Here is a 72089-nt window from a genome sequence, read left to right as displayed (position 1 = left end):
ATCCATGCACTCATGTAAGTGCTTATTGAGTGCATTTGTGTAGGATTCAGCAGTCATAACTGTATTGTCCACCTGCATGGGTGTCATGACGTTCACCACTTCTGTCTTAAGAAGCATGAAGTTGGCTTTGGAGAAATTTTTTTCCATGGTTTCCTTAATGGGGGTGGGGGCAGGATGTGGATATCAAGGGTGATTAGCTTATGGTCGGATCGGACCAACGAGGAGTTGACTTCAAGTGTGGGACATCGGTCACTCACACTGGTAATGACTAGGTCTAGGATATTGTTGCCCCTGATGGGGGTGTGGATAATTTGATCCAGGGCATTGGAGTTTATGAATTCCAGAAAACATTGGGTGAAGGAGTTGGTACACGAGTAGTTTTCCCAGTTAGTGATAGGGTCATTGAAATTGCCCATTATTAGGGTGTTTGGTTGAACCCTAATATTTTCCAGTACATCAAGAAAGAGGAGTGGGGAAACCTGGGACAGGGTGGGGGATGTGTAGCAACCTACAATTTGGATTGCAGTTTTGCCCAGAGTTAGTTGCACTTGGATACATTATGCTGAGCAACTAGCCTGGAGGTGTGATTATCCTTAATGAATATGGGCACACCTGTGTGACTTTTCTGAACCTTGTATAAACTTGATTTTACACCTTACTATATTTTTAATGTAAACTTTCATTGAAATCGTTGTAGTACTGTAACTTGCAATACCTATGTATAAATATCGTAAACGTATTATTTTTTGGGAGCTTTTCTCCCCGTGTCTCCACTGAAAACTGGCTTTTGTGTTAGCCCAGTCAGACATTACCCAGTTACCAAATGTAAATAAATAAATAAATGTATTATAAGTGGCAAGGTGTGGTATCTATCAGCTGTTAAAACTGTTTCACTTTCTGACTGTGATCTTTGCTAGCAGGCGTTGCCTGTTGTTAGTCCATAGGGTGAAACCTGATCCTAAGACTGCTTAGGGGTGTTTAGCAAAAGCTTATTAAGCAACTATGTCACCTTCTTAAGAATCATGCCTTTTCCTATTTTTTGGTGTGTAACTGCAGTGAATCACACAGTGTTGCATACTGCTGAACACACTGTCTCTTAGAAGTACTTTTTATTAATGTATTTCCTTAATTGCATTGTTACTCTGCACATAACATGTCAATCCATGACAACATGGTATCGTTTATAAGGAATTATGATGGACTATTCCTTTATTGCTTATTTCTTTTTCTTTATTTAAAACCCTTCTCATCCTCCCACTGACTGTCAAAAAGAAACTTAGATAGTATAAGTACAAATGAGAAATATAGCTTCAGTCAGAGATCGCCATAGCCAATTATTCTTTTTGGCTGCTAATACTTAATTTTATGGGTGCCACTCCTTTATTGGGTTCGTGTAATGTTCAGCCTCATCCAGCAAATAAATCTAATTATGTCTTGAATTCCATAGTAGGAAAAATATTAAATATACTTCCTGATTGTGTGCCACGACAAAGTAGTAATTTTAGCAGTAGCACAGCATTGTCATAATAGGTATGAGATCGCTAACATATAGGATGGCATACAAGAAACACTGCCATTCACTAAAGTTATATGATGAAAAGAAAATGGACGCTCTTATTCTTCCTTTTCATACTTCTGCCTCAAATACACCGATTAGGCTTCAAGCCAATTGATGCCATGAGTTCTTCACTAAGATCTTTACATTTGAACATCTAAAATGTGAAATAATCTGACTCAGGAGTCTACTTATAACGGCAAAGAGGCATTTTCTTAATTTCTGTCTGACCTTGAATATTATAAGCTTGTTGCCTGTGCATTTTAGTCAGATGATGATCTACTGATTTGAAAGTAACTAATGCAGCGTGTCGGTTTGCTTGACTTTTAGCAGTGCCTTTGTTATACCTCATAGTTATTAGCTTCTGTCTTTTACTCTTTCTTCTGTGTATTTTCATAATATGCCATAGATTAAACTTACATTAACTAAATTAATAAAGTACTTTTCACATGTTGTCCTATGTATTGCTGTTTGACAATTTTTGCCTCAGTGTATCAGCCATTTATGCTTTCAACTTCTTTTGACATTTTACATTGTGCTCACTTAATGAGCTATATTGGAAATGTTTAGCTCTGCAAGAAACATGCTTGTGTTCCTTTCTTAACTTCTCTTCAGTTACTTTCAGTCAATACATGCTTATTTCTTATGCCATTATGCATGCACTAAGTAAACATAATATAAGTTGATGGAGTCAAGGCAAATCAGTCAAACTCTGCCAAGGTACTGTTTAATAACCATAATTATTAAAATGCAACTAACACAGCCCTGTTTTTTGACAGGAATACTCAGGAGAAATTATATGATAGCTTAACTGCCAATCTCATAAGTGTGTTATTCTTTGTGTGTTATAACCTCTGGTGTCTCTAAATCCCAATCAAGTTTTCCTGTCAAAGCTATTGGCTACTATCCAGCTGGGCAGATAAAAGAAAGCTTTCATATTTCCATAGGGAAGTACAATCAAGTTTCCATTCATTGTTCAGTCAAATGTAATTAAGGTAATTGAAGTTAACTTGCCAAGGGGCTCATTTGACTTGTCCACCAGAAGCATTTTCTCTCCATGTTATAACAAGGACAAGGTTATAACAAATATGTACTGTTTCCTGTTCAAAAATCAATTTCATTATCATCAGATACCTTTGGGGCAACATTAAAATTCAGTCAGGATTCTTTTCTTATCTAATGTTTTTGCTGTATTCATCTTTCTTTCTTTCATTCCTGATTACTATTAAAGACATTCTAGAAATTAGATGACTTTTTTCCTGACCCAGCAATCTTATTTTTATATATTAGAGAACATATTATTAAACTTGTACTTCAAAAACAAAAACACTTTTAGAAAGCTAAAGTATGTGCCAGTAATATACATTCTTGTCCAGATAAGGTGAGTAAAACTGAAGAAACTAAATATTCTGCATGTGCATAATTACTTTAAACATTTGCAGTAAAACGCTCCTTATGAACTTTGCACCACTCGCTTCATATTTACATATCCTGCTTGCCATCTTCTTCACCAGTAATGGCAACTAAATTGTATTCTTAATCGTAAGATCAGCATTTCCACTGTTCAGACCATAAGGTCATCAAAGAACTTGACTCCCTGATACTACACCAATATTTCCTTTCACCTAGGTATTTATCAAGTGAATATTTACACTCTATGATGTTCTCAACCTTCATAATAATTCAGTAGTATATATTCCATAATTTGAACGTAGACTAAACTCAGAATGTGTCACATTAACATGTATAGTTGAATGATAATCTCAGTTTAGCAGAACAATTTCTTAATTGACTTGTATACTCAATAACATTCAAGCCCAGCATAGTTTCTATAATTTTGGATTTTGAACCCCAAGGGCCAAACTACTATATCGTGCAATAATCTGTAAACACATGAATAAAGACTCAGTTCTTTCAAACTTAACTTTGTAAATACTTTTGTGCATATTCCAGTGACTTAGACTGCATTTCTTTGAATTGGTGCAAAGCTGATAAATGTCCTGGCTGTGAGCAGATTTGGACTCTATTCCAAACTGATAAGTACACTTTTTGCAACTTAATTTGCACTGTGCTATATTTATACATTTGCTTATTATTTATACGGTTGCTGTATTGTTTCTCTCCTTTGTTTTCTCCACTGTGTTTTGTTCTCAGGGTAGCTCAGAAGCTAGTTTCAGGTAGCGGGTTGTTGTGCCAGCCCACATCCTAGCTGTTAGTCATTGCCTGAGATGTATTTTCTCTGATGTAATTCCAGTACAGACTGCATTTCTGTGAATTGGCACAAAGCTGATAGATCACCTGGCTGTGAGTAGAGTTGGAATCTATTCCAAACTGATAAGTACACTTTTTGCAACTTAATTTGCTCTGTGCAGTATTTATACATTTGCTTATTATTTATATTGGTGCTGCATTCCCACCCACCCTATTAGTATCTTGTTCTTATTCTTGGTGGCTTTGCAGTTGCCTGCCATTACTGTAAATTTCGTCTGGAACACTCCTCCCAGTCTAATGTCATTAGCTCATTTTACCTATTTCAGAGAGAACATTTGAGAAGGCCAACCCACTTAGTTTGTGAAGCTTGAATTATCTTCTGTTCCTCTTTTCTCCCTTTCCACTTTACTAAAAAAAAAAAAACTTTGCTAGAATCTCCCTGTGTTCTGAGTGTGCTTCTCAGCCGATAAGTATATTTTTGGCACTTTTTACTGTTCAGAGTTGAATAAAACAATGATTGAATTCAGTTCAGAATACATTTTGAATAAATTGAATTTATTTAAACTATATTTGCGTTAATACTGCTACACACTGAAGTGTGCTAGATTACACTGCACTTAATTGTTTTTAGTGCTGTTTTAGCTGCTTTTCTGTGAAAAAAAAAAAGAAAAACGTTAAGCCTGTTTCCCATCTTTCCTGTAACTAGTCTAGTCCAGATACAGGATTGCTGTATCCACGACTGTTTGTAAGCTCCTGAGCCCCCCAAGCCTTTCTGTGTTGGAGGGAAGCTTTCTAGCTTATCAGTGGGAGTGGTAAGCACTAGGTAACCTATATACAACATAAGGAGTGGTTTCTGGCCCAGAAATTGTAGTTATTGGCCGTTTGGGCAATTGTTCCATCTCTCTCAAGTTTCTGATTTAAAAGCCCGCATTTGCACTTGTTTCTTTCCTGTAACTGCTCTAGTCCAGATACAGATTTGTGGTTTTAACACTTGATTTTGCTTATTGGTGCTCAGCACTTGTTCAGAACTTGTTGTAAGCACTAAATAAGCTACAAATTACTACAGCACTCAACCTTCCTCATTACCTAGAGGAAAACAGTTTTTGTACTTACTTTCCTCACTTGCTTAGAGAAAAACAGCTCTTGTACTCACGTTCCTCACTTATCTAGAGGAAAACAGTGTTTTATTCAGCTCCCAGTGTTTTCTTCTGTATATTTGATAAATCTGGGCATCTTGAGGGAATGCAGCAATTGCCGCATGTACACAGACAACCCTCTCTTCCTACCACCCAACACTACAACCTGTGAGAGATGTACTTATCTAGCCAAACTGGAGGTAAAGCTCTCTCCAACCAAGACTGAACTTGACAGTCAATTGGAGAAGGTAAACACTTGCACCACACCTAACTCATCAAATAGTCTCACTAAATCTACACCAACAAATTTCACACATAGAAACACAAACACATTCACAGAGGCTTTCAATAATAATCTGCTCAAGCAACAGAGACCTCCAAAGCAGAAACACAAGCAACCTCCACCCTCCAACACAACCCAAATGACACATAGCCCACAGAATCAGTGTACCACTCAACCACAGACCATAAGGCAAAACAACTTACCCAACACACTAGTCACAGGTGACTCTATAGTCAGGCATACTGATGTCCCACTCACCAGGCTAAAGAAGGAGAAAGTTACTGTCAGCTGCCTGTTGGGTGCTAGGATCCTATACATAACCCACGCATTCAGGTCACTCCACAACAAGTACAGATATGACTCTGTCATTCTCCATGTTGGTGTGAATGACCTGAGATGTACTTCCCTAGACTACATGAAAAGAGACATGGAAGATCTCTCTGATCTTGTAGCCCAGGCAGGTATGACCCTAGCCCTGAGTAGCATTCTGCCATCACCCAGAATTATACTGCAGTACAAGGAAAAAATGATTGTCTTCAACAATTGGCTAAGCTTCTGGTGTCATTCTAAGGGGATCCAGTATCTGTCTACCTGGGTCCACATGGTCGACAGACCATGATGCTTTGCCAGAGATGGCCTGCACCTGTTGCCCCTGAGATTCTGGATAATGACTAAGGCTCTTGCCGCCCCTATTGTGCTTTTTTTAGGTAAGGTTCAAATGACAAATTCACCACCGTAACTGGAACAGGCAAGCAAAAACTGAGGGTACTGCTACTCAATGCTAGAAGTCTAAATCTCAAAATGCACTCACTCGAGGCACCCCTTAAAATAGAGAACATCGATATCTGTGCAGTGACTGAGACCTGGTTCAAGGCTCCAGAGAGCACCCCTGTACTACCAGGCTATAACTCATACCAAACTTTTCCGCCATGTAACCTGGACCAGAAAACCAAAGATGGAGGTGTGTCCATATTCATTAAGGATATCCACACCTCCAGGCTAGTTGCTCAGCATAATGCATCCAAGGTTATCCAAGTGCAGCTAACTCTGGGCAAAACTGCAATCCAAATTGTAAATTGCTACACATCCCCCACCATGCCCCAGGATTCCCACTCCTCTTTTCTTGCTATACTGGAACATATTAGGGTTCAACCAAACCCCCTAATAATGGGCAATTTCAACTACCCCCACCATTAAATGGGAAAACTACTCATGTACCAACTCCTTCGCTCAATGCTTTCTGGAATTCATAAATTCCAATGCCTTGGATTAACTTATCCACACCCCCACCAGGGGCAACAATATCCTAGACTTAGTCATTACCAACATGAGTGACTGGTGTTCCATACATGAAGTCAACTCCCCGGTGGTCTGATCCAACCATAAGCTAATCACTCTAGATATCCACATCCTGCCCGCACCCCCCATTAAGGAAACCACAGTAAAGAATTTCTCCAAAGCCAACTTCATGCTTCTTAAGACAGAAGTGGTGAATGTCATAACACCCATGCAGATGGACAATACAGTTATGACTGCTGAATCCTACAAAAATGCACTCTATAAGCACTTACATGAGTGCATGGATGGCGCTATCCCAAACAGAATCAAGATGCTATTCTCCAAAAAAAGGAAGCCAAGCTGGTGGTCCCCTGCCTTAACAAACTGTACAACAGAAAAAAGAAACTGTTGAAAAAGAGAGTAAAATCCCATGAGTGCAGGAGCTCCCTGGTCAGCCTCAGTAAGAAGCTGAGATCCCTTATAAGATCTTTAAAGCTAGCTACGAAAAAAAAATGCCACTGATTCTAAGGACAACCACAAAGCATTTTATAGCTATGTCAAGAATCTCAATGGCAGCACCCAGATCTGCTTTGAGTTACAGCACAATGACATGAAAATTACAGAACCAACTGACATTGCCAACATCCCGGCAGATAGGTACAGTGCTACCCCCCCCCCACTCCCTAAAGGGCTCATATCTATACAGGAAGAATGCAAAGCCCTTGTAATCACAACTATGCAGGTAAAAGCTGCACTCTCTAAAGCCAAAAACACAGCATCCATGGGTCCGGACAATATCCCAGACTCCGTTTTACACAAACCTCAGAACGAACTGGCTCCTCACCTAAGCATCATGTTCAGTCATAGCCCCACATCAGGCTTTGTTCCCACTGAATGGAAGACAGCAACAGTTATCCCACTCCACAAAGGGGGAGCCACCATTGATCCCGGGAACTATCTCCCTATTAGCCTGATGAGTTTGGTCTGCAAGGCCATGGAACATATCGTCATAGAGCTCATAAACAAAGACATTGGTAACCTCCAAACTCTGGACCCTACCCAGTTCGGGTTTGTGAAAGGCAGATCATGCCTCCTGAACCTTATAGAGTTCTTTGAAGCAGTCACTAAAGCCGTAGATGAGGGTAAGGTAGTTCACACAGCCTATCTTAAACTTGGCATGGCTTTCGACACCTTCCATTCTGGAATTATAGCTAAACTCACTAAATTAGGTATAAACCCCTATGTCACAAGATGGGTTGCCAACTGGCTCACTGACGGAACCCACACTGTAACAGTTGCAGACTCCAAATCTGACTTCAAACCAGTGACAAGTGGAGTACCACAGGGTTCAGTCCTGGGACCTCTCCTTTTTGGTATCTACTTCTCTAAAGTACAGGCTAACACAGAAGGCCTCTGGCTAATGAAGTTCACAGATGACTGCAAACTGGGTGTCATAGTCAAGTCCCCAAATGATGTGACATCCTACAGAAGGGCCTTACTGAGACAGATGCCTGGTGGCAGAGCCATGGCCTCAAGCTCAATGCCAAAAAGTGCATTGTCATCCCCTTTGGTAAAAACACTGCACCCATGAACTACCACATAGGCAGCAGTCTACTTAACACTGAATGTGTGATAAGAGACATTGGGACCCAAATGGACAGTAGTCTCTCCTTTGATAATCACATCGCCGCAATAGTCAGGAAGTCTGTCTACATGGCACACCTCATCACAAAAGGGTTCCCATCCAGGAAAAAAAGAGGTCATTGTTCCCCTCTACTCGACACTTATCAGACCCATTATAAAGTACAAAGCCCCTTTTGGAATGTACCTCACATAGCCGGCCTTAGACATAGGCCAACTAGGTGGCTGCCTAGGGCACTGCTCTAGCAGGGGCGCTTTTCCAGTATTTATTTGGTGTAGGTAGACCAGGATGGGGGCACTGGGTGGTGTGGGGGGGCACCGTAGAGGCCTTTTGCCTAGGGCACCAGTTGACCTATGGCCACTCCTGGCACCTCACAAGACATCTGCAGCAGTTGGAAAGGCCACAGAAGTACCTCACAACGAGTATTACTGGCCTCAAACAGATGCCCTACACTGATCGTCTCAAAAAACTCCAGCTTTACTCTGTAGCATATCGCCTACTCTGAGGTGATCTCTGCCTAACATATAAAACTATGTCAAACCCAGAGCTGTTGGACATGCTAAACCTAAAGAAATCCCAATCCCTCCAAGCTACATGCTCTAGGGACCTAAACCTTGTCACCACAATAAACAGGACATGCTGGAGGGATAGATTCCTGTCCCAGAGACTTCCCATACTCTGGAACAAGCTACTCATCTAGGTGAAGCAAAGTTCCTCATTAGCACTCTTCAAGAAAAATCTTAATGACTAGATGGGAAATAAGAAATACACCCTGGGGATAACATTTGTGGCTCTGCTCGGCAGTGGCACAGGAAAATAAATTTCTTGGGTGGCGTAAGCCAGGGAACCTTGTTGGCTAGTCTTACTTAGGCCCTTTGGCCGATAGCCTAGTACCTACCTATGAACCTATTAAAATGAGCTTTGTGATCCCATCCCCAAATAATGAATCATTGTGTCTTTCAGGTAAACTGAAAATGTAGCCAATCATTGACTATTCATGGATCAGTAGATTTATAACCGTAACAAAAAAGATACAAAGGTGTTTTTGCATTTCTGTCCGCTAATCTGGATTTTACCTCAAAACAAAACAAGAAGAAGTAGAAGAGCAAAAAAAAAAAAACCAAAGCTGGAATATAGCACATTGAAATCTTAACAGGCAATCAAAATTATCTGTAACATGATACCAGACAGCACAGATCTGAAGAGCTTTGTAACAGAAATAAACTGAACAGAAAACTATTTGTATGTGAAAATAAGAATGCAACGCTCTATGTATAACTTTTGTGCTAATAATATCTGCTGCATTCATACCTGTTTACTTAATCTTTATGATCCACAGATAGATGTCTGGAAATTGTTCCTGCAAAATAACAATAACAAGGTTAGAAACTGCATTCTGAACAGACCTGTGATCAGTCTCTGATCATAGTTGACTTATTATGTGTTTCAAACATGGATGACAAGAAATTCAACTCAAGAATGAAGCTCACTAGATGAATTTTGGCATCCATGTCAAGTACACATAATAAGGACAATAATCATGAGACACGATTGTCATTTTTTGCAATGCTTTGTGTACTATAAGTTGCAGGAAAAAGTCTTGGAGCAAGAAGTGTTTTACCAGCTTTCAAAGCCTTTGAAAGCCCATGAAACACTTCCCTGAGGATTGAATAAACTCCGTTTTAGCTTATTGCAAAGCCTACATGGCACTTACATGTTTGCCTAATGAGTATCAGTGCTAATTGCATACTCATGCCGTCTATTCTGCTAACACAAATACAAGCATGGCTTCATAGCTAGCTATAGTGTTGTCAGCCAGAAAACTGTGTTCAGCAACACAGATACCTACAGATATGCAGACATGTTTACCTATAAGTAAACTTCTTCTGCATGATTGTGAGGACAGCCACAATGATTACCAGGGCTTAATATAAGGCAACTAATAAAGTTATAACATATTGTAATAATGTTTACTCAGTGCGTAGTACTGTGCAAACATGTTTTAGGCATACAGAATAAATGTTTTCATGGCGGTCAGCTAGGGTACATAGACTGAATTATATATAATTCTTCTGGGGCAGTGTGTGCATTGAAAGGGTCACATAGATAAATTGTAAGAATGAACACAGGGGAAGAGAATGGGAGAAACACAGTAATGAACAGCAGATGAGGGCATGTCAATGTACTTATAAGACAGTTGTAGCATGAGCAGTAATCACATATGTACATAAAACAGTATGTACTGCTGTGTATACTTCCTTTGTTGGCATAGTCATATCATCACACAGTTATTGTATATTATGTGATTGTCACACAAGATGGCATATTAATGGAGAGAATTCTTTGTGATATCAGCATCTTGACATGAACAATGGACAGGACATATATGGACTCCATATACAATAAGGGGTAAGTGCATATTGTGAAGCTGTGCAGAATTAGTTGCCTGAATATGAATTTTATGTCAGCATAGGTCTCAACCAAGTGCGACACACAGCATCAGGCTCATGGACATCAGTATACGGAAGCATGCATAATCATGGAATATCAGCATAATGCCACCATTAATTCCATGTTTTTGACATAACATATGTGATTGTGAGTAGTTATAGATGGTTCTGCAAGAACTCACTTGTACAACTGACATGATTTGTAAGCAATCTAAGAGGTGACTCTTGCACACATTTCTCAAAATTTAACATCTGCCGGAGGTGTTAGGAGGGACACTGTTACATCTGTATTTGAACTAGCTAACCTGGCTAGTTTACAGGTGTGTACAGCATATATATGGCACAATCCACACTGTCATGAATGTAACCCATGCCATGAATGTTGTCAATTAACTATGTATTTATTGTGTGCATCACATGAACATCTATCACACATGTATCTTGTATACCACCTTGATGGGGGTTCTGCACCATCAACTACTAATGGTTACGCATCAAAAGGAATACTTAGGTATGGCCGATAAGATGTGTGGGATCTCACAGTTGCAAATATGGTACACTTGAGCAACTCATTCCTGGAAGATATGTTGGGAGGTACACGAAAAAATGTGCACTGTGCTCAGTTACTAGTGTGATGAGGCTGAGAACTATGAAACTATAATGCCCTTTGATGTGTATGCCCTGCACATTCTCAGAAGTTGTGTTACATACAAGTCACCACTGTGGGCACATGCTGATGGTGATACCATCTACCTGAGGACACAGGTCTACCACTTGGGCAGTTCATAGGGTTGTGTTGTGTATATTATCATTAGCTTGTGTATTTGCTTTTAAAAATTAACTAATATCTCCATTTTTTTTGCTCATGTTATGTGTGTTGATACTGTCTGCATTATATCAATACCACACTTGGATTCAGTGATGTACATAATCTGCAGTCCTGCACAAAGCTAGTTGGACAAGGGATGTCATCTTGTCATCTGAAACTTAAATAATGAACAGGATAGGGCCTAGCACAGAGCCCTGAGGTATGGACTTGATCACTGGATTCTAGCTATAGGTCAGTCCACACACCTCAAAATATTTATCTGTCACGTGTGATATACAGTGGTCTACCCGCTTGGTGATGTAGGTGTTTATGGCCACTTGTGACAGTTTCTCAGTAATAACTCAATGTGGATTTGTGTCAGATGCCTTAACCAGGCCAAGTTACACAGGATGATGGTATTGTCAACATGCATGCCCTTGTTGACCTTCTTGAGGACATCAATCTGATGTAACAGACATGATGTAGTCTGAACAAATTACACACATGCTTGGTACACAGTTGGGATATTACCTGTGTCCTTTTAGAAAACATCCATGATGACCTGCTGGTCTACTTCACAGATGAGAAGAGTCAGGATAGGTCTATACATGCATGGATCTGGTGATGCCCCCCTTCCCCGTCAGAATGGTGCATGTTGATGTACATCCTTCTACAGGAACAAAGACTGTCTGGAGGCTATGTTGAAGTATGGATCCAGCTGTGTCCGGTAGGTCCATGTTTTGACTCACTCTACAGACATTCTGTGATGTTGTCAGGGCCCACTGATTCTATGTTAATAACTGTAGAGCATGCACAGATGAGCTGCCCTCATTAGAATAAAAACTGAGTAATGTTTTCATGTATACTTTGGCTGATGGCCAGTGGTGACCATGAGGTGATGTGGGAGACAAATTGTCAGCTATCATACTGATCTGTGCTTAGCTGTGTATTCCCCTTAACATTTCACATTTATTGGAATAAATTATTTGAAAAAAGACATCCAATTACAACCTTGGTCATTCATTACATTCCACACACCTGTACTATGCACACATTTGTACAACTGTATCAATGTTGTGTATTTTCATCAATTGCTCAACATATTTCATATGTTGAAACATATGTGTTTCATGGGCAAGCTGTGTCTGGGCAGCTTGATTCCATATCAGGACACATTACAGATCAGTTGTTTATGACTCATGCAGAACATTTCCTGACACAAATGGTAATAGTCTCACAATGGTGCTGCTAACCACCTCAGCAATCCTTAGGTATAGCAACACAACTGCACATACAATGAATTCCACAAGGTTGCAAATGAATCAAAACACATGATACATTAGTTGTGTGTATTACAGCATAATGTGTATGAAACAAGACTTATGTGACCATGTAATCAATATGACTTTATATTGATGTCTGTCACAGAACATTTAATGATGGTATATAGACACATATACACCAATGCCATATTGCAAGTTTCTCTGCGATGGCAGAATGTGAACTATGTAGAAGGTTGATCTGCTCCACTACAACAACACATGTCCGAATATGCTGACAATATACATAAAAGTGTATCTTACAATGTCAACAGTTCTCAGAAGGCATATCACTATAGCTGTTATAGAACGGGCATGTAATGTAAGAGCAGCAATGGCCATCAATACATTAGCTCACATCACAGATTGTAATACCCTCTTGTAGGCATGCTGTACAGCCACACCTTAATATAGCACATGTCAATGACAGCAACATTGACTGGTTAACTGTTTATAAGGTTATAGGACATTATTAGGCTAATGGCCAAAATCACATGAAATCCTAGCCATTATTATACCATGCAAAAATAAATATCTGTATCTATATTATGTAAGATAGTAAGACAATTGTGGATATGTGTATATTTGTTGGATTGCATTACAGCCTGCCACTATCCATATGGGACATGCACCACACCATGACAGAATTAGCAATCACATATGGAGTGGTCTGGAGATGGCTTGCAGAAGCTCATGGATGGACTCTGCTTCATGATGTATGTATATATGTTTGATATGAGGATTTCCTCCATCCCGCTGCAGGAAGGATGTCATGTGGCCAGTGGAAAAAGGAGGATGGTGGATGCATGGGGTCATGTGAAAGGTTCCCCAAGTGATAGAAAAATGAAGAGAGCTTCCAACGATCATACAATGACCATAATGTACCACCAACTACACCTACACACACACACACACACACACACACACACACACACACACACACACACACACACACACACACACACACAGCAGTAGAGTTGGCCTGATTTGAACATTACACCTGGCACCTGTGTAGGTATAGAATATGAATGCCATGCAATGTCACAGTAGCAACATCACATATGTTTGACTATAACACTCACACTGAATTTTATGAAGTAAAATAACATCATTGTATGCTGAGGAGAACATGTTGTGAGGTGTGTAGGATATGGATGTGGAGTCACATCCCTGTGTAAAATTGTATCATAAGTGATAGTTGTTATGTATAGATATGAAAGTTGCTTGCTGTCAAATTAGAACAGCTATATATGTAGGTAAAGTAGCTTGCAAACACAGTGATTAAGGTTACTGCCACAGCAGAGTTTGTCTTGAATACTATCAGAGAGCATGTTACAGAGGATAACATAATCATTGTATGCTACAACAAGATGTTCAGAGGAGGGTGTGGCATAGCTGTGGACTCACATATTGTTCTAAAAATGTCACCATAGTGATTGCTGAATGCACACACAGTTGACTGCAGTGAGAATAGAGCCCCTACATAAATAATTACAAAGCACAGTATTAATGTAAGTGCCAAAGCACAAGTCTGCCTTTTATACTCTTGGACAGCACATTATAATTGATGACACCAGCAGTGTCTGGTGAGAACAGGATAGTAATAACCGTGTCCGACATGCTGGTATAGAATGGTCCCTTGAATGTTAGCCAAGTGAATAAACACACACACTCCAACTGACCACAGTGGTAACAGAAGCCCTACCTAGCTATTTAGACAGCGCATTACTTAGTGCAAGTACCACAGCACAAATCTGGCTTTTAGTGAGAATAGGATACTTACCTAACTAAGTACACCAACTAGAGAACTCAGTATTTAGTACAAGTGCCATGACACAAGTCTGACTTTTAAAATGCTGCAGGAAAATTTATATTGTATGGCATCAGCACTGGATGCTTGAGAGATGTTGGGAGGCCTGACTAAAATGGATGTGTAGTCATGTACAACTGTCAAGATATTTGTACTCTATGGGACTGTATTGATGACTGTAGGATACACAGTTATGATCTTCTGACTAGACACACTCACACACACACACACACACACACACACACACACACACACACACACACACACACACACACACACACACACACACACACACACACATGCACACCAGTTGACCACAGTGAGATTAGAATCCCTACCTAAGGAAGTATAACAACACATGACTACAGTGTAAAAATGTGTTTAGTCATTAAAAAGTGCCTTCCCTTTGGTTGGGTTTTTACATGGACTTTAATGGAATGAAGACTAACTATGCAGTAAACATAAGTAATACATGCTAATAAGCACTTTCCATAGCACACCACTGAGCAGCTGGTTTGAGTGATTGATGGCAAAGTGAGCATGCAAGATACACATTTAATGACTCCTACTTGAACTTTAGAAGTAGTTATTCATACTTGCTATGATAGACACATGTAACAGCTACTATGGCATTCATAAATAGTTCATATCAGAAATATTGTGTCATAAATGGTCTAAGGTTAAAAAAGCATTTATACTGCTTTCCCCTGTTTGCCTGTAGTTAAGTGTCGAGCAACCACAGGCCTCTGTTTCATTAATAAACTTATGAGAGTTCTATTGATTTGCTTACCTCTGCACAAACATGTTAAGCAAAAAGGCATGGCAGTCAGCACTTTGGATAGTACTGAGTGTAAGAAACACACCTGCAGCTTAGCTGACTCTGTGGCAGCAGGTGTAAGTACATTGAGATATTTATTTTGAGCCCAGATGATACAGGGATTGAATCCAGCTGTATTTAATAATTTTAAATATGTATTCATAATGTAATTCAATAATCCTTTGTCTTTCCTTAGTGCAGTGGGTTTAAGCAGCATTGCACAGAGGAAACCACACCATGCTGTAGAATGTGAAGAGCCATTCACAGTTGCTTTGCACTGTTGCACTATGTGAAACTTTTTGTAAACACAGAGGACAAAAAGTGAAGGGCTTCACTGGGGATTTTTTACTTATGTGTGTGGTATAGGGTTCTATTTTTGACCATATTAAAGGTATTAATATGGGTAAGATAGGAAAGTGGTGAAATGGGTGATATACTTTTCTGAGATGCAGGCCAAAATCAATAGGTTATGGCTGACCAAGTTTGCAGATGATTACAGGCTGGGAGCTGTCATTAATTCCTCTAGTGATGTGGACAACCTCCAAGAGGGTTTCACCCAAACAAATGACTGGTGCCATAAAAATGACCTCAAGCTGAATACCAAAAAAGTGCATCATTGCCGCCTTTGGGGAGAGTGACATTGCCACAAATTATCACATTAATAACAATATCCTAAGCACGCAATGAGTCATGAGGGATTTGGGCATCCAGGTTGACAGCAACCTGACTTTTGACCACCATGTTGCATCTGTTGTACGGAAAAGCTTTCTACATGGCCCACCTTATAAGTAAAACTATCTCATCCAGGGACAAGGAGGTCATAATATCCATGTATTCTTCCCTTATAAGGCCCATTATTGAGTATAATGCCCCTTTCAGCATGTACCTCACAAAGCACATGTAGCAGCTGGACAGACCACAGATATTCCACTCCAGGATAATCCAGGGCCTCAAATGTCTATCCTACACTGACAGGCTAAAAGCCCTGTCCCTCTACTCAGTTTCATTCAGACTCCTCAGAAGTGACCTCTGTCTGGCATACAAAGCAATCTTAGACCCCGCCTTGATGGGACTGCTGGATATTCTCAAGTCAAGCTCCACTTGAGTAACCCGCATGCATGACCTCAACCTGGTCTGTGACATCAGTAGGACTTGTTGGAGGGACAGATTTTTGTCCCAGAGAGTTCCCCCATCTGTGGAATAGACTGCCTCTAAATGTCAAGCAAAGTACCTCATTATCCCTTTTTAAGCGCTACCTGGTTAATTGGATGGGAAACAGTAAATATACCCCTGGGATTCCATCTGTGTCCCTGCTGGACTGGGGCATTGGGTGCTGATTAGGCTAAACATGGGCCAAACTCTTGGCTAAGCTTATAAGGCCTTCAGGACCAATAGCCTAGTAATTTCCTATGATACCTATGATCCTCTGGGGGACAAGTAGGTGAAAGAACAAAGGGAAAGCAATATAGGAATATGCAGGAGTGAGGCAGGAAAGAACTACAGTTATCCACTTCTTTAACAGTGTAAAATGAAAATATGTATAGAATATTGGCTGAATTTGGACTTTCACCTCGACAAAGATGGGTGCCAACAACACAGTCATGTTGTATAGCCAGTTATACTGAGTCAAAAAGACACATGTGCGAAGTGGAGAGCTATATATGGGGCAATTTTTTTTTGTGGGGAGAGGTGCCCATTTATGATTTTTTTTATTTCAGTAAGAGGGGAATGCTTGGTAAGGAACATAGTTATTTCAGGGTCAGGTAAGTAGGGTAGGTGAGGAAGCAGGTGCAGACAAACAAGGCAAACAAGACATGACATAGGGATTATGGGGGACACAACAGGTTGGGGGACACCATGATTGGGGATAAGAAGGAGGAGACATTAGATGCCCATGCCCATCAAACATGGGGACAGTGAGAATCCAGTCCTCACCCACAGAACTGACATTACTGTCCCATTACTCTGCTGGTTGTTGGAGTTCTTGACATCTTTGTTTATGTATTATAATAGAGAACATCCTCTCCATCTGTCAGAGGTGTGCCCCAATGGTGCTCTCCATTACCTTAAGCACCAAACCTGCTATCTCCTGGCAGGTGACAAAATCCCCACCACTGTCAATACATCCATTGGGTACCACTTCACCAGCTGCCAGGGCAATGCTACCTGGTGTGGAGGTCCGAGATAATGCAGAGGCAGCAGAAGTAGTAGTGCTAGGTTGGGTTCTAGATGTGCTGGGCATCGGTGCAGGAGTTGGTGTAGTGAAGGCAGGCTGAGCCACAGTGGCTGGCCTACCTCCCTGTGCTGCAAAGCATTTTGTGAGTTGTCAGAAACTGATGACAACAAAATGTTGTGATCATACATATATAAATAAAAAAGAGAGATGAGGGTCAGGGTAAGAGAAAAAAAAATTAGTGCCATCATATGTGACATACAATAAATTAGTACAATAGAAAAATGTATTTCTACTTTTAAATATAAGTATACTTTTTTCAACAACTACAAACTATAACTAATGATTGCACCAAGTAATCCTTACAATATGCATATATTGCACATATGCTTGATTAAATAATACAGATTAAGTTAAGAGCATGGCTTGTATGCCACTTCTGCTGAAATTATATTGCAATATTTTTAAATGATTTTACTACATATTTGTTATTTGTGGTATCTAAAGCCACAAAGTCTAACTATAGTATTACAAGTGACTCCTACAGTTAGCTTGTGCTACAGACGGAAGCATGCATGCTTGATTTTACAGTTCTTATATGCATGCTAATTTGCTACTACTGTATAGAAGAGCAATATTTTGGATAAAATAATAGTTATGTTGTTCTGCATGCATACCCTTTGCTTCCTTCAGTCTTTCTAAACACTCAACATGAACTTCTCTATTCACTGTTATGTCCTGGTTAGCTGTAGAACGAAAAGGAGAGAACAAGAAAAATGCATTATGCATGCCAGCTTTGCCTATATGCAGCTTTCATTTTATTTAAATTTTCTTTATCTGGATACTTACACAATTGTGCGATGTCAGCAGTCATAAACTCATTCAGCCACTGGTTGCGTGTATCCTGCTTGCACTTTTGTAGGTCATTAAAATGGCACTTGCATTGCTCTCCAGTGTGTGGAATGCCAGTCACACTGGAGACAGCCTTGGCCAGATTATTCCTAGCTTCAAATTTGTACTGAGAACTGGTATAATCCCACTGCAGCAGCCTTCTGCTTGGCATTTTACAAGGAGTCCAGTAAAATTCTGGACTCCTCCACACCCCACCTTTAAGCCCTGAATTGGGCACCTTCCCTTCTACCTCCAGACATGTCTACTCAGGGCAAACAACAATAGCTAAGAGTGTTTCTCCAATAATTCACGTTATCACATTTAATGCCAGTGCATAAACCTGAACACCCATGCCAAATGAGTTTTCTGCAATGTTAAGTTGAGAGCAACAGTGCCAAACAGAGAAAGAAAGCAGCTTATGGACTAATAAGGGTAATGTAAAAATTGGCATTAGTTTTTGATTTGGATGCTGCTGTTGATTTAACTTTGCAGACATGTATAAGAGGAATAAATTATATGACCTGACACATTTTTTGTGTAGCTTTATATGCTGATAAAATTAATTTGTACAATGTGAGATTCAAACCTATGCAACACAGAGAAAATATATTCTTCCACGTAGGTGATTTTTTATCATTGCCCCAGAAGAAGTGCTTGTCAGGGGGATTTCAAGATGGCCGCTGACTAGGAAACACTGACTTCTGTGTGCTCTTACTACTACCAGCTAATCTACTAAAATCACCTGCTGCTGATACATCAAAAATTGAAAAAAAGGATTTTTCAAAACAAAGCTAACCAAGCTCTTCTTACTCTTCAAAAGATTTCTGGAACTAAGTCACTGAAAGTTTGATTTATCTCTTCTGTAGTGACACATAGCCACATGTGCTCAGGCCGGATAGCATTGCAAGGATCCTACAAAAACACAAACAAATAAACAAAAAACAAAAATCCAATCAGGATGGAACAAATGGAAGTGCAATCCTCATAGACTAGACTGTCATTAATTATATCTCCAGAAAAAGAAACATCTTCTAAATGACAAAAAACAACTAAAACACAACCCGAGGCTCCCAAACAGTCCCAGAAAAATAAAGCTGAACATCCCTTCATAATGGAGGAACTCAAGGCAGCATTAACTCCACTTCAGTCTGAAATCCAAACATTTTCTTCAAAACTGACCTTATTTGTTAACAATCTGGAACAAATTATTTCGAGGCTGGACCAGAATGAAGCAAAAACAATGAGCAACAAAATTAAAATACAGGAACTTCAAAAAACCATATCTACCAATGAAACTTCTATAAAAGACATCCAGCAAAAAATAATAAACCTGGAAGCTAGGGCAAGGCATACCAATGTACTGATCAGAGCAGGGGCGGCCCGTGCTATTGGACTGCCGGACTGCAGCCCCCTCAACTTCAAACTAACAAATAAAAAGAAATAAAAAGAAAAAAATAAGAATAAGAAAAAAAAAATTTTAAATTTCGCGGACTTCGCGCATGTGCACTAGTCCAGACTGCTGCTGAGACAGTCTGGAGCATGCGCAGATTGTCTCAGCAGCAGTCCTGATTGAGACATGTGAACAGGAGTGCTCCCCACAAGTCTATGCAGTTTTAAACTGCATAGACTGCCTGGGAACTCGCTGGGGAAACGCGTCTGGGTCGGCAGTCAGGAGAAGGATCTCGGGTCTGGATTGGAGTGCTGCAGGGGAAGATCTCGCGACGGGCAAGGTCAGGATTTGCGCGGGTCTTTCCAGCTGCACTCGTCGGGGGTTTGGATCTAGATTTACTACAGGGATCGTGTGTGTGGAACTAATGGTGGTTTTGCGGACAGGGATTTACTACAGGACCAGGTGGTTTTGCGGACAGGGATTTACTACAGGACCAGGTAAGTGTACAGGGACTGTGTGTGTGGGATTTACTACAGGACCAGGTAAGTGTACAGGGACTGTGTGTGTGGGATTTACTACAGGACCAGGTAAGTGTACAGGGACTGTGTGTGTGGGATTTACTACAGGACCAGGTAAGTGTACAGGGACTGTGTGTGTGGGATTTACTACAGGACCAGGTAAGTGTGTGTGTGTGTGTGTGTGTGTGTGTGAAAATGCCCCTGGTGCAATATACTGGTGGTTCGGCTCATGGTGGTGTGGTAGGGAATACCTCAGGCTTGAACCCTGTACCTTGTATGCAGGTGTTAAAGACCTGAATTCCCTACCCACCACCATTTGTAAAAAAATTGCAGATTTTTGCCTCATATTTGATCTGATCTGTTCCTCATAATATCTGTGGTTTATAAATGTTGCAATGCTTGATATTTGATGGTGCAGTGGTAGCATTGTTGCCTCACAGCTGCAGGTTCTCAGGTTTGCTTCTTGGCTGGGGTGCCTTCTTTGTGGGGGGGGGTCTGTATCTTCTCCCTGTGTTTGTGTGGGTTTGCTTTTGTGTCCTCCTATGTTACAAAGACATGTCTGCATTATTTCTTCCTGGGCCTCTGCTGAGAATTGTTTTTTTGTTCCAAGTCAGACTGTCCTGATTAACAAATGTTAAATAAAACTGACAGGCATTTGAATTTCAGACTTCAGGTTTCTGAATGTTTAGTTCCTTACATATTTGATGGTGCAGTGGCAGTATTGTTGCCTCACAGCGATAGGTTTTCTGGTTTGATTCTTGGCTGGGGTGCCTTCTGTGTGGATTCTGCATCTTATCCCTGTGTTTGTGTGGATTTCCTCTGGTGTCCTGCCATTTTACAAAGACATGTGTCTACAGTATTTCTCCCTGGGCCTCTGCTGAAAATTGTTTTTGTTCCGTCAGAAGTAAAATTGACAGGCATTTGAATTTCAGACTTCATATTCTTCAGAAAATACATAGTAAAACGTTTTATTCTAGCAATAAATATATAGTAACGCAACCTTTTATTATAGCAATTTTTTAAGTTTATAAGATGGTTATGCAGTGTAAATGTGCAGAGAATCCCACCCATCCAAGGTAGACACAAGTACTAGAGTGGCTTTTCATCTGTCCTTGATTTTTACAGAATGGTCTGGTTTGGTTTCTGTCATATTTTTTTGTACTGTTGATTTATGCTTATTACTCAAAGTGCCTGTTGCTCTGTGTTTAAGTAGCAATACTTTAATGACCATCAGGTAAGCTTGGCTGAGATTGCAAGATGCAAGTAAGCTTTAATAAGCATACTGTTAAAGAATTGCCAACATTTAAAGCCTTTCTGTTGCCATGTAGAGAATACTTAACTAGATAATGTATAAGCCTTGGGTATTGAAATGCATATGCCAGTATTTGTAATAAAGGACAGAATTAAATTATTTTAAGAGTCTCATTACACTTGGAGACTTCCAGTCATCTCTGCAGGCTTTACCCGTAAACCGAATGCCAATCGTGTGGCCCATAACCTGTACAGTAATCCTTTTAAGCAATGTATCTTAAGCTTCTTTCTTCTTTGCTTTTCATTTTTTACTTTGATCATGTTTTCCCCATGAAACAAGTAGATGTCAGGAAGCAGGTCTTTTTTTGGATAAGGAACATTTTTACAAGTGGGGGCATCAGAGATTTCTACTTTCAGCATGTTACTTGTTACTTTAGTAAAGCTGAATATAAATTATAATTAGAACTGCAGTGCAAGAAGTGGTTTGAGTCGAGTGCTGCTTGTTTTTCTTATACTTGATTTTGACTGGCGTTCCATTAATGTACTTAAAAAAAAGTAATTTATTTTTTCATGCCTCACAACCTTTTTGTTTCCATCTAGATATTAAGCTGTCATGCAGCCAATGCATTGAAATATTTTAATTCTTCTACACTTCATTTTGTCTTGATTGGACTCTCATGACGACTGTTTGGCACCCAGTGCAGTATATTTAGTTTTTGTGGTTTGCTACTACAGGGGTGTGTGTGTGTGTGTGTGTGTGTGTGTGTGTGTGTGTGTGTGTGTGTGTGTGTGTGTGTGGTAGGGAATACCTCAGGCTTGAACCCTGTACCTTGTATGCAGGTGTTAAAGACCTGAATTCCCTACCCACCACCATTTGTAAAAAAAAAAAACTGCAGATTTTTGCCTCATATTTGATCTGATCTGTTCCTCATAATATCTGTGGTTTGTAAATGTTGCAATGTTTGATATTTGATGGTGCAGTGGTAGCATTATTGCCTCACAGCTGCAGGTTCTCAGGTTTGCTTCTTGGCTGGGGTGCCTTCTTTGTGGGGTCTTTATCTTCTTCCTGTGTTTGTGTGGGTTTGCTTTTGTGTCCTCCCATGTTACAAAGACATGTCTGCATTATTTCTTCCTGGGCCTGTGCTGAAATTTTTTTTTGTTCCAAGTCAGACTGTCCTGATTAACAAATGTTAAATAAAATTGACAGGCATTTGAATTTCAGACTTCAGGTTTCTGAATGTTTAAGTCCTCGCATATTTGATGGTGCAGTGGTAGTATTGTTGCTTCACAACTATAGGTTTTCTGGTTTGATTCTTGGCTGGGATGCCTTTTGTGTGGAGTCTGCATCTCCTCCCTGTGTTTGTGTGGATTTGCTCTGGTGCCCTGTCATTTTACAAAGATGTGTCTGCAGTATTTCTCCCTGGGTCTCTGCTGAAAATTGTTTTTATTCTGTCAGCAGTAAAATTGACAGGCATTTGAATTTCAGACTTCATGTTCTTCAGAAAATATATAGTAACACAACATTTTATTCTAGCAATTTTCTAAGTTTATAAGATGAATATTTGAAATTTGTCCCTATTTTTGGGACTGTATTCCCCCATTATTGGCTTCGTCCAGGTTTTTTGTGCTAAGGTTGACAGCTATGGCAAGAACTGAATTCACTGAATGTTTGAGGGCTGTATTCCCTCATTACTGGGTTTGTCCAGGTGTTTTGTACTAAGAGGTTGACAGCTATGGTGAGAACTGAATTCGCTAAATGATAGCCATTTAAGTTTTTGTCTTCCTCTTTTACAAAGCAGCTGATTTGGCGTAGTGGTATGTTTCTCTGACTGTTTTGCACAGGGAGCTTGGCAGTAAAATGTATGGTTCTAGCAAGTTTCCAAGATTATACAAGCAATGTTTGTGTCCCTGGTTTTTGGGCTTTTGACCCCCCCCCAATACATTTTGGCTTTTTCCAGTTTTCTTGTGCTCTGCAGTTGAGTATTGAGTAGATTTTACAAGGAGCTGAGAGCTGCAGGGGAACAGAAGTTTAGTGTTGCTTAAGTGAAGTTGGTTTGCCTTGTTAATAGCACAACAGGTTGTGTACTTGCCTTTGATGCAGAAGGCTGTGGGTTCTACTCCCACAAGGGGTGGATGCTGCCGTACTGAGAATGTTCTCCTTGGTGAAGATACTAACTATGAGTCCGTTATCAGTTTGCCATCCATTTCCTCTTGCAATATTACTAGCTTATCATTTTTTTAATGTAATATAGGCAGTTTATTCCTGAGGGGCAACAGACACTTTATTTTTCGATGAAACCATGAAATATAAAGGTGTTTGCTAGCAGCAACCTCTTCATTAATTCCAGATTTCTTTAATGTGGAATTATTTAGATGACTTTTACTTCTTCAGAGATAGTGCATATTTACTGATAATGGACTGTGTAGAATAGTGCATATTTACTGATAATGGTGGACTGTAGAATTGTGCATATTTACTGATAGTGGTGGACTGTAGAATTGTGCATATTTACTGATAATGGTGGACTGTGGAAGTCTGAGTAGACTTTTATGATAAATGTTCTGAACTGGGCAGTTTTGTCATTATGGGTGCATGCATTTTGTTTCATTGCTTACTGGAAAAATGTTCAAAACAAATTTAAAACGCCCTCTAACAACTGTAATATATTGTACAAGGAATATAATTTAGTACAATGAGGAAGGTGTATCAAAGAGCACATGTATGTTTCATATGCAAGGGGCCTATGATTTGAAAACAGCCCAAAATTAATCTTTTATCTGCCACTGGCAAAATGTATTTTCTTTGAATGTGGGTTTCAATACTGTTTCAATGAATGTGAGTTTCAAGGGCAGAGAAGTTTTAATGCTAAGTTTTCATTGTGAGACTGCATTGCTTTGTTTAGTAGATGACTTAGTGTTTGTGCTGTAAAATACAAAATAAATCTTTCAAATGAAGTCCAACTCATCATAGAAGTAAAGCAGTATGCACATTAGTGTTTATGGTAAAAGGAGTGAAATAGCCAAGTAATGGTTCATTGGAATGGCTGCAGAGGCTCCATTCAACCATGATTTTGTCAGGGGGGAAGGGCAGCAAACTCAGACAGGCCCAGCTGAACTATACCTCCCAACTGTCCAGATTTTCAAAGAATGAATAGATTTTTGCTTCTTATTTTTGGTTTGTTTTTCATAAAATTTGTAGTTTTCTGGCAAATCATTTAGAAATTAAGTCACTGAATAATGATACACTGAGTTTCAGACTTCATAACCTTCAGAAAAATGCATGCGAAAGTAAGAACTGTTATTCTATCAACTGTCTCAATTTATACAAGAGCAATTTTTAGTACTGTTTATATGTTCCCCCAATATATTTTGCCTTGTTCAGATTTACTGCATTAACAGGTTGAGAGGTACATGCAAATAAAATTGCTTTATAGAATTAGGCATAGCCAACCTCTCAACCGTCCCCGATTTTGGCTCAAAATGTTGCTCTTCCCCCTAATAATCCCTCCATAAAATAGCAATTTTGGAAGAAAACATGGAGGGTTTACAATTAAGAAATAACTGTAATAATCAAAGTTATAGATTACTTGAAATGCATGTAGATTCTTTTATTTTGTTAGCTGCTCAAGTTAGCAGTACTAATATTAAAGTGTCCCTTCTTTGACAGGTTCCCAGCTGTATTGTGTGGCTATTTTATATTTTTGCATCACATTTGGTCCATTTTTCATAAAATTGTGTTTTTGCCAAATTAGTGACAAATCACTAAAGACTGAAGTTAGAAAATAATGACAGACATTTGAGTTTCAGATTTTATATCCTTCAGAAAAGTCATACTAATGCAAGACCTATTCTATTATCTTTCTAAGTTTATTAGAGCAATATTTAAAAATTGTCCTTATTTTTGGGTATTTGTCCCACTTCTGTGTATGGCTTTGTCCAGATTTCTTGCTCTGAGGTTGAGAGGTATGACAAATGTGTCAGGGCCATCAGTCAGCCAGAGACATTTCAAATTGTGACATACTTGTTGCACCCCACTCCACCATGTAGTGACTCTGGATGTGTCCAAGCAAGGCAAGGAGTAGTTATGCAGTGTAAATGTGCAGTGTGTCCCCCCCATCCAAGGTAGACACAAGTACTACAGTGGCTTTTCATCTGTCCTTGATTTTGCAGAAAGGTCTGGTTTCTGTCATATTTTTGTACTGTTGATTTATGCTTATTACTCAAAGTGCCTGTTGCTCTGTGCAATGCTTTAATGACCATAAGGTAAGCTTGTCTGAGATCGTAAGATGCAAGTAAGCTTTAATAAGCATACTGTTAAAGAATTGCCAACATTGAAAGCCTTTCTGTTGTTGCCATGCAGAGTATACTTGACTAGATAATGTATAAGCCTTGGGTATTAAAGGACAGGATTCCATTATTTTAAAAAGCTCATTACACTTGTTGGAGACTTCCAGTCATCTCTACAGACTTTACCCGTAAACTAAACAGAATGCCAGTGATCATGTGTGGTTCATAACCTGTACAGTAATCCTTTAAGCAATGTATCTTGAGCTTGTTTCTTGTTTGCTTTTCATTTTTTACTTGCATGTTTTCCCCATGAAACAAGTAGATAGTTGTCAGGCAGTAGGTCTTTTTTGGATAAGAAACATTTTTACAAGTGGGGGCATCACAGAGATTTCTACTTTCAGCATGTTACTTGGCACTTTAATAAAGCTGAATATAAATTATAATTAGAACTGCAGTGCAAGGAGAAGTGGTTTGAGTTGAGTGCTTCTGTTTTTTCTTGTACTTGATTTTGACTGGCATTCCAGTAATGTATTTTTATTTTTTCATGCCTCACAACCTTTTGTTTCCATCTACATATTAAGTAAGCTGTCATGCAGCCAATGCATTGAAATATTTTTATTCTTCTACACTTATTTTTGTCTTGACTGGACTCTCATAATGATGGTTTGCCACCCAGGGCAGCGTATTTAATTAAAGTTAGTTTTTGTGGTTTTGAGCATAGCTCCTCCCCTTTCTAGTTGGCCACACCCCTTCCCCTTGACCCCACCCATTCAGCTGTCTCCTGCAGCCCCCCTTTGATTTGAAGTCACCAGCCGCCACTGGATCAGAGGCATACCTGAGAAGTTTGAACAACCACAACTCTTCAGCATTGCAGAGTAAATATTTGAACTCTTTATGGAAAACAAAGATTTTTCACAAGCATTCACAACTGAGAGAATACATAGGGCTTTGAGAAAATCACAAGTCCTGGATACACCTAGACAAATCTATATAAGATTATTAAATTCCTCACATGCCCAATCAATTTTGCAAACTGCAAAGAAAAAGAAGTTCATTACTTGGAGAGGATCAAAAATTACAATTGCTCAGGACTTGCCACTTCCTATAAAACAAACCAGACAAAACCTCTTGCCTTTCTGCAAGTTTCTGATAAATAAAAACATAGAATTCCAGATGAAATATCCAGCTACTCTCTCCTTTCAGCAGAAAAATGCTACATACTCTGTCAAAACCCCTCAAAAAGCGAATTCTACGTTTCACAAAGCATTTGGTGAAGTTCCAACAACCTCCAGCTAAGTACAAAACAAGAAAGCTTATTTACTCTTTTGTCCAAACATCAAACTAAATAAACAAATAGATCTTAACAAAAATGATTGATCTTACATGCTTCCAAGCCTCTAGATGCTGACCTGCCCTCGAATGGATGAAAAGCGGACACAAAATCACCTCTTCAACTCGTAGATCCGACTGAAATATTCCCTTGATTTTTGCTCTTTCCTTTTTCTTGCTTACAATCATATCTCTGTCTCAACGTTCGAATGCTAGGCCAAAAACCATTCATAATGTCAATCTAGCTACCTCTGACCTGCTAGTGCAACTTTTTAATCTCACCTACAGGAACTTCCTGGATTAACTGTGGTACCAGTTCAAAATGCGCCAAGTGCACAACGTCACTAAAATGCATCTCTGCCCCGCTGTCTGAATCCTCTGAGCAAGAATAGTGGAATTCTTATCACTAAAAGGAAGGAAAATGAAGGTCAAGCTGTCTGTAAATGTAGGAAAATGACGATCACATCTATGAAGCTGTCTCAGACCATCTGCGATGAGGTATGTAGCACCGCATATGCAGTTCAGAATCAAGGATGCTGTTCGAGGTTTTTGGCTTGCTTTTATGACTGTAAAGTTGACTGGTTTTGTGTCCGGATGTCTTTTTTGTTGCAATCCTATCTGATTATGCCTCTAGGTACATCAGATGGTACATTTTCACCACAGTTGACAAAGCAGCCTGATGCGATCTTTGAATGTCGGTGGCCTACACCTAAAGCATGAGTTTTATTGTTATGGGATTTTTTTTTTTTTTTTTACTGCTTACCAATTTGTGTGGCATGGACAAGCACTTTAATGGAATGCTTGTACTGTTTTGCTTGTATACGTATAGTCAATTTAACATATCGGTAGACATGAAGTCTGATTAGCAACAGTTACTGTTTATAACTCTACAGTGCTAGTTACTTGTGCAGAAAAGACCTAGAAACAATTTGCTAAAACAGTGCATATTATTACATTCCGTTCTCCATCTCATATTGCTGTTATAACTATAGGACATCTCTGACAAGCCTAGCTATCTGTTCTTTGCATTCAAATGAATTCAACTAATGTTTTGTTAAACCTTGGTTACGTATTATATACACAGAGAGTTTAGTTAAAAATTGTACAGTTCTGTTTCGGCCTGTATCATTGCCTGAGACTGCATCGTCCACTGTTGTATTCTAAGTTCTTAGATGTGTTACTGTTAAGGCATGATGTTAAGTTGTCTATCTCGCCTTCATTCTTGCTGGTTGGGGTTCGGAGCCGATCCTCAGCTCAGACTCGGCCATCTTCAGAAACTCGAGAGCTGCTTACTGGCTCGAGGCCACCCCTATGTCCCATGATGCCTGGCGCTAGATACCCAGATCTCGTTTGCCGCTTCTGCTACGAGGTTGTGTTTACTGGCTCAGGTCGTATATTTTCTCTTTATTCACTATATTTAGGACTTTTTTGTACTTTATTGAATATACGCTTATTGTCATAGCTTAGCTGTAGGTTCTATGGTAGTTTGTTAGTGTTTCCCCCCTTAAAAACTTGTTTTCTCCTTAGAAAGTTTTCCACTCCCTCCCCCACTCTCATTTACCTTTTCAAAGTAAGCCGTTTTAGTTAGAGGCTTATCATTGTTTTATTTTTTAAGGTAGACAAAGTTCATAGAAATTGTGGTAGTTGTAGGTCTTATATTATATAGTGTGTGTGTGTGTGTGTGTGTGTGTGTGTGCTGTTAGGGTGTGGTAACTTGTGTGGTTTGTGTATATTTTTTTCCAGTTACCTACTCTCCTTTATACTTGTTCTTTGTAATTGATTTTCTTCACAGGAATGTCTAAAGACACAAAAGTGTCAGGATTCAAGAAGTGTGACTCATGCTGTCAGAAAATGTCTCTGACAGATGGTCACACTTCTTGTGTTTATTGCTTGGGCTCCCTACACCTGCAGGACTCTTGTTCTGTATGTCACGCCTTTAGTCCAAGAGTCCTGCAGGAGCATAGGAATAAGCTTATCCTTAGAGGTTTGCTTAAACCTGAAGGATCACCGGCCAAGACTCATTCAGTGAAACCTTCTAGGCCATCGAAGCCGTCAGCTCCCAGCTCTGAGCCGTCGCCGAGTATGGCTTCTGCTTCATCTTCGGTTCCAGCTGGAACTGAAGCACCTGTCTCTACATCAACTTCGGCTCTGACCGGAGCCGAAGTACCTATCTCCCAGTCGGCCCTGACTCTTCCGTCAGAACCGTCAGGGAGTCGAAAATGCTCCAGGTCACCATCCTTGGAGTCGATACACTCGGCACCAGGGTCACCCTTACTGCAATCTGAGCATAGTCATCGGCCCCACTCTTCTCGGTCATCTAGGTTATCTGACCATGATTTGGAGAGAGTGGTGAGCAGGCTTTTTAAGTCGCAGGCCCTGGCAAAAATGCTATTCAGCCCCCCTCATCAGGGCTCGGCTCTACCTGTTTCTCCGATAGTTCCTCCTTCAACTCATCCCTTGAGTTCAGAGCCGGAGCATGCTGTGGCTGGAACCGTGGGTCCGTCGGCGCCGATACCTCCCCTTTCGGTTCCGTTGTCGGCTCCAATCTCTTCCATGGTGCCGTCCTTGGAGGGATCTGGGAGCCGGGACTCCCTCGTCGGCTCCGAGGGGGCGAGTGGCATCGGACCCTTGTCCGACCCCATTATCCTTCTCGGAGCTTCGGCGCAGGTGAGTTTGGCTCCTACATCGGCTTCGGAGCCATCTCTCTCAGTGCTGGGAAGGATTCCGGTCTCTTCGGAGCCTTCTCTGGTATCGGGAAGGGGTGCCTTCGAGGTCATGAGGAGTGTGCTGGCATCTGAGTCAGCCTCACGGTCAGCCTCATTGGCTCCTCCCCCCATGGTGCCTGCTCCTGCCTCTGCCCCTCCTCCAGACCCCAAGCATGGGGAACAAGCACTCCAGGTCACCACATTGGTTGTATCTTCCTCTTCCGAGGCCTCCCCTGTTCATTCAGAGGAGCCCCCACGAAAGTGGAAATGCAAGAGGAAGCATGTTGACTTCCCTGAGTCTGTCACTTCAGATACTGACTTGGAGGAGTCAGAAGGGTCCCCGAGATCCCCTCTGAGGACGTCTCCTTCTCAGACATCCTTGAAATCTTTAGGCAGAGGGGGAACTGGACTACCTTAACCCTTCCAAGGATGAGTCGGTATTCCTGGACGCGTTTGGTTCCCGACCCTCCACCTCCTGGGTGTCTCCACCTTTCAATCCACTGATGTCGGTGGTGGCTCAAAAGGTGTGGTCAGCTCCAGACTCAATGGAACCAACTCCCCATAGGCCCACAAAATTCATCACTGCCCCTCAAGACAAGAAATTTCTGACCAAGGGTGTTCCAGTGGATGCCATGGTGGTAGCAGTGGCCACTAAAAAGTTGTCTGAAACTTCGTCTGTCCATCCCCCTAATAAGGAATCTAGGATGATGGACAGATATGGGAAGCAGATGTTTTCCTCAGCGACCTTTTCCATGAGGTCTCTGAACTATTTGTGCTATTTTACCCACATTCAAAGGGATCTCCTTAAAGAGCTAGGAGATACCCTTCAAGATCCGTCAGCTGCAGGTCTCAGGCTAAGATTGCCTCCCAGCTGGCAACTCTAAATTCTGTAGTAAACTCCTCCATGTGGCTCATCTCTTATGCAGCCGATGGAGTGAGTAGGGCCGCAGGCACAGGTGTGGCTTTGAGAAGACATGCTTGGATGCGGTTATGCAACTTTGCGGTACCCTTCAAGATGTCTTTCACCAACACCCCCTTTGATGGTTCTGCTCTGTTTGGACCACAGGTGAAGGATACCCTTGCCAGGTGTGAGCAGGAATGCAAGACTCTCTGCCATTGGAGTCAGTTTTTCCACTCCTTCAAGACCGTATCCCAAGGGTCAGAAGAGTGGGAAGATGTGTTTCCGGAAATCCCAGGGAGCCGTGCCTGACACACGTGGAGAGTTCGCCTCTAGGGGCAGAGGAGGGAACAACAATAGACACCGCCCTAGGGGCAGGGGGGGGGGTCTGCAAAATCAGGGCCAAAGAGAATCCTTCTCTGACAAGCCCTTCCAGCATCCCTGAAGTGCCGCCCAACTGTCCACCTTCGGAGGCAGTCGGGGGAAGATTATCGCTGTACCCAAAAGCCTGGCAAAGTATAACACAAGACAAATGGGTACTTTCTATCATATCCGAATGCTACAAAATTCCCTTCTTTTGCATTCCACTCTTTTCCAACAAATCCCTTCCAGATGTTCCACCCAATCTAAGGGATCAAGCAGTTTAAGAAATTTCAAAACTGCTAAGAAAAAGAGCCATCCAGTCAGTCTCAGCAGACCAACAAAGATCCGGAACTTACTCAAGGTTCTTTTTGGTACCAAAAAAGACAGGGGACTGGAGACCCATTCTGGATCTCAGCAGACTAAACAGGTCTGTTCAAAGAACGAAGTTCCGGATGGTCACGCTACAGTCCATTTTACCCTTTCTGGGTCAGGACAATTGGATGTGCTCCATAGATCTTTAGGGCGCGTACTACCATATCAAAATGCACAGACGCTCCAGAAGATTCCTCCACTTCCAGCTGGGAGCCAGTCATTATCAATTCAGAGTGCTGCCCTTTGGTCTCACCACAGTCCCCAGGGTGTTCACCAAATATTTGGCAGTAGTCACCGCTCACTTGAGACAGCAAGGATTCCAGGTATTTCCATATTTAGATGACTGGCTCCTTACTGCAACCACCAGGCATCACCTGCTGCTAGCCAGAGACTACACCATCCAAACATGCTCTACTCTAGGCATCACAATAAATTTTGAAAAGTCTGCATTGTCGCCTTGTCAATCTATCAACTTTATAGGTGCAAATTTAAACACAAAGAACATGTCAGCGACTCTCCCAGCAGACAGAGTGTTAGCCATTCAATGACATGTGCAGGTCTTATTAGGTTGCAAAAAGATTCAGGCCAGATTTGTCCTAAAAACATTGAGTCTCATGGCAGCAGCTATAATACTAGTTCCCCTTGCACGTTTTCACATGAGGATTCTTCAGTGGATGTTGTTCACACAATGGTCCTTCCAACAACTCTCAATGTCTCACATGATAATGATCACACAGTCATGCAAAAACCAACTTGTTTGGTGGATGGTTTCCCCATCATTACACCAGGGCAGACCATTCATTCTTCTTCCTCCAGTAGCTATGGTGACCACGGATGCCTCTCTGATCGGGTGGGGGGGGGGGCATTTTCAGGGCAGAACAGTCCAAGGCACCTCACAGCCTCATGAGTACCATCTGCATATCAATGTCTTGGAGAGGAGAGCAGTGCTTTTAGCATTGCAAGCTCTTCAGAACTCTCTTCCCACCGGGACCATTGCAATTCAAACAGACAATATGTCAGTGGTATGATACATCAACAAGTAGGGCGGAACCAAGTCGTACCCCTTATGTCGAGAAGCACTCAGACTTTGGCAGTGAGCGATCTCTTCCCAATGGTTTCTGATAGCAGCGCACATCCCTGGGAAGTCCAACGTTATAGCAGACAGGCTGAGCAGAGCAACTCTTATGCCTCATGAGTGGTCTCTCAATCAGACTGTGGCGGACAAAATCTTCCGCAAATGGGGTCAGCCTTGCTGCGACCTTTTTGCCACCCCCTTCAACAGCAAGTACGACAATTTCTTCTCTCTTCTTCCTCTCCCCGGACACCTCCCCAGAGATGCTCTAGTTCACGATTGGCCCCAGGGACTTCTTTATGCATTCCCTCCATTTCCCCTGATTCCCAAACTAATTCAGAAAGCTACCACATTGGGATGCAGGACGATCCTCATTGCCCCTTACTGGCCTCGACAAATTTGGTTTCCTTTCCTGCATCATTACCTTCTGGAGCAGCCCTGGACCCAATTCCAGAACTCCTGATCCATCAATCGGGCGGGCTCCACCAATCTCTTCAATCTCTCCAGCTCACTGCTTGGTTTCTCCACTTCTGACCTTAGCCAGGCTTCCCAACATCTCTCATTCGGTGCGTGAAATCATCTTATCCTTGCATAAGTCGAACACTAGGAAAACTTATGCTAGCAAGTGGAAACGTTTTTCCTTATGGGTAGAGAACAGGAAGATAGATCCCTTTTCAGCCCCTGTGCACCATATTTTAGAATTTCTAGCAGAACTTTTTTGAACAGGATCCTCTTCTGCCACTATTAGAGTTCAGCTAGCTGCAATTTCAAACTTTCATACGGGCCTATCTGATTCCAGCATCATGTCCCATAAGCTTTGTAAAGCCTTTCTTAAAGGGACCACTCTACTCAGGCCCCCAGTAAGAGATCCCCCGCCTCAGTGGGATCTGAATTTGATTCTAGCTTCCCTGATACTGCCCCCCTTTGAACCAGCAGCTTCCTGTTCCTTGAAGTTTCTTTCTTGGAAAACCCTTCTTCTGGTCACAGTTACGTCGGCCAGAAGAGTTTCTGAACTTCAGGCTCTTTGTGTTTGTCCTCCTTACCTAGTTTTTCACAATGACAGAGTTTCTCTTCGGACTAACCCTTCCTTTCTTCCAAAGGTTACTTCTGATTATAATTTGAATCAGTCCATTGAACTACCTGTGTTCTTTCCAAATTATTCTGACAAGGCAGAATACAAGTTACATCAGCTGGACGTCCATAGACAATTACGCTTTTACTCGCATAGAACCAAGCAAATCAGAAAATCAGACCAGTTGCTCCTGTCTTACACTGAGTGAAAACAAGGCATACCGGTGTCAAAAGTCACCTTATGTAGGTGGTTGACTTCTACTATTACCTTTATATATCAGTTAAGAAATAAAGAGCTTCCTGCTAAACCCAAAGGTCACTCCACCAGAGCTCTAGCTACTTCTGTGGCTTTTCAGGCCAGATTGCAAAAGGAAATTATTTGTGCTGCAGCTACATGGGCTAATCCACATACCTTCATTTCACATTATAAACTGGATGTGGCTTCCAGAAGCAGAGCTGATTTTGGTTCCACTGTTCTGAAGAGTCTGTTCCGATGAGCCACCCAGGATTGAGGTGCTAGGGACATTGTCCCAACCAGCAAGAATGAAGGCGAGATAGACAACTTAACATTAAGAAGTTATGTACCTACCATAACGCTCCATGTTAGTTGTCTTCTACTCGCCTTCCTTCTTGCGTCCCACCCTCCATCCCCCTATCCTAGTAGACCGAGAAGAGTTCCTTAGGTTTGTTGATCACTGGCTGAGTCTTCTCTGGCAATTACTTCTGTCAGTCTCTCCAGTAGGTTCCTGTATCCTGCTACATTTACTGTATTATTATAATTGTTATTATTATGACTGTAGTTAGGTTACCAAACGAGATCTGGGTATCTAGCGCCAGGCATCATGGGACATAGGGGGGTCTCGAGCCAGTAAGCAGCTCTCGAGCTTTTGAAGATGGCTGAGATGGAGCCGAGGATCGGCTCCGAACCCCAACCAGCAAGAAAGAAGGCAAGAAGAAGACAACTAACATGGAACGTTATGGTAGATACATAACTTCTTATTAACATTGCACTTCTAAGTAGCACGGTAAGCATTTATAAATCTATTGTGTATTACTAACTAATGCAGGCAGTATCCTATGAGCACAAGCAGCTCACCAATTACTTAGCTGTGCATTGAAACATAAATAGCTATACTATGTGCGAGTTTACTACTCAGACTGTTTTGACCCATAATCCTAACATCTGAATTGGCTAAAAAATATAAGGATTTTTATCATGCTTTCCCTAATCACTAGAGAACTGTTGCCTTAAAAGGATTTACTCTTATATTTCTTAGTTCCCCCTTTTACTCTGAACATATAGATAGCTGTAGTGTTGTGTAAGTCTCCTGCTTACAGTCTATCTCAACTCACAGTGCTACAAATATTTGAGTTACTCACTATTTGAGGCTTTCGTTTTTGTTTTTCCTACTTGCTATTAAACCCAAGCCTTAACAGGGAAATCCCTTATATTTTCTAGTCACTCTTAATCATCCCATCTGACCAGTTGTGCAACTAAATGTAAGATTGGCCAGTAGATGGTGGTATTTTCTTGTAAAGTACACCAAACACTGTAATAATTGTTTGATCCAAAAACTATAGGTGGCAGACAAGATAAATGGTTCACTCAAGAATAAAACAATATATACTCCAATAACGGAGTGTATGGTGGACTGGACCGGGGTGGAGGCTGGCCGCGTGGACCGCAGTTCCGGATTTGTTCCGGAATGTTTGTTGTGGGCGCTTTTGCAGTTATACATCTGATGAAGCGGTTGGTGTTGCTGCAAGGGCACTCATGGTGGGTGTTTTGGGGTGGATCTGGGGTTGTGTTTTGTGCGGCCGGCTTCTACCTTGGTTTGGTTTGTCATATTTTTTGTTACAGAAATAATTGCAGTGTTTCATCCTAATCCCTCTCTCACCTTACTCTAAATTTATACAACTGTAGCACAACTACTTTGATTAGTTGCAGCATAGCTAAATGCTATATCACTACTGAGTTAAAGCTAACTCATACTCTTATAATCCTACCTGCCCCCCCCCCCATTGTCACTATTGATTTTCAAGACATAGGGATAGAGAGTAACAATGCATGTGTGTGTATATATACGTATATACACACATGTGTGCCTATGTGTATTTTTATGTGTTCATCTCAGTTCAGGGCGACGGAGGTAACACAGGTGGAACAACAATCTGGAGTCTGATTGCTGAGAGATTAATGTTGAGGCAATCAATCTTGGCAAAACAATTATTTGGGAATGTGTTAGGTGTATACTGTTGTTTATCTTATATTGTGTCGTAAATATGTATTACAAACCTAGCTATTCCTTAGCTGTTATGAACATTTTACCTGTGGCACTTTTTGTTGAGATTGGTATAGATATGTGTTCTACAGTTGACATCAGATTTGGTAGGGTGCGGATGTCAGAAAAAGACACAGCGCTCCTAAATGTCAAACACGTTATTTATATGTGTTATGAAAAGTTTAAATGGGGTCACTTAATCATTGCCTAAGTCTTTAAATGTGGAACATGCGCTGCATTACTGTGGGGAAAAGCTATACAAGCATACCAAAAAGCAATGATGGGACTGTCCTTTTGTAGAAGGGTAGGAATCTTATGTTAATTTGACAGTGGTAAAGTGATTCTTACCTTCATACTACATGCACTAAGGAATAATATATAAACCCCATGAAAGGCATCCATGAGGCATGGCGGTCATTTCAACTAAGACAGCTTAGCCCCCGGGAGGAAAATGTTATGCCACAAAGGGACAATACTACATTAGTTTACTTGTTATGACTATTTCTACTGTTATAATTCTGTCTAAACAATTTTCAACCATAGGTACAATGTGTTTTGCGTTAACTCCTTTGTCTGAGCCAATTGCATGTGTTGGCTTACATCACAAGCTAACTAGTTAATTAACTAATGTTAATTTAGAGCAAGAAGTTTCAGTGCGTGTAGTAAGTTGGATTTTGGAATGTTTGAAATTTTTTGTAAAATAGTTAGTTATGTAAATAGTATATTTTCATTTCTTTCAGATAGTGGTAGAATGTGGTTAAGCACGTGGGGGGTGGGTCTGAAAGGGGAGGCTGTCACTATACCTTACTATTGCTTTATAATTATCTCAACCAAAAAAAATAAACTAATCTGCTGTCATTTCAGTTACTTATCCCTATATAATCTAATCATCCCTCTATACTCAAATTCATCTAACTCTAGCAATAACGACCAAACTCTACCAACCCAATAAACAAATTCCCAATGTTATCAGTAGATTCATTGAATATTAAAGGTTTACAAAATAAAAAAAGAACCTAGTACTACACCTAATCCAAAAATCTACCTTTGAAATTATTCTTATTCAAGAAACGCATTTGACAAAGGAATAACGGGTGAATGACGCCAAAAAGAAATGGATAAACCAAATAATTGCTGCAGGGAACTGCACAGTCTCCAAGGGGGTAGCAATAATTGTTAAAAACTCTTTCAGAGGCTTAATAATATCTACTGGCTGGGATCCAAAAGGCAGATGGTGCTACCTAACATGTTCTACCCCATCGTATAACAAAGAAATACTTATTTTAAATGTCTATGGGCCTTGCTTATATCAGTCCTCTTTCCTATATGAAATATATTCACTTATTGAAAAATTCCACAACCATCTAATGATTTTCGGTGGTGACTGGAACATGACCACCAGACCGGAGCTGGACAGAACTTGTAAAACCAACAAACAAACCTTGGGTATTACTAACTCTCTAAGTGATATGATAGACGATTTTAATGTATTTGATCCTTTTGAATTTTTCAGAAATGACCCCTGTATTAGCAATTATACATTCTTCTCAGCATATCTCAAATCCTGGTGCAGGATAGACTTTTTTTTATCTCATCACTCTTTTCATCTTATGAAATAATATATAGCAGTGACCCTAGAACTATTTCTGATCACACCAAAATTAACCTTAACTTAAATATCTACAAACCTAACCCTGAGAACCGCATACCTACAAATTGGTCCTTTAACCCAAACCTCTTGAACAATAAGACCCTTCATCAAGAAACCCAAAAATTCCTGTCACAGACAACAAGCTCTTTTGAAAAGTCAAATAACTCCCTAGACATTCAATGGGCAGCAGCTAAAGCCACTCTTAGAGGTATCCTTATCCAGAAAGCTTCTTTAATTAAAAAACAACTTAAATTGCGTACTTCAGCACAAGAAACAGAACTAAGAAGACTAGAGTTAGAGCTGCAAACTAAGTTCTCTGCAGATATTGAAAAACAAATGATCACCTTACAAAAACAACTGCATGAATTACACCTAAATCAATTCTCTCTTATGGAGTCTAGACTTATACATAGCTACACTGAATGTGCTCAAACCCTCTATAAGATTCTGGCAAGGATAATAAATATCAAACCCCCACCTACCATAATAAAACAAATTAACCATAAGGGTAAATCCTTCTTCACAGATAAAGAAATCATACACGTATTTCAAGAAGTGTATGAAGAAGTCTATGGTCCCCAAACACTTGACTTAGAAAGCCCTAATGATCCTTTTCTAGATGAATTACAATTTCCAACAATAAGTGATACCCACAAGACATTATTAAAGGTACCTATAACCATAAATTAAATATTTTTAGCTATTAACAAACTGAAACCAGGTAAAGCCCCAGGCCCAGACGGCTATGTGTCAGAATTCTATAAGTCCTTCAAGCAACTTCTAGCTCCCATCCTACTCAAAGTTTATAACCATATATTCCACTTTGGCATTTCTGACTTATATATTAATATTTCCAAGACTATTTTTATACAAAAATCAAACGACATTAACTTCAATCCAAATGACTACCGTCCAATTGCTTTAATTAACCTTGACATAAAGATTCTATCATCTATTCTGGCATGTATACTAAAAAATATATTACCGCAGATCATATCCCATGACCAGTTAGGTTTCATGAACAATAGGCATGTTTGGGATAACACTCTGTCCATTGAAGCCATAGCCAGTATGACAATATACGACAAGTATCCCAAATATGCACTTTCTGTTGATGCCCAAAAAGCTTTTGATGGGGTAAATTTAAAGTTTCTTTTTAAAATCATGAAACGCTTCTCCATCCCTGCTGAATTCATCAAAATGGTAGCAACCCTTTATAATAAAGCCTCTACTACATTAAACATAAACAAAAAAATTCAAATCCAATTCAAATAATAAATAGTACAAGGCAGGGTTGTCCATTATCACCTTATTTATTTAATCTCTACCTTGAAGTTCTCTTGTTTAAACTAAGTCAAAAAACATTCCACCATCCAGTCTACATATATAAAATACCAGTGAAATATGCCGCCTTCACAGATGACTTAAATATCTACTTGGATCTCCCCTCAACTGATTTAGAAAAAATCCTAGGCTTTATCGACAAGTTTTCACAAATCTCAAAATATGCCATCAATTCTAACAAATCAATAATTTTTCCTCTAAACCCTCTTAGTCACAAAGAATTTTTCAAACCAGAAACAAAGATCAAAGTTAATTATTCACTTAAATATTTGGGCATAAACTTTACCCACCCCAACAGGAACTAATTAATAACAATCTGTATAAAACATGGCCTAAAGTCATGGAAGATCTTGCAAGATGGAAAAATCTAAACCTTACCCTCCTCTCTAAAGCAGCTATTATAAAAATGAATATCCTACCCAAAATTCTTTTCCGTCTCTTTGCCCTTAATCAAAACATTCCAAATGCTTTCTTCTTGAAAATGAATACTACATTGGGGAAATTTATTTGGTATCCTAAAAATGTCAGAATTAGCTACACTAAACTAACATTTCCCAAAGAAAAAGGAGGCCTGGCACTTCCTGATTTTCGAACATATTACCATAGAATAAATGCCAGCTGTATTATTCATATAACCAACTACCATCCTTCAAATAAAGTGCGGAACCCCTTATGGATAAAAATCTACAATTCACACTTAAATGCATCCAATATCAGTCCTAGAGCAACAATCTTCCTAAACTATAAAACTCTCAAAGAATATAAAATTCACCCCATATTAATAAAAAAACATTGGGTTTCAAAAGCTGATAACATCTCTTGGCTTGAAAAATTCCTTAACAATGGCTCAACCAATCCACTGAAATCCCAACTTCAAATTGAGTAACAACATGTTAAATCTGGACAGCTACCCTCTTATCAAGAACTGTACAGTATGGGACTTCTATAAAATTAAAGACCTACCATTTGAAGCCATTATAACTTCATTGGCAGTCAATAAAAAATATTATATAATTATTAAACAAATACTATACCTAATATCTCTGGTTACAGACAAGATTGAAGTTGCCCCTTCAGAATTTCAGCTCTATCAGCAACTAATAGCCCAACTTCTATTAAGGACTAAAATGCTTTCTAATGTTTATAAAGTAATAAAAAAGTAAAACACCAAGACAATATTCTATTCTTTAAATACTGGGATAGCCAAAACAAGGAATTAACACCTGGCCAAAAACTGGAAGCAATTGACATAACAATAAAATTAATCCCTTTCAAAAAGTTGATATATACTCAGTTCATGATAAACAATAATGCCTATCATATGCCATTATTCCTGAGTAAAATTAACCCAAATACTTTGCCCTTTTGCCCAACCCATTCAGTAGCAGATACAATCCACATATTTTGGTCCTGTAAAAATGTGTACAAACTGCGGTGCTCCCTAAGAACACAACTTGAGAAAATGGGATTTATGAAGTCAACCCTATCCTGGGAAATGGCAATTTTGAATATATTTCCTAGTTCCTATAAGTATGAGATTAAACATATCACTGTGACACTATGTGCGCTACTCAAAACTTATATTACACTAAACTGGTTAGACAGGTCCAAAACATCTTGGAAGGAATTTAAATCTATGGTGATCAAATATGTTTTGGCAAGTAAACTAAAGACAACAAGCAAAAAGAAAATAAACTATTTCCAAAAATATTGGAATAACCTTATAGAAATTCTTAAATAATATTGTTCCTAGTTCTAACCTTCCTATTTCTTCTTCCTCTTTTGGTCGTGTCTTTACTTTCCTCTCACCTAATATCTCCATTTCCTTTGGTGTGTTAACCCTGGTTCAGATACTCTTCATTTTAAGTCCTCATCTGCACTCTAACCCATGAAAGATCATAACAAAGGCCCTATTACCACACTCTTTAACCCTAGTGTCAGTAGAAATAACCAATTTCTCTAAACTAACACCTCATTACTTAGTGACAACCGAGTGTATATAATGTATATAGTTAAAACAAATAGATTTTAGGTATACGGTTACATATCCTCACATATGAATACTAAATATGTGAAACTGCAAATATTTCCTTTCACTATCCTATGTCAAACTATAAAACACTTGCATAGTGAAGTTTAATTATATCTCTGGTAATTGTTAGCTGATTGTATATTATATCAAGCAAGTATTACTAATTATATCCACATTTTTCTTGTGATCTTATTTGTTTTGTGCGTCCTAAAATTGTATTTGTATTTGTATATTGTAAAAAATGCAATAAAAATCAGATTATAAAAAAAAAGACGTGCTTGTCAGATATGCTCATTAATTATTTAAGAAATAACCCATGCCTGGGTGTGGGTAATGCTGGATTTACCCATGGTTGGTGTAGTTTGGTCACGAGGGTGAAGCCCGAGTGGCCAAACAAAGACAACCATGGGTAAATCAAGCATTACCCACACCCAGGCGTGGGTTATTGCTATTATATAATAACATTATTTAAGAAAAAAAAAACTTACTTTTCTTAAATAATGGCATTGTATAATGCCTCCATGCTGCCATTTCGCAGCTGTCCCATATCCTGGAGCAGTTCTGATGTACTGCGTATGCTTACGCAGTACATCAGAGCTGTGTGTAGAGGAAGCAACGGAGAAAGAAAGATCTCTGTTGCTTTTTTAAAGTTGTCTCGCTATGGTAAACGAGTTTAACATAGCAAGATATCTAAAAAAGCAACGGAGAAAGGAAGATCTCTGTTCCCTTTTTTAAAGCTGTCTCTCTATATTAAACGAGTTTAACATAGCGAGATAGCTTTAAAAAAAGGAACGGAGAAAGGAAGATCTCTGTTGCTTTTTTTTAAATATCTTGCTATGTTAAACTAATTTAACATAGCGCAATTACAGCAACGGAGCTCTTCTATTCTCCATTGCTGTCTAACACACCAAAAAAAAGTAAAGACTTATACTAATGGAAAAAGTCCGGGTGACTGGATCTTTTTCCATTAGTATAAGTCGGATTTACAATGGGCACACTGACCAATCAGCATGCACGTTTTGGAATATTAATGGGGGGTCATTGTATAAATATCAATACTCATGGCAGAGTGAAGGATTAACTATATGGGTCTATATCATATGAGCGAATCACACAAATTGCGAACGCTCATAATATCGAACGTATCGGACCTCAAAGTGTTTTTTCTGAGATTGTAGTACAGTGAAGAATGAGATATTTACCCTTTTCTCACTGTAGTGTGATCTCAGAGTCGGAATATATATTTAGCGGGCGGTGTGGGGGATGCAGCCCCCCACAATAGGAAGTTCGAGGTCCAGTACATTCGAGATTATGGGGTTCGCAATTTGTGTAATTTGCTCTTATGAAATAGACCCAACCATATATGTGTATGACCTGACAAGGCTTATAAATTCATGTGTGTATGAGTATCATTGAAGTCTGAAATCCATTCAAGGCCAGAAAAGACAATTATAATTATAGAAACATAATTGTCAGTATACCCTCAGTCCCACATTAATTCATATGAGCTCCATTGCTAGACATACTTATTGTTATTTATAATTATGTTTACATTGTTTTATATTTTATAAACATGAGTGGGCAAGCATTACTCTGGCTCTGTAACTGTGTAATTGTACAATCATAATTGTACTGATACCAACAGACATGTAATATATCTCAGATATCCTGTGTATGTGCAATGCACATGCTATAAATATTTTATACTGTTAATTTCTATATAAAATAAACTGTAACATGAGTAAGAAATGTTTTGGCTTAGTTGGATTAAAACACAGGCTCACCTATATTCAAATCCTTAACTTACAACTGCTGCACAGGAGCAACTAGGCAGCAGATGTATATTTTTACATTCATTACTCTGTATTTGTGCTGACCACTGCACAATGCTGCTTAGTATGTTTGCATCATGGTAAACCATATGGCATACAATATATCTATTTTGAAATCATCTGCTTCCTGTCTGCAGGTGTGCTAGACCTGCAGGTGTTGTGGAAGATTGCTTACCATCGCTCAACCACATTTAGAGGGATTGCGCGATGGTAAGCAAAAATGCAACAATGTATCTGTTTTGAGATTGACTACTATCTATTTCCTGGCTGTAGGGGCTCTGTCTGCTTTTTGTGTGTGCTATTAGACAGTGTCTGTGCAAATGTAAGCAACACGGAAATGTGAAAGGCAAAGCTTACATTGTTTATGCTTCTAATCTGTGTTTACTAGGTTTCATCCTTAAAATACAACTGTGGGACAATGATCTACAGATATTATATACTGCATGATTTAGCAGGCGTGCTACACACACACACACACACACACACACACACACACACACACACACACACACACACACACACAAACACACATACACACATTTGATTTGCACACATAATTTATGCAGTCATTAATATAGATTCATAGGTTTATAGATTGGCACTAGGCTATTGGCCCTAGGACCTATACAAGCCTAGCTGTAACAATTCCCTGGCTATTTCTTCCCACACTATTTACTTCCCTGGACCCCTGTCTAGCAGGGTGACTGACATTATCTCCAGGGTCAATTTCCTTTCTCCCATCCAATTGTCAAGGTTCCTTTTGAAGAGGGCCAAAGAGGTGCTCTGCTTGACATGTATGGGCAGTCTATACCAGAGTCTGGGGAGTCTCTGGGTCAGGAACCTATCCCTCCAGCATGTTTTGTTTATTGTGATGACAAGGTTTAGATCTCTGGAGCGTGTGGCTCTGAGGGATTGGGATTTCTTTAAGTGTAGCATGTCCAACAGCTCTGGGTTTGACAGGGCCTTGTATGTTAAGCAGAGAGCGCCTTTGAGTAGATGATATATGACAGAGTATAGCTGAAGTTTTTTTAAGGCGGTCAGCATAGGGCATCTGCTTTAGGCCTGTGATTGTTTTAGTGAGGTATTTCTGTGGCCTTTCCAGTTGTTGCAGATGTCTTGAGAGGTACATACCAAATGGGGTGTTGTATTCTATAAAGGGTCTAATGAGGGATGAGTACAGTGGGACAATGACCTCCTTTTTTCTGGATGAAAAGCCCTTAGTGATGAGGTGTGTGACATAGAAGGATTTCCTGGCTGTTGTGGCGATGTTTTCATCGAAGGTGAGACCACTGTCCACATGTGTCCCTACGTCTCTTATCACACTTTCGGTGTTTAGTGTACTGCCACCAGTGTGGTAATTCACAGGTACATGTTTTTTCCCAAAGGGGATAACTACAAATTTCTTGGCATTGAGCTTGAGCCCATGGCTCTGCCACCAAGCATCTGTTTCTGTAAGGCCCTTTTGTAGAGTATCCACATCATTTGGGGATTCAATAATGGCTCCCAGTTTGCAGTCATCTGTGAACTTTGTTAGCCAGAGTCCCTTAGTGTTGGCATGTACTTCAGAGAAGTAGATGCCAAACAAGAGCGGTTCCAGGACTGAACCCTGAGGTACTCCATTTGTCACTTGTCTGGAGCTGAATTTGGAGTCGGCTACTTTTACAGTGTGGGTTCTGTCAGTAAGCCAGTTGGCAACCCATCAAGTGATGTAGGGATTAATGCCCAGCTTAGTAAGTCTATCTATGATTCCAGAGTGGGGGATTGTGTCAAAGGCCTTGGCAAGGTCCAGATAGGCTGTGTGGACTGACTTACCTTTGTCCACGGCTCTGGAGACTGATTCGAAGAAGTCAATCAAATTCAGGAGACATGATCGGCCCTTCACAAACCCAAACTGGGTGGGGTCCAGTGTTTGAAGTAAGAATATAGAAGTAAGTTACATGACATTTATTTTATTTATCAATTTCACCATGTTTGCTCTAAGCCATGTGCAGTGCAAATATTAAGATTAAAAAACCATTAACAACATTACAAAATAAATTTTAGCACACATTACAGATTTTTATACCAGTCTGGGTTTGTATTGTCACACCAATGAAACTAAAAAACAGAGTAAGGATGTCTTATCCCTCTTTGCCACAGAAACGGCTTTACAGCAAGAATGCAAATCAAGAAAGTCCCATTTCATCTCCAGTATTAACAAAACATATAACACTTGTACACTCCCAGATTTTTGTACATATATTAATTACATACTTAGTACATTGACTGATCACACAATCAATGTATGAGTACTGTTTGCAGCAACGCATCTTTGTCTTCTCTTTGTATTGGGCTCATTCTTCTAGTATGTGTGCAATAATCGCAGACATGTAAGGCATTTTGTATCATAGTCCTTAAAATGTATGAGAATATTAAATGACAATAATTTACACTTTTCAACAAAGGAAGGGGAGTTTGGATATTAGTGAACAGAAACTGAGAAATGTGTGCTGCTCACTTCCATTTAAAACCTTGATACAATTACTTATACACTTTGTAAGTATAACCTGGGTGACACACCACTGGTTGTAAGAGACTCTCAATTGATATTGTGTTTTCTTTCTCCCTACTAGTAACCATTCACAATTGCAATCCATTAGCAACTAATACTGAGGGAATCATTGCTGGAGCCTTCCTGTGTCCTGAAAGAGTGCTCTTCAAACTGTCTGGAGATATACAGAGCTGAGTATATTTTTCTGGCACTTCAGAGTTGTGTACTGGTAATTGTTGTTTGACTAATTTTATATCATTGCTGGCTGACTTCAGAGTTGTGCACTGTTATTTTTGCTTCAGTGTATAGTTTTTCAGATCTTTGCTGAAGGTGTTGGTTTTCCCGTACCCACCTTCCCTATTCCTGTGTTGTTGTTTAAATTTGCAGGGTTTTGCAGTTGCCCGCCCCCACTGTAGATTTGATCTGGGACACTCCCCCCAGTCCCATCTCTTTACCTCATTCTACCTAATAGACTCCTTCTGCATTGTTTTTAGTCATTTTTAATTTAATTGCATTTTTTAAACTGTTTGGTCTAACATTGCTACATACTCAAGTGTGCTAGCTTGCACTGCTTTTGAATTGTTTTGACTGCTGTTTTAGCTACTTGTCTGTATATATATATATATATATATATATATATATATATATATATATATAAAATACCTTTCCTGTAACTAGTGTAGTCCAGATTCAGATTTGCTGTATCCAGGACTGTATGTAAGATTCTGAGCCCACCCCAAGCTTTTTGTGTTGGAGGGAAGCCTTCTCGCTTATCAGTGGGAGTGGTAAGCACTAGGTAACCTATCTACCACATAAGGAGTGGTTCTGGCCCAGAAATTGTAGTTATTGGCTGTTTGGGCAGTTTTTTCATCTCTCTCAACTTTCTGATTTAAAAGCCCACATTTGCACTTGTTTCTCACCTTTCCTGTAACTAGTTTAGTCCAGATACAGATTCTTACTTTTAGCACTTGAATTTGCTTATTAGTGATCAGCACTTGTTCAGAACTTGTAAGCACTAAATAACCTATTAATTACTACAACACTCAACCTTCCTCATTACCTAGAGGAAAACAGTTTTGTTACTTACTTTCCTCACTTGCTTAGAGAAAAACAGCTCTGGTACTCACTTTCCTCACTTATCTAGAGGAAAATAGTTTTTTTATTCAGTCATGTCCAGTGGTCAGCTCCCAGTGTTCTCTCCTGTTTTTCTGATGAATCTGGGCATCTTGGGGCAATGTAGAAATTGCCTCATGTACACAGACAACTCTCTCCTCCTACCACCCAATACTACAACACGTGAGAGATGCACTTATCTAGCCAAACTGGAGGTAAAGCTCTCTCCAACCAAGACTGAACTTGACAGTCAAGAGGAGAAGGTAAACACTTGCACCACACCACACTCATCACATAGTCTCAGTAAATCTACACCACCAAAATTCACACATAGAAACACAAAAACATTCACAGAGGCTTTCAATAATAATCTGCTCAAGCAACAGAGACCTCCAAAGCAGAAATGCAAACAACCTCCACCCCCCAACACAACCCAAATGACACATAGCCCGCAGACTCAGTGTGCCACTCAACCACAGCCAATAAGGCAAAACATACCCAACACACTAGTTATAGGCAAATCTATAGTCAGGCACACTGATGTCCCACTCACCAGGCTAAACAAGGAGAAGTTTACTGTCAACTGCCTGTCAGGTGCCAGGATCCGCCACATAACCCATGCACTCAGGTCAACCCACAACAAGTACAAATATGACTCTGTCATTGTCCATGTTGTTGTGAATGACCTGAGACGTACCTCCCTGGACTACATGAAAAGAGACATGGAAGCGCTCTCTGATCTTGTAGCCCAGGCAGGTATGAGCCTAGCCCTGAGTAGCATTCTGCCATCACTCAGAATGATGCCGCAGTACAAGGACAAAATGATTGACTTCAACAATTGGCTAAGCGTCTGGTGCTATTCTAAAGGGATCCAGTATCTCTCTGCCTGGGATGACATGGTCGACAGACCACGATGTTTTGCCAGAGATGGCCTGCACCTGCCACCCCTGTGATTCCGGATACTGGCTAAGGTTCTTGCTGCCCCTATAGTGCCTTTTTTAGGCAAAGTTCAAATGACAAATTCACCACTGTAACAGGAACAGGCAAGCAAAAACTGAGGGTGATGCTACTCAATGCTAGAAGTCTAAATCTCAAAATGCACTCACTCAAGGCACTCCTTAAAATGGAGAACATTGATATCTGTGCAGTGACTGAGACCTGGTTCAAGGCTCCAGAGAGCACTCCTGCACTACCAGGCTATAACTTATACCACACTTTTCGGCCATGTAACCTGGACCGGAACACCAAAGGTGAAGGTATGTCCATATTCATTAAGGATATCCACACTTCCAGGCTAGTTGCTCAGCATAATGCAGCCAAGGTTATCCAAGTGCAACTAACTCTGGGCAAAACTGCAATCCAAATTGTAGCTTGCTACAACTCACCCACCATGCCCCAGGATTCCCACTCCTCTTTTCTTGATGTACTGGAAAATATTAGGGTTCAACCAAACACCCTAATAATGGGCGATTTCAGCTACCCCACCATTAACTGGGAAAACTACTCATGTACCAACTCCTTCACTCAACGCTTTCTGGAATTCATTAACTCCAATGCCCTGGATCAACTTATCCACACCCCCACCTGGGGCAACAATATCCTAGATCTAGTCATTACCAATATGAGTTCCACACCTGAAGTCAATGCCTCATTGGTCCAATCCGACCATAAGCTAATTACCCTAGATATCCACATCCTGCCTCCACCTCCCATTAAGGAAACCATGGTAAATAATTTCTCCAAAGCCAACTTCATGCTTCTTAAGACAGAAGTGGTGAACTTCATGACACCCATGCAGATGGACAATACAGTTACGACTAATGAATCCTACACAAATGCACTTTAAAAGCACGTACATGAGTGCATGGATCATGCTATCCCAATCAGAACCAAGACGCTATCCTCCAAAAAAAGGAAGCCAATCTGGTGGCCCTCTGCCCTAAACAAACTGTACAACAGAAGGAAGAAACTCTTGCAAAAGAGAGTAAAATCCCACGAGTGGAGGAGCTCCCTGGTCAGCCTCAGTAAGAAGCTGCGATCCCTGATAAAATCCTCCAAAGCTAGTTACGAAAACAAAATCACCACTGATTCTAAAAACAACCACAAAACATTCTATAGCTATGTTAGGAATCTCAATGGCAACACTCAGACATGCTCTGAGTTACAGCACAATAGCACTTAATATACAGACTCAACTGATATTGCCAACATCCTGACAGATTAGGTTCAGTGCTAACTTTACCCCACTCTCACCCCTTAAAGAGCCGATCTCTATGCCTGAAGAATGCAAAGTTCCTGTAATCACGGCTGCACAGGTAAAAACCACACTCTCCAAAGGCAAGAACACAGCATCCATGGGACCAGACAACATCCCAGGCTGCATTCTACATGAACTACAGAATGAACTGGCACCCCACCTAAGTACCATGTTCAATCATAGCCTCACCTCAGGCATTGTGCCTGCTGAATGGTGCACAGCAACGGTTATCCCACTCCACAAGGGGGGAGCCACCACGGACCGCGGGAACTACCACCCCATTAGCCTGATGAGCCTGGTCTGCAAGGCCATGGATCATATCATCATGAAACTTATAAACAAATACATTGGTAATCTCCAAACTCTGGATCCCACCCAGCTCGGGTTTGTAAAAGGCAGATCATGTCTCCTAAACCTGATAGACTTCTTTGAAGCAGTCACCAAAGCCGTAGACAAGGGTAAGGTGGTTCACACAGCCTATCTAGATCTTGCCAAGGCGTTCAACACCATCCCCCACTCTGGAATTATAGATAAACTCACTAAACTAGATATAAATCCCTATGTCACAAGATGGGTTGCCAACTGGCTCACTGACAGAACCCACACTGTGAAAGTAGCAGACTCCAAATCCGACGTCAGACCAGTGACAAGTGGAGTACCACAGGGTTCAGTCCTGGGACCTCTCCTGTTTGGTATCTACTTCTCTGAAGTACACGCTAACACAGAAGGTCTTTGGCTAATGAAGTTCACAGATGACTGCAAACTAGGAGCCATAATTGAAACTCCTAACGATGTGGACATCCTACAAAAGGGCCTCACTGAGACAGATGCCTGGTGTCAAAGCCATTGCCTCAAGCTCAATGCCAGAAAGTGCATTGTCATCCCCTTTGGTAAAAACTCTGTACCCATGAACTACAACATAGGCGGTAGTATACTTAACACTGAAAGTGTGATAAGAGACCTTGGGACACAGGTTGACAGTAGTCTCTCCTTTGATAATCACATTGCCACGGTAGTCAGGAAATCCTTCTAGTGTCACACCTCATCACAAAAGGTTTCTCATCCAGAAAAAAAGAGGTCATTGTTCCCCTCTACTCATCACTCATTAGATCCATTATAGAGTACAACACCCATTTTGGTATGTACCCACAAGACATCTACAACAACTGGAAAGGCCACAGAAATACCTCACAAAGAGGCTTACTGGCCTCAAACAGATGCCCTATGCAGACCATCTCAAAAAACTCCAGCTTTACTCCGTCACATATCGCCTACTCAGAGGTGATCTCTGCCTAACATACAAAGCTATTTCAAACCCAGAGCTGTTGGACATGCTCCACTTAAAGAAATCCCAATCCCTCCAAGCTACACGCTCTAGGGCCCTAAACCTTGTCACCAAAATAAACAGAACATGCCGGAGGGATAGATTCCTGTCCCAGAGACTTCCCATACTCTGTAATAAACTACCTATCTATATCAAAAAAAGCACCTCATTAGCACTCTTCAAGAAAAATCTTGATGGTTGGATGAGAAATAGGAAATTCACCCCGGGGATCACCTCTGTGGCTCTGCTCGACAGTGGCACAGGAAAATTATTTTCTTGGGTGGCAAAAGCCAGGGTACCTTTTTGGCTGGGCTTGTATAGGCCCCAGGGCCGATAGCCTAGTACCTACCTATGAACCTATGAACCTATATGAAAAATTGTTTGGACTCAGCAATTCTAATGGGTTCACACATTTCTTTTTCATTTTCACCATGCCACAGGCCTTAATCTACATTATAAAAAGGTAACCCAAATGACACATAGCCCACAAACTCAGTGTACCACTTAACCACAGCCCATAAGGCATAACAACATGCCCAACACTCTAGTCATAGGTGACTCTATAGTCAGGCACAATGATGTTCCACTCACCAGGCTAAACAAGGAGAAAGTTACTGTCAGCTGCCTGTCAGGTGCCAGGATCCGCCACATAACGCATGCACTCAGGTCACTCCACAAGTACAAATATGACTCTGTCATTGTCCATGTTGGTGTGAATGACCTGAGATGTACCTCCTTGGGCTACATGAAAAGGGACATGGAGGAGCTGTCTGATCTTGTAGCCCAGGCAGGTATGACCTTAGCCCTGAGTAGCATCCTGCCATCACCCAGAATGATACCACAGTACAAGGACAAAATGATTGACTTCAACAATTGGCTAAGCTTCTGGTGTCATTCTAAGGGGATCCAGTATCTGTCTGTCTGGGAAGACATGATCGACAAACCACGGTGCTTTGCCAGAGATGGCCTGCACCTGTCGCCCCTGAGATTCCGGATACTGGCTAAGGCTCTAGCCACCCCTATAGTGCCTTTTTTAGGCAAGGTTCAAATGACAAATTCACCACCCTAACAGGTACAGGCAAGAAGAATCTGAGGGTATTGCTACTCAATGCTAGAAGTCTAAACCTCAAAATGCACTCACTCGAGGCACTCCTTAAAATGGAGAACATCAACATCTGTGCAGTGACAGAGACCTGGTTCTAGGCTCCAGAGAGTACCCCTGCATTACCAGGCTGTAATTCATACCACACCTTTTGGCCACCTAACATGGACCGAAACACTAAAGGTGGAGGCGTGTCCATATTCATTAAGGATATCCACACCTCCAGGCTAGTTGCTCAGCATAATGCATCAGAGATTATCCAAGTGCAACTAACTCTGGGCAAGACCGCAATCCAAATTGTAGCTTGCTACAGATCCCCCACCATGCCCCAGGACTCCCACTCCTCATTTCTTGATACAATGGAAAATATTAGGGTACAACCTAATACCCTAATAATGGGCAATTTCAACTACCCTACCATTAAATGGGAAAACTACTCATGTACCAACTCTTGTGCTCAACGTTTTCTGGAATTCATAAATTCCAATGCCATGGATCAACTTATCCACACCCCCACCAAGGGCAGCAATATCCTAGACCTGGTTATTACCAACATGGGCAACCAGTGCTCCACACCAGAGGTCAATTCCTCGTTGGTCAGATCCGACCACAAGATAATCACCCTAGACTTCCACATCCCTCCCCCACCCCCATTAGGGAAACCACAGTAAAAAATTTCTCCAAAGCCAACTTCACACTTCTTAAGACAGAAGTGGCAAACTTCACGACACCCATGCTTTCGTACAATAGAGGTATGACTGTTGAATCCTACACAAATGCACTTTATAAGCACTTACACGAGTGCATGGATCATGCAATCCCTAACAGAACCAAGATGTTATCCTCAAAAAAAGGAAGCCAATCTGGTGGTCTGCTGCCATAAACAAACTCTACAACAGAAGAAAGAAACTGTTGCAAAAAAAAAAAGTAACATCCCATGATTGGAGAAACTCCCTGGTCAGCCTCAGTAAGAAGCTGAGATCCCTCAAAAAATCCTCCAAAGCTAGTTATGAAAACAAAAAAATCGCCACTGACTCTAAAGACAACCACAAAGCATTCTATAGCTATGTCAAGAATCTCAATGGCAACACTCAGATCTGCTCTGAGTTACAGCACAATGGCACTAAATATACAGAACCAACTGATATTGCCAATATCCTGGCAGATAGGTTCAGTACTAACTTTACGCCCCTGTCATCCCCTAAAGGGCCCATCTCTATACCAGAAGAATGCGAAGTTCCTGTAATCAAGGCTGCACAGGTAAAAAACACACTATCCAAAGCCAAGAACACAACATCCATGGGTCCTGACAACATCCCAGGCTGTGTTCTACATGAACTACAGAATGAACTGGCAAACCACCTAAGTACCATGTTCAATCATAGCCTCACCTCTGGCAATGTGCCCACTGAATGGCGCACAGCAACAGTTATCCCACTCCACAAAAGGGGAGCCATCACAGACCCTGGAAACTACCGCCCCATTAGCCTAACGAGCCTGATCTACAAGACTATGGAATGTATCATCATGGAACTTATAAACAATGACATTGGTAATCTCCAAACTTAGGACCCCACCCAGTTTGGCTTTGTAAAAGGCAGATCATGTTTCCTAAACCTGATAGACTTCTTTGAAGCAGTCACCAAAGCCATAGATGAGGGCAAGGTGGTTCACACAGCCTATCTAGATCTCGCCAAGGCTTTCGACACCATCCCCCACTCTGGAATTATAGATAAACTCAATACACTAGGTATAAATCCCTATGTCACAAGATGGGTTGCCAACTGGCTCACTGACAGAACCCACACTGTGAAAGTAGCAGACTCCAAATCCAACTTCAGACCAGTGACAAGTGGAGTACCACAGGGTTCAGTCCTGGGTCTTCTCCTGTTTGGTATCTACTTCTCTGAAGTAAAGGCCAACACAGAAGGTCTTTGGCTAATGAAGTTTGCAGATGACTGCAAACTAGGAGCCATAATCAAAACTCAAAAAGAAGTGGGCATCCTACAAAAGGGCCTCGCTGAGACAGATGCCTGGTGTCAATGCCGTGGCCTCAGGCTCAATGCCAAAAAGTGCATTGTCATCCCTTTTGGTAAAAGCTGTGTACCCATGAACTACCACATAGGCGGTAGTCTACCTAACACCAAAAGTGTGATAAGAGACCTTGGGACACAGGTGGACAGTAGTCTCTCCTTTGATAATCACATCGCCACAGTAGTCAGGAAATACTTCTATGTGGCACACCTCATCACAAAAGGTTTCTCATCCAGGAAAAAAGAGGTCATTGTTCCCCTCTACTCATCACTCATTAGACCCATTATAGAGTACAATGCCCCTTTTGGTATGTACCTCACAAGACATCTACAACAACTGGAAAGGCCACAGAAATACCTCACAAAGAGGATTGCCAGCCTCAAACAGATGCCCTACGCAGACCGTCTCAAAAAACTGCAGCTTTACTCCATCGCATATCGCCTACTCAGAGGCGATCTCTGCCTAACACACAAAGCTATGTCAAACCCAGAGCTTTTAGACATGCTCCACTTAAATAAATCCCAATCCCTACGAGCTATATGATCCAGGGACCTAAACCTTGTCACCACAATAAACAGAACATGCTGGAGGGATAGATTACTGTCCCAGAGACTTCCCATACTCTAGAACAAACTACCTATCTATATCAAACAAAGCTCCTCATTAGCACTCTTCAAGAAAAATCTTGATGATTGGATGGGAGATAGGAAATTCACCCCGGGGATCACTTCTGTGGCTCTGCTCAACCGTGGCATAGAAAAATAATTTTCTTGGGTGGCGAAAGCCAGGGTACCTTTTTGGCTAGGCTCATATAGGTCCTAGGGCCAATAGCCTAGTACCTGCCTATGAACCTATGAACCATGTAGCTAGGGAAGCTGAAGGTGAGGAGAGTTGTGTATGTGGAGAACACAGAAGAATATTGATATTACTTTGGATTTTTTTGCACAGAGGACTTCAGATCTTGAGAAGGTATGATTGAATTTTTCAGTTACATACCAGATTTGCTCACATGTTTCTAGGAAAATATTTATATACATTATATATATATATATATATATATATATATATATATATATATATATATATATATATATATGTATATATATGTGTGTATATATATATATATATATATATATATATATATATATATATACATTACCAAATGCAACTTTTCTCTGTATGCACTTCTTAGAAATTTACTGATGAGATAGCCATTTTGTCATGGGATTTTACTTTCTGAGATACACAGCTTTATTAACTTTCATCACAAGTGTTATTGCTGCAACTGTTTATCGTACACTTTTCTGTGTTATTTGAATGAAATGCAAATGTCCTATATTGTTAATGACACAGAGGTGTTATCCTTCAAAGACAGTCCATAGACACCTCTAGAGGAGTGTTGGGCCCAAATAGAGGTTACTGGCAATTGTATAAAAATGACATTTCTGTGGTAAATGTGTACACATTTTGTGAGAATTTGTTGGAAACCATGTATAACAATTGGCTGATGTGTTGTTACTCCTTGCTTGGTACAAACTTGTCATTTGCCTGTTGTTTTTGGGGTAGGGGAGCTAAGTTCCCTTTGTGTGTTCTTACAACTAAAAACCTTTTTATAAGAGGTTTGTTTCTGTTATTCCTTTTTGGATCAAATCATTGTTTGGGTGTAACTGTGATATGTTACAACCACATAGCCTTTTATATTTTAATACCTGAAGTTTTGTGTTTCTCCAGTGGGCAATATTGAAAAAAATAATAATAGATGAATATATAAGTAGAGCTTTTATTGATGTGTTATTTATGTTTGGTGTTGCTTGTCTTGTGTAGATAGCTAAGCTGAAGAGGCTTGGTTGTTCATTTACATACCTTATTACATACTTTATTACATACAAACACAAGCTGCGGTGGTGCAGCGATAGCGTTGTCGCCTCACAGCAAGTGGTTCTCCTGTTCAATTCTCGGCTGGAGCACCTTCTGTGTGGAGTCTGCATGTTCTCCCCACAGTCGAGTGGCGTTCGAAAGACATGCGTGAATGGGAGTGCCTTCGTTGAAGGTTGGGCATCAGGCTGGCACCACGGCACCATAAAAATCGACTGCCAATCATTAGCGGACCGGAGTTCTGCTGTGGCAACCCCTAACCGGGAAAAGCCGAAAGAAAAACAACATTACATACAAACACATCAGTATTGGTAGCAGCAATATAAAATATAAACGAACTACCTGACTGACTACTACACATACATACATGCTTACACCTCTCAGCTCTCTACAAAATGGCAGTCTTGATTGCACATGCTTAATATTTATATACATGTGCTAGCTCACTGCAAAGCTTCTTAAAGCTACATAACACTCTGATCAACATCTTCCATCTTTATTGAGCTGTCTTGCGATAATAATGACATTTGAATAGGCATGCAAATTATAGAGACAAAAATGAATAAAACAACATTCATGTCCAAGTTGCCGTGTATCTGGAACATGGTCGAGAAATGCAACCCGATCTTGTAATGCAGTCGTTAGTACTGGGTTTAGCAACAAGGACTGTCATTGGTGAATGATCTGCTTTAGGATTCTCAGGGATATTCTCAGCAACAGGGATATTTGCTGGAATGTCCTCTGGAACTGGAACATTGGATAAGTCACTCTGAGAACTAAAGTCTTTATCACAGGCAAGATGCTGCAATACTAGCATCAACACTGGTACTAAATGTTTCTGATTCCATATAAATTCTATTCCTTGGGATTCTACAATGTATGATCTTGGCTCTGGACATAAACTTTTTATTACTCCAATCTGATCAAAACCTTTTGCTGTCCACATCCTCACTATCTCCACTTCTTGTAATGGATTGAGTGGTTTGCTGGTCTTATAATAATAGGACTTCTGGGACAAATGCTTTTTCAGGAGTTGAGCTTTCATTGCTTTGTTGTTCTTAACACATGGAACCATGAAAATGCTACTGATTGTTAGTGTGGTTTTGGTTTCTCTGGGCAGGTGAACCCAGATGATTATCATGAGGAGTGTTTCTGAGATTCAGGAGATTCAGGAAAAACATTGATATTATCTCAGTTTGACTTCTCTAACAACTGTTTTGCACTTTGAACTGCACATTCCACTAAACCATTTGACTGTGGGTATTCAGGACTACTCATAACATGAAGAAAGTCCCACTCGTCACCAGATCTGTCGAAATGCTGGCTTGTAAACTGTGCACCATTATCAGAAATAACTTTGTGCAGACTACCATGAACAGAAAAATGTCTCTTCAACTTAGTAATGACAGCATTGGATGTGAGATTCGGAAGTAGGTCAATCTCAAACCAATTTGAATAAGAGTCTACTAACACCAAGTAATGTTGACCATTCCATTTGAAAATGGCTTTAAGCTACTGTTAACCAAGGTAGTTAAGGAATCTGGTTTAGCTGAAGTGGTTCTTTCTGTTGATGTGGTTTAGTACTATTACAAACCAAACAAGATGAAAGTACTCTCTCAATATCACTTGACATAGAAGCCCAAAATACTAGTCTTCTTGCCCTTCTTTTGGTAGAATCATTTCCTGGGTGACCATGATGCAAGATGTTTATATGCTCTTGTTGTAAGAATTTTGAAACAATCACTTTTGGGCCTTTCATGATGATACCATTGTCAGACAAAATCTCATCTCTGTAGGGAAAATATGGTTGCACTTCTAGAGGTAAACAAGATTGCTTTGATGGCCATCCTCAACTGATAAAGTGGTTGAGCTTCTGGAAAATTGGATCTAAAGCTGCATGAGTCCTAAGCTAATCAAGACATGTGGAAGAAAACTTTCTCACTTCCATGACTTCAAAATCAAGTTGCTCATTTTCATGCTGTTCAGTGTTTTTTTCTGGGCAATCTGGATAAAGTATCAGCAAGATAAAAAAGTTTGCCTTTTGTGTAAATAAGATTGAAATAATACTTTTGTAATTTCAACATCATGCATTGCAATCTCACAGGAGCTGTGTGCATAGGCTTTTTCAAAATAGTGACTGGAGGCTGGTGCTCCGTCTCAATTTGAATAGGTCTGCCATAAATAGACTCACGGAACTTCGAACATGCAAACACAATTGCCAAGAGTTCTTTATCTGAGCATACTGCATCTCTGTTTTAGTCAAGGTTATCAGTGCATAGGCTACTGGTCTATCCTCTAGAAGAATGACTGTACCAAGACCAAAATTGGAAGCATCACAAGAAAGAGTTACTGTTTTGTGAACATCACAGTATCATAAAGTAGGTGGCAATTCTCTGTTAGAGGACATCAAATCTTCCCTGATGTTATTCTAACCAGGACCAGGTTACATCTTTCTGGGTCAGCATTCTAAGTGGTGCTGAAAGTTGGCTCAAATCTGAAATGAACTCACCTAGATAGTTAACTATGCCAAGAAAATGTAGGGCTTGAACATTGTCTGGAGGTGGCAACTCAAGAATTGCTTGGAAGGATCTGGTCATAAGCCTGAATTAGTAAACAATTGACCAACATAAGTAACTTCTCATAGCCTGAATTTGCACTTCTGAGTATTTAGCTTGAGATTCACTTCATGAGCTTGATCTAAAACTTTCCTGAGGTTTCTGTCATTTTCGACTTCACCATTGCCTCCTACAAGAATACCATCTACTATAATAGCACATGGATATCCAGAAAAAAATTGTTTGATTGCATGCTGAAACACTTCACTGGCAGAATTTATCCGAAATGGCATTCTCAAAAATCTGAACTTGCCAAAAGGAGTACTGAAAGTGCTTAGCAATGAAGATTTCCCGACAAGCTAAATTTGCCAAAACAAACTTTTTGAATCTAAAACAGAAAAACAGTGGTATTTGGCATAAAAACAGCAACTTCTTAAACTGTATGTATTTGATGATGAGGTCATTTTAGTGCTTTGTTCAAGTCTCGTAGATCAATACATATTCTAATATCATTTGAGGTTTCCTTATGAGCTACTACCATGGAGGATACCCATTCAGTTGGATCTTCTACAAACCAACTTGGACAAATCACTACTTGCGGCACGATTCTATCTACCTCAGCTTTGACTCTACCCTGCATAGCTACTGGAAATTTCTTTGCTGATCTTACGACTGGGCTGACTTCAGGCTCTAACTTCATGAAGTACACAACTGGGAGTTTGCCAAGTTTGTCTTCGAAAAGATCAGCGTAGGTAGAAGAAATTGGGTTAAATTAGAACAGTTGTCTTTCAAGCTTCCATGGTGGACTTTCTCATTAAATGAAAGTAGTCCCATTTTCAAACCATCTCTGAGGCCAAATAATGACTGTATGTGCCTTTTGACTACGTAAAATTGCAAGTCATAGCTATTCCCAGCAGAGTAACATGAAAGCACTACTGAGTCTTCGGTTTAAATTTCTTTACCACCATAAGCAAGAAGCTTCACACACGTAGCAAAATCAAGCTTCTCACTAGCTCTTACTCTAGCAAATGTTTCTGTTGTCATAACATTGCACTTTGAACTAGTATCAACTTTGAACTCTATGGATATCCCATTAATCCAAACAGTACAAAATACTTCACTCTTTCCCACACATCTATTGCACTGACTGTTCCACCAAGCACAGACACACTGGCAACATAAAAGGTAGGGTCACAGCTCTCTTATTGATTAACTTGTCTCTTGGAATGTTCTCTTTTAATAAAATAATGGCATTGCTGACCAAAACCTAAGCACTTTTATCTTTTAGATTCATGATTTCCACCACAATTATGACATTTGATTATGAGGCTAGGTGAGGGCACATTACTGACCAAAACCTAAGCACTTTTATCTTTTAGATTCATGATTTCAACCACAATTATGACATTTGACTATGAGGCTAGGTGAGGGCACATGCTTTGAGCTTGCTGACTAACCCTTGTGCTTCACTGAACATGTCCACATTACAGATCACATCTTGGAATTGTCTAGAAAAGATCTGGGTTTCACTGAGGTTAGGACAGTGGCAGCTCTACCCTTTGGCCTGTATCTTTTAACCACATGCTGCATACTATCAACATTAGCTTTGGAAGGTGCTGGAAGCATGCATTTCTCATTTGTAAGCATGTTTGTGTTCTTTTCTGCGAGCTCTTATACTTGACAAATCTCTATAGCCCTATTCAAAGTTAAATCACTATCTTGAAGCAAAATCTTTCTCACTGCATCATTTTTAATACCACACACAAGCTTGTCTTTTATCGACTCATCCCTTAAATCACCAAATATGCATGTTTTAGCCTTATTTTTCAAGTCAATGAAAACAAAAACGCAGAGGGAACACACCACCAAAGTCAGCTCTTACAGAGATACGATAACAGCCACTGCAATAATCCAAATATAAAGTAAGATGAAGCAACGAAAACTGTGTAAAATAAACGTAAGAACCTTTATTTTAAAACAAGCACTTTCGGAAGGCTTTGTATCCTTCCTTCCTCAGACGAAGACAAAACATTAAATGACTATCCATCTCCATATTAAATAGAACAGCAATTATTCAATTAACAACCTCTCATTAGGGGTTGGTCTCATACAGATCTTCTAAAAGTTGTTTAAAAATTGTTATTAAAAAAGGCTTGTTTAAATCCACGTTAACAAATGTCCTTTATAACACGAATGGATACCTATGAAACGCACAAATAGACTTGAACCATCTACATTCTAAACCTTACCATAAATCTGTCAGCCAACAGTATATTAATATAAATTAATAAATTAAACAATAACTATTAAACATAAAAATAGTATTTGTTCATTGATTCAAAATACTAAATATTAAAGTAATCTACAGGTATGTTGGTATAGAAAGATGTTATTATCACTCCGGTCATAAATAACAGTTATTCATCCAAATAAACATACAGAAGTGCTCCATTTCATAAATCTAATGGGACCTTAACTTCAAAAATACAAATTTAGCAAATTGTATGTGCAATATAACCAATAAAATGGTGTTAATATAATATCACCAATATGTATATATATATATATATATATATATATATCGCTTAAAATAATAATAAATCAGAATAAATACAATGAATTAAATTAGAAAATATAAAATAAATAAAGAAACATATATACATAAATCTCTTGCATACTCCAAATGTTACCCCTCTCAACAATGCTTATGTGCAAAAAATCTGTATAAAATTATAAATATAAACTCTACCCCTACCTTAAAGAACTAAATTACTATCTCCTCAAGGCTAAAAGTTTTAATATGCAGGTTAAAGAAACAGATTCGTTTAAACCTGGAAATATATGTGCGGCCGTCCTTAATTGCCATAAAAGTTCTTCTTTTTCTAACAAGGTCTGCCATGGGCCTAAATAAGGATCTGTCTTAATTTGCTTCAAGACAGTAAAATTAAAGAGATGGTCTTTGTGTTCAATAATGTGGCAAGCTAGCGCGTTGTTAACATCCTTCCTAGATATTGCATACAAATGTTCATAAATTCTCTTATGCAGTGCCCGCTCAGTCTTTCCAATATAGAAAGCTGAGCAATTCTTACAGCTCGCTAGATAGACCACTGCTTTAGAAATGCAACTAAAGCTCCCCATCAATTTATATTTCTCACCATTTATTAATACATTACACCCCTCTTGTATGAATTTACATTGATTACAAAACCCGCACCTAGTCATCCCCTTTTGCCTCTGGAAACCCTTGTTATTGTTCCTTTCTAATAAGGCCTTTAAATTAAACCCCTTTCTAAAAGTAATGTTTGGTGAATTGCCAAACAATTGTTTTAAATGTTTATCTTCCACTATATTTACCCAGTTCTTCTGTAAGATGTTCCTAATAAAATGATGGTCCACAGAGAACGTACATAGGAACCTCACCCCAATATCAGACACATTGGGATTTCTATCCTCAACCTCAGCTGTCTGTTGGTTAGGTCCTACGGGTAAGTCTTGCCTACTTAGAATAGGTCTAAAATGTCCAGATTCTCTTTTAAACACCACCTCAGATTTAACTTCCAGTATTAATGAATCCGGATAACCTCTATTTAAAAACATGGTACTCAAGTTACTGCATTCATTCTGGAAATCCATATCCTTAGTAATCATACGTGCCACCCTTACCATCTGGCCTTTCACTACTGCTTTTTTTGATGGTAAGGGTGGCAACTACTGAAATGGAGAAAACCATTAGAGTAGGTGGGTTTTCGGTGGATCTTGCTAATGAATCTGGATGCCTCGATGTCTTTACTTAATTCTATATCTAAAAAACTGATCTCCATTTTGTTGACCTCATATGTGAAATCTAAGAAATCAGTCAATGTCTTAATATCATTTATAAATGCTGTTACCATTTCCAGCGGCCCTTTCCATAAAAAGAACATGTCGTCCTGGTACCTGGTGTACCAGGCGACATGTTCCTTAAATAATGTGTTGTTAAACAATAATTTGTTTTCCCATTGTGCCATGACACAATTGGCAAATGCCCCCCCACATGGTGAACCCATCGCGACTCCAGAGGATTGCCTGTAGATTACATTATTAAAAGAAAAGAAATTATATTTTAACACCAGCTCTAATAGAGTCTCAATAGTATAAATAGTGTTCTGTTCAACTCTCCTTACTTCCAGGAACTCCCTGACCCAATCTAGTCCCAGTTGTTGTGGGATGACCGTGTATAGATCTTTAACATCCACGGTCATAAATATTAGATTAGGGTCAAAGGGTATTTTGTTGATATTTTCAAGGAAACCCCACGAGTCCCTGCAAATCTGAATTTCTTTTTCAATATATGGTTTTAAAAAGCTGTCTACATACTTGGCACAAGCCACTAAAATAGACCCTCTGCCGTCCACGATGGGTCTAAAGGGGGGGTCATGAACTGACTTGTGAATTTTGGGGGCGCCAAAAAACGATGGCATTCTAGGTGCTGTAATATTCAAGTAAGTGTGAGTATCTATATCTATCAAGTCTTCTAAGAACAGATCTTCTACTGTTGTTCTAACCTTGCTATATGCTACGTTAACTTCATTTACGCTAATGTTTTCATATGGACCATCTTCCAAGTGGGTGGACAATTTATTAATATAATCGACCTGATTCATAAATATAAGCCCACTACCCTTATCGGGTTTCATAACCCGGATGTTGCAGTCCTGTAATAATTTAATAAAATCCCGTTGTTCAGTTGTAATGTTAAGGGTGTGTTTGCTCTTATTAGTTTTACTAGCAGACAAGAACCTTAGGTCTATTTCACATGATTTCTCAAAAGTTTTAAGGTTACTGACTAGAGGTGGATTAAATAGGCTAGCAATTCTAAATGGCTTAGTAAGTGAAGAATTTTTACCTAGAACCGCTAACAAATTGAGTTTGCGAACAAACAGTTTCAAATCTACAATAGTCTTAACCAAATCCATATGAGTATCAGGAACAAAAGACAATCCCTTAGAGAAAAAGTCAGCCATATCAGTAGTAATATTGAGGGTGGTATAATTAAATATCTTAAAATCACCCTCAGTGCTGTAAACAATGGTAGGCTGACTTATTCCCTTCATTATTTCTTCTTCTGGTTCTGTTTGTTCCGTAAAGTCATTTGGTTCTTGTTCGACCTCAAGTTCCTCTGCTGGTGGTTCTGGCCCTGTCCAAAACCCTGATTGTATTCCAGCCCTGATTGTCCAGCCCCGTTATTAATGCCACTCTGCTGCTGTCCATTATTGTTAATAGTGCCATTAGATAGGTGCTGTTGGTGTCGGTCAATATTCGAATCGACCACCTCCTCACTTCCAAAGTGAGGGTCATTGTCATTGTAACCTTCCCCCAGGAAGGTATCTAATTGGTACATGTCTTGATTTCTATTGTGGATAATGTTCTTGTTTACCCTAAAAGGAGGCACCCCTGCTTTGTTCTTAAGCTGTCCAGTCTGTGGTGGCTTAGGGTATGCTTTATTATTTGTGCGTTTCATAGGTATCCATTCGTGTTATAAAGGACATTTGTTAACGTGGATTTAAACAAGCCTTTTTTAATAACAATTTTTAAACAACTTTTAGAAGATCTGTATGAGACCAACCCCTAATGAGAGGTTGTTAATTGAATAATTGCTGTTCTATTTAATATGGAGATGGATAGTCATTTAATGTTTTGTCTTCGTCTGAGGAAGGAAGGATACAAAGCCTTCCAAAAGTGCTTGTTTTAAAATAAAGGTTCTTACGTTTATTTTACACAGTTTTCGTTGCTTCATCTTACTTTATATTTGGATTATTGCAGTGGCTGTTATCGTATCTCTGTAAGAGCTGACTTTGGTGGTGTGTTCCCTCTGCGTTTTTGTTTTCATTCGTTTGTGAGGTTCTTTATTTCTCAAGTCAGTTATATATGCTGCAAAAGTTTCACCAGGCCTTTGATCTCTTGCATTAAATAAGTGCCTTTCCATTGTAATATTCATTTGGGGGCTACACATTTCTCTAAATTTACATTTTAAGCACTCTGGAGCTTCCCTAATTTTAGCCAGTACCACTATATAGCAGTTTCCCCTCTCCCCTGCATACACAGCAGCTGCATACACAAATAAATGTTCTCTTTCAATGGCTTCTGAACCATCTAAATTAAGCAGATTAAATACCTTTGTACATGCATCTTTGTCAGAAAATGCAGTCTGTATGAAAATATTGTACTCTTGTTAAAACACTCTCCAGTTTTCTGCAATATTATTATCAAATACAAGTGGAGCAGGTCTGTGAAATCCTTCTGCCATGTCAACAAAGTAGGCTTAAGCACAATGCAAAACTATGGCCCTTGTAATGATGTACAAGCATGCACACACACCAGATACTTGCACAGCATTCAAATGCACAATAAACTCTTTGAAAGACTGTACTTTGTGAAATATCCTTTAAAATTGCTGTATTTTACATAATAACTGCACTGTAATACTGCAGAAACCTGCAAACACCTTGTACACTTCAAATATTTTGAATAGCTTCAGTTAAGTGAAAAAGTAGCACATAATGAAAAAACGCCTTTGTTTTCCTTTCCCATTCATTTTATGCAATTTAATATCATTTCAAAGATTTTCATAACTATTTCAAATATTTTTATTAATATGTCACAGTTTTGGACATTTCATTTAACTAGAAATTCCAATGAGCATTCTGAGTGCTTCATTTTATAATCATTGAGTAAAAAATAATTTAAGTGAGTTTTAGTACCTGAATTTGTTTCTGACCTGTTTTGTGAGTTGTTTGAGCAGTACGGATGATCTACTCATAGGTTCATAGGTTCATAGGTTGGTACTAGGCTACTGGCCCTAGGGTCTATATAAGCCTAGCCAAAAGGTACCCTGGCTTTCGCCACCCAAGAAAATTATTTTCCTGTGCCACTGTCGAGCAGAGCCACAGAAGTGATCCCCGGGGTGAATTTCCTATCTCCCATCCAGTCATCAAGATTTTTCTTGAAGAGTGCCAATGAGGAGCTTTGTTTGATATAAATAGGTAGTTTGTTCCAGAGTATGGGAAGTTTCTGGGACAGGAATCTATCTCTCCAGCATGTTCTGTTTATTGTGATGGCAAGCTTTAAGTCAAGCTATAAGCATCTATTTTCTGTGGCCAGAAGAAGTTTTTCTAACTCAATGAATATAAAATGAAGAATAAAATGCTCAAAATGAATTTCCTGTATATTCCTCCAACTTTAGCTATGTGCCTTATGGTCTTGACTCTGGATCCCACTTCTGACACCATGTCACTTGTCTTGTGTAGCTAGTTAAGATGAAGATGCTTGGGTGTTCATTTATATACTTTATTGCATACAAACACATCAGGATTGATAGCAGAAACATAAAATATAAACAAACTAACTGATGGAATATGCTTATACCTCTGCAGCTCTCTACAAAATGGCAGTCTTGCTTGCATGTGCTAGATCACTAGAAAGCTTCTTAAAGGTACATGCATACTCTGATCTACAGTAGTATCTTTCTTTTTTGTTTTCCACCACCTAGGATTATGGCCCCCAAATGTCCCAATCCCTGCAAACCCAGCTACAGTGACCCTGAGAATGGCACAATTGTCCTAGCATTTAGGTGACATGGTGCCTTTCTGCTTGAGAGATGATGTGGGGATATGTTTGGCAGAATGTAGATTTAAAACCAGATAGTGAATGACATCAATGCAGTAGCTAGGGACAGGAGGGTGTACAATTAGGTGTATCATACGGCCACTGATATTGGTAGAAAAACTTCTTCTGGCCACAGAAAATAGATGCTTATAGCTTGATTGCAGTTTAAACTGAGGTATATTTATTTATTTATTTATTTATATATTTATTTTTTAACGTCATGAAACACACACTGCAAAGGGAAAAGGAAATGACATTAAGCATATTACCATAAGTGTCCACCAGAAAACACTGCCATCTTGTTGCTAAACATATTATTACATGCAACTGAAATATACACACACACATGGCAGTCATTGCTATATATATGTCTAACAGATATGATTTCATCAGCATGGAGGAGAGCAGCTGCAGTGGCCCATAGACAACAGGCTATTGGGGAGGGGGCTGCTACAGAGCCACCATTGACACCAAATGAAGAGTTCCTGTCCACTGTCAGGGATCCAGATAGCTCAGTTATAAGTGCACAACAGCATGTGATTGATGTTGATGCTACTGTTTCAGGAAGGACAACTATGTCCCAGGAGGAGCTTCTAGTAAAGATTACTTTTGTCATTTTTTTCTGTATAGTAAAATATTGGAAGTAATAGTTAAATTGGTTTAATTAAATTATTTTGTGGGTGTAACCCATTTATAAATCTGTACAGTTAACAACATATTCTGGTTTATTACACACAGGCTTGGGGTGGATGTATCAGCCAAGTTTCAGTTAAAAGTATTGTTAATAGACATACAAAGGTAAAAAATTGGTCTCCTTGTGTTATTGGTATTGTGATGATGGTGTCCTTACTTTTTGCTTATTTTCTTCCATGACCATCCTCCTTAGCAAGTGTGGAGTCATCTGCATATGGTAAGCCAAACATTTTTATTTGAGTACTGATGAATATTTGACAAAAATATGTATTTATATGTACATATGAGGTGGGTGTCAGGAGTGTGTGTATATTGCTCTGCTGTCTGTGATAGTGGCACCAGTGTTACATTATTAGCATATATTAAATTGTAGTAGTGTAGGTATTAATTTATTTCCTGTGTTTGTTGCTTATTATTACAGGTGATCCTGACAGTGGAAGTGTAGGACTCTTCCCAGCTGATGTCATAGTACTGGCAGACTCTGAAGATAATGGTGGCCAAACACTGGCAAAGTTGGGGGGGGGGTGCAGAAGTTGAACCTGGCATTGAGGTTGTTATTCAGCCATCCTCAGTATTTCCATTGGACACAACCAATAGGTATACACATGCCCATTCCAGTGAGCCCTCAGATCTTGGACAGGTGGAGGGCAAGACACTTGATCAGGATAGTGTGGTTACTGCTGCTTCAGGGCCTGTTGACTCTGACCCTAGCCAAAGTGTGGATGAGGTGCCATCCAGGAGGATCATTAGGGGTGCTCAGAGGAAGTCTACTGTCCACCCTCCACCTCATCCTGGTGTGTCTTTCTGTGCCACTTGATGTATGTTTAGAGCCATCATGGAGGCAGAGGTATGTTCCACTAGGGCCTCCAAGGAAATGCTTAGGGTTGTAGATGTGGCACAAGCTGACATGAGTGACTGCCTTCATCATGTTGCTGATTCACTGGATTGGATGAAGGACACATTGGAACAGACGGTGTTGGTGATGAAACATCTGTGGGTTTATGTTCAGGCATTGAATGAGAAATTCATTGAACCTCTGTTCATAGAACTTAAAACATCAAACGTTCACTTCAGTGAGCGTTCAATCAATGACTATATTACCCAGGGAAAGGAGCTGGCTGGCCAGCATTAGGACATTTCCCATTTTCCCCATTGTAGTGTGATCTCAGAGTTGGCATATATAAGTAGGGGGAGTGTGGGGGCACAGCCCCCTACCTGGGTGGGTTTGATATACTGAAGTGTGTGTTTTGGTATGCATGTTGATCCACTGTCTCTTTTCCCTGGGTACAATTTTCACTGATTGAACATTCATTGAAATGAATGTTCAGTGGTTTAAGTTCAATGAACAGAGGTTCAATGGATTTCTTATTCGATGACTGAACATAGACTCAGCATGTGCTGGGAGAGGATCGGCACCCAAGTGGACGTATATCAGCCATATCATCTGATGTAGCCATTGTGGCTGTGTCTGATCATGGTCCACTATTGGCACTACTTCCACTTCTCTTTCAGGGGTTGAGATGTCCACAACCAGAAGTGGCAGGTCATGTTGTCGTGATCCTGAGCATATTCATGAAGATGGCTCATCCAGCAGAGGTCAGTCACATGCATCTGACCATGGGTATGGACATGCCATTGCAACTTCTGGCAGAGCCAGTTTTTTTGGGTTGGGGATGATCCATATGGACTTGTCACCTCTACCTTGCACAGCTCACACCTGTCTGAGATATTAGTACATAGAATCATAGGAGGTTAGTAGGCTAATGGCCATGAGGCCCTTACAAGCCTAGCCAAGAGTTTATCTCCAAAAAAGAAACCTCAGTTAGCACCTGTCACCCCTGTCAATGAGAGACACAGGTGGAACCACTGGGACAAATTTTTGGCTTACCATCAACTCATCAAGGTTGTGCTTGAAGAGGGTCAATAAGGTACTCTGTTTGACATGTATGGAAAGTCAATTACACAGATGGGACAGCCTCTGGGAGACAAACCTGTCTCTCCGGCAGGTTTTGTTGATATCACATATTAGATTTAGGCCTTTTGAGTGGGCAATGTGAGAGGAGTTAGACTTATGGATATGGAGTCTCCCTAGTAGGGCAGGGTCTGATATTGCCTTGTAGGTGAGACACAGATCACCTCTGAGCAATCTGTACAATACCGAGTAGCGTGATAGTGATTTCAGCCTGTCTGCATAGGCCATGGTTCTCTTTGTGAGGTATTTCTGTGGCCTTTCCAGTTGATTCAAGTGTTTGGAGAGGTACATACCAAATGGGGCATTATACCCAATTATTGGCCTAATGGGGTAGGAGCATAGAGAGATAATAACCTCCTTTTTTCTGGATGCAATCCCTTTACTTATGAGATGAACCAAGTAATAGGCTTTTCTGACCACTGCCGCTACATGATGTTTGAATGTGAGATTGTTGTCAACCTGAGTATCCAGGTCTCCCACCACTTGTTGTGTGCTTAGGCAGTTGCCATTGATGTGGTAATAAGTAGAGGCTATGTTTTTGCCAAATGGTATGATAATACATTTTTTGTGTTTAACTTAAGGCCATGACTTTGGCACCAGTCATTTCTTGCTGTAAGACCATCTTGCCATATGTTAACATAATTTGGGGAGTCAATGATAGCACCCGATTTACAGTCGTCTGCAACCTAGGTCAGCCACAAGCCTTTTGTCTTTGCCTGGACCTCTGAGAAGTAGATGCCAAACAGTAGGGGTCCCAGCACAGATCCCTGGGGAGCAGCACTAGTGACAGGCCTGTTGTCGGAAGTGGAGGCGCCTATTTTGTCCTTGTGGGTCCTTTTGGTGAGCCAGCTGACCACCCACCTGATGAGATTGGGATTTATGTCAAGCTGTGTTAGCTTTTCAGTGATGCCTGAGTGGGGGATTTTGTCAAAGGCCTTGGCCAAGTCAAGGTAAGCTTTATGTACTGACTTTCCCTCATCCAGGACCTTGGTGCCAGTCTCAAAGAATTCAACCAGGTTCAACAGTCAAGATCTGGCCTTGACGAATCCGAACTGGGTGGGTTCAAGTGCTTGGAGATTGCCTGTGTCCTTATTTATGAGATCCATAATAATATGCTTCATGCTTTACAGATCAGACTTGTCAAGCTAATGGGGAGGGTCAGTAGTGGCACCACCTTTGTGCAAGGGGATGACAATGGAAGTTCTCCACTCTGCTGGAATGAAGCCTGTACTTAGGCTGTGGTTGAATAAGATGCTCAGTGGTGAAGCTAGTTCTTGCTGGAGATGGTGCAGAATACAGCCTGGGATACAATCAGGTCCCATGAAAGCTGTATTCTTTGCCTTCGATAGGGCCTTTAACTCTTGATCTTGAAGATGTGAGATGCGGAACAAGTATTAGGGATGTCAAATGGGCCTTTGGTGGAATGGGGGTGAATTTTGCAGTGAACCTATCTGCTAACAGGCTATCTAAGTCAACAGAATCAGTGTAAGTGGTACCCTTAAGTACTAATTTAGAACAAACATGTGCTTTGCCATGGAGTTTTCTGATGTAACTGAAGAAGGCTTTTTAGTTTCCATTTGTTTTGGATGCTAGTTTAAATTCATAATTGGCTATGGACGTTTTCACTAATGATCTGATTTGCTTGCTGAGGCTGAGGAGGGAATTTTTTCAGTGTAGAATTTGTTCCTTTTTACCCTTAGACAACAGCTTCTTCCTTTTGTTGTAAAGCAGTAGAGCTATCACAGAGCTTAGCTGAGTTCTTGCAGACACTCACACACCAATTTCACCTGGAGTGTCCATGCAGACACACAGATGTACAGTTACATGCATCAGTCATAGCCATTTGATGCTTTATCCAAATGTCTGCCTGTTTCTCTTTGTTACTCACATGGACTTACTACCTTTTTTTGTTAGCCTAGGCTTCCTGCCACCGCCCCCCCCCCCCTCCATGTCCTGCACAAGTGATGATGACTGTGCCATATCTTTGTTTTCCATCTTTTGGATTCAGGAATGCATAAGTCTTTTGTATGATGCTCAGGGTACATAGCTGACTTAGTGATTAGTACATCTGTGTTTGTGATGCTGTTTTGCAAATTGTAATGCTTTTTACGGCTTTTTTAATGTGTACATCCCCCAACCTCTTGGATTAACAAAGCTGGAACAAGCCAAAAATAAAAGTGGGACAAAGGCCCAAAAATGGGAAGAGATTTTAAAAATTGTGGTCTTACAAAGTTAGACAGTTTTGCATTACTATTTTTATGTTTTTTCTCAGTGATATGAAGTCTGAAACTGAAATGTGTATCATTTTCTAACGTCACTCTAATGATCTGGCAGTACAAAATTATGAGGCCAAACTCTGAGGATTCTGTGAAAATCTGTACATTTTAGAGGTATGAATGTGTGAATTTTTGATACATGAGGCCTATTAGTTGATAGAGTGCACCTGTATTGACATAAGTCAGTGCTGGCACATATTGATGTAATTTCTGTAAAAAGTACTCACCTTAGACTTACTTATATTAGCAAATAATAACATGCAAGGATATGCCATTCATTTGTGTTCTTAGATATTTATTTTTCTATTCCAGTTTCAACAAAAAACTTGGAGATCTCATAGTTGCAATTGTGTTAGTTTGGGGTTGACTCTGTCTGATGCTAGTAGTATACAACCATTGCATGGGTAAGTAAAGCTCATGAGCATTCCCTGGTATTAACGTTACTGTATGTATGTGCTTAGGTTGAAGGTTTTAGCCCTTTAGGTAGTAAGTGTGTATGCTACCCATTACCTCTTGGCCAGTGTGAGGGCATTTTGTACATACCTACATCTGCCTACAACCACAGCAGCTGCTGATTTACACTCTGACTCCTCACCTGCATATGGCTGTGATGATCTTCCCAGTGGTAGTGTGATGTGTGGCCCTGCCCCCTGTGTTTCTGCTGAAGCTGTTTTCTCAAGATAATGTTTTGAAGCATGGCACAGGCAATGAATATTTTAGCACATGTACAGAGACTGTACTGCAGGGCTCCTCCAGATGTATCTAGGCACAGGAACTGTGATGTCAGAATCCCAAACACATGATCTATATTTCTTGTTTGAGCATGTGCCTATAGAGTTCTTCAACTGGTGTGTGTGTACATTTCTGATGGGCATCATCAGCCACAGTTCCAGTGCATAACATGGTTCCCCCAGGAAATGACCCTCTGGGATATAACCCCTAGTAAATATCTCATACAGTGGACAGTTGTGACAGATATTTGAGTCCTGCTAACTGCCTGTGTTGCCAGCACACATATTCAGGATGATTCCATTAGCATTACACATGACTTGGCAGTTCATGGATTGGAAGCCATTTCTGTTTATATTCACCCTTCCCTGTTTCCCAGATGGTGCTTTACTTTCCACATGTATGCAGTCTACGGCACCCAGGACATAAGTAGTGTGCTATAGGGTAGAACTCCTGCATAGTTCTGACTCTGTCCTTGGGTGTACAGGGAAAATATATGTACTCACTGACATGTTGATGTTGTAGCATAGCATTCCGGAATTGATAGAAGATCCTGAGTGTCCCCGTTGGTCTCTGGAAGGTTCTTTTAGCTAAAATTCTAAATGCTACACATACTGTAGTCTAAGCCACAGTGGTACAGTGGTAGCGTTGTTGCCTCACAGCAAGAGGTTCTCCTGTTCGATTCTCGGCTGGAGTGCCTTCGGTGTGGAGTCTGCATGTCCTCCCCGTCGTCAAGTGGCCTCCAAAAGACATGTGTGAATGGGTGTGCCTTTGCTGAAGGTTGGGCATCGGGCTGGCAACTCGACACCATAAAAAAATCGACTGACAATCATTAGCGGACCAGAGTTCTGCTGTGGCGACCCCTAACCAGGAAAAGCCGAAAAAACAAACAACACCAAATGTAGTCTACATATGAATAAGAGCAATATCTCCCATGCTCCTGCATGTAAATGTTTCATCTCCCAAGACCCTGTTTACACTTATCAAGGGTACCAGCACTTACACTTGTCTGTGATTTGGGATGCATGGTAAGTCTTAAAAAGGACCTTGTTGTCATTAGCCTAGTAAATACCTGTGAAGTGCATAATATAAGTAATAAGATAAGAAAGGTACAGTATGTATGACAGCATATAAGTTACATAAAGTTAAGGCATTAGTAAATGGCTGGTTGAGTGAAGAAATAGCGCTTAACAAAGGTATAAGACAAGCATGCCC

Source organism: Protopterus annectens, chromosome 2.part1 (assembly GCF_019279795.1).
Source record: "Protopterus annectens isolate FY-2018-M chromosome 2.part1, PAN1.0, whole genome shotgun sequence".
NCBI classification, from domain to species: domain Eukaryota; kingdom Metazoa; phylum Chordata; order Ceratodontiformes; family Protopteridae; genus Protopterus; species Protopterus annectens.
The sequence above is the reverse complement of the archived record's forward strand: the minus strand, read 5'-3'. Positions refer to the sequence as shown.